The following is a 72,089-nucleotide window of genomic DNA, read 5'->3' as shown; positions in this document are numbered from 1 at the left end:
ATGCATTTATATTTTGGAAACATTATCTTAAGGGACCTGAGAGTGTATCATTAAAACCGATCAAAGTATTAAACATTTACTTTTACAGCCTTTAATATCAAATAGACTATTAAGTGTGCATCTTTTATTCAAAGTTTTTAGCCAATATTAAATATAAACCTGGACATGATCATTTTGTTACTGATGCTTTGAGTAGGAGACCTACCATTAATAAATAATATATCTGCTATTGAAGGTATTTCTTTTAATACTATCAATAATATATGTACTATTATAGACATTTCTTTTGATAACATGAAGGAAACATGTTAAAATAATTTTGATTTTTATGATGCATATAACAAGATGAAAGATATTTATTGGCTATCTTATTTTGATTATTCTTATGATGATGGTTTTCTTTTCTTTCAAAAGAGATTATACATCACTAAACCATTTAGGCAAGCTATTATTGAAGAATAGTCATCTACTTTGCAAATAGTTACCAAGTATTTCTTTTGGCCTACGATGCATAAAGATGTTGCTGAGTTTTTTTTCTGAATATGTTGTGTGTCAAAAGATTAAGATTCATAAAGAAAAGAGATTTGGTTTGCTTATGCCTTTGCCTGTTTCTAATGAACTATGGGAACAAATAAGTATGGACTTTATCACTCGTTTTCCTTTGACTTCTAAAGAATGATATGATTGGGACTCTGGTAGATAGATCTAGTAAACATGCTTACTTTATTTCTTGCAAGAAGACATTGACTGCTTATCAAGCTGCACATGTTTTCATTAAACAAGTTTTTTCGCATCATGGTTCACCAAGGATTATTGTTTATGGTAGATCTACATAGAAAGTTTTGTAGTGTTTTTTGTACTACTTTTTAGCCTAAATCTAATGGATGAAAGCAAAGCAACAAATAGCACAATACTTGATTTGCTTAGATCATATGTCTCATCTTAGCCTAAGCAATGGGATAAGTGTTTACATATTTTGCAATTCGCATATAATAACTATCCTCATATTGCTACTAATAAGAAAGTACCATTTGAAATAGTCTATGGTAAGGCTTTGCCTACTCCAATTACTAGACTTTCACATTCTATAGAGGATGCATATTCTTTTGTTGAAGACTTTGACCAAATTCATGAGTTAGCAAAATTGAATATTCAAAAAGCTCAAGAGAAATACATGAAGTATGCAAATCACAAATGCAAACATGTCATCTTCAATGACTAGCTCTAGTACTACTTAAGTAGATGAGGGGACCATGGGCTCCATAATGGTGACCATCAGGGTAGGGGTGGGTAAGAGAGGCTTCAGATGATTAATCCCGTGTAAAATGGTCTTAACTCTTTGGACAATGTAAGCATGGGGAAGAGAGCCTTTTGGAAGCGTTCATTACTGCTGAAAATGATCACTATTGCCAAAAATAAAATAAAAATAATTAGCCGTGTGATGCAATCTCTATTGACAATTCAAGGAGATCTAGCCATAGGAGGAGGTTGGGATGGAGTGGGGCTACATGGGCGGTAGGGACTATGGTGGATTGGGGTGATGGCTAAGTCACTCCATACACCGACAGCGAAGGTGGATACATGGGAGAGGGATAGGTGGCCGACAGAGGAAAAAAGTACTTTATGGGAGATACCAGTGAAAAGGATACTTGGGATGTCGGAGAGGAGGGAGCTATGGGTGGAGTTTCATAAGAGAGTGTGGATGGCAAGGTGACTGCTTTTGGGGAAGAGTTCATTACTGCTGAAAATGGCCACTGTTGCCCAAAAAAAAAAACAAAATAATTAGCCATGTGATGCAACCTCGATTGACAACTGAAGGAGATCTAGCCACCATAGGAGGAGGTTGGGATGGAGTGGTGCTACATAGGCCATAGGGACTATGGTGGATTGGGGTGACGGCTAGGTCACTAAATACACCAGCAGCAAAGGTGCATACGGGGGAGAGGGATAGGTGGCCGACGGAGGATAAAAGTACTTTATGGGAGACACCAGTGAAAAGGATACTTGGGATGTCGGCGGAGAGGATGGAGCTATGGGAGGAGTTTCATAAGAGAGTGTGGATGGCAAGGTGACCGCATAGGGTTGGGGAGCTGCAACATAAAATGCGGTCACCTTGTAGTAGTCGATGGAGAAACAGTAGTGGAAGGTGTGTTAATAAACTCCTTAGCACAAGAGGGTTGTTGAAGATCGAGGGTGGTTGCTACAGTTATTGTTACATTATCTAAATCCCCTTAAGATAGAAGCATTCCTTATCTTTGTGGCCCCCTTTTTTGTAGAAAAAGCAATAATGTTTTAATGGGCAATCTTAGGGGAGATGACCTTGAGTGCAGTAGATGGTACAACAGAGACTTGTAATAATGTTTTAAGGGAGCATTCTTGGGAGAGATGACCCTCAATACCATAGATGGTATGCCATAGATTTATAATACCAAAATTTTTCCTTTTGTGCGACTTATTGATTACAATATAATATTTATGTGTGGTGTTATCCATGTGGGAGGACCCGATCTTTGGTATGCTAGTAATGTTCACTCTAGGAAGATATGACAATTCCCATGAGAAGCTTATATGTGAACTTGATAGCTTGGTGGCCACTTCAACGGCTTGGTGATGATTTAATGGCTCCAATTATCTTATTTCACATGAAGGATTCCAAGGAAGTTTATTTCATATTATGTGCTAGGTATGAGAATGAATGGATTGTTATGTCATAAATACCATATGAATAGATGATAACTACATTGGTATGGGAACTAGTGCTAATTCAAAAATCAACTCGACCCTTTGTTCTTCCCCTTCTTGAGTATAAGAGGATGTGGGGTGTCCACATTTCAATATTCTTGTGGATGATGCGAGTCCTCTTTTGAGAGAGTGAAGAAAGAGAAATGTATTATTTCCCTCTATGCATTTATTATCTTATTTGTGTAACATAATTAGGGACCATTTGTTTAAAAGGGGTAATAATACTGTCATGTGGGTGTGAGTTTTGGATTCGACACATCATATGTCCTATGTGTTAGGGTGACTTACAAGTGAGGGATGCATTATGTCCTTGTATCTTAGAGAAAGACAATAGGGTATGAGTATTAGTGGATTTTGGCTACCTTTACTTGTTATTCCCTCGACTCTTTCTCTTCCCACCCCTCCTCTAAGCCAAAATGGGTAAAATTCCTATGTTTTATGGTAACCCAGAGGATGTTCTAGAAGTATAATTTTAAGAGATCATATATTAGCAATGGTGATAGAAAGTCTGAGTGGATTTAAAATTTTCCTGTCTTTTAGGGGAAAAGGCGAGATCTCAAATGGGCATAGGGAAAGCATAACGAATTGCTTAAGGATTGGGAAAAGTTTTTCACTACTATATTGGATGAATTACTTCTTGAGTAAAAGTATGACCAGATTTTCATTGAAGTCTCGCAAAGTTTTGATTCTGTGAAGGGCTATGGTGAAAAGAGCTACTAATTTGATAGACTCCATGTAACACTATTAACATCTAGAGCTAGAATCAAGGAAGCCAAATAAGTTATGGTTGGGATTAATGGGTGGATTTTGTAGAATTTTATCTCTTGGTTAAGTTAAAAAACAAGGCAAATGGTGAAGTAAGAAGTTGCCAAAAACTTAGGGAAATCCTTAAAGATAGTTAGATGCCAAGAGTGCATGCAGCCTTGAAGAGGAGGACGTGGATCAACCAAAGACTTAGCTAAGTATTTCTACTTTTTTCCACACCAAAGATCACTCCTTGTCCTAATACTCCTAACATGGTTGCCTTTAATGAACCATAACCACACATAGATATCTCTAATGCACTTGATATGGTGGTATCTTGAGTCATAGCAAGGATGGCTTGACCTCTTACAAGCTCATGAAAACCTGGGGTAAAAAGACGCACGTAAGAAATTCTGGCCCTGCTAATTTTTCTTGCAAAATGTGGTATGACTTCCAAGACAAAGGATATTGTCCTAGGAGAGCTTCTCCTTCCTTTGATTCTATAAATTTGATAGATGCTTGTTATTGAAGATAAAGGTGAAGGTAAAGGTGAAGGTGAAGGTGAAGGTGTTTTTGTGTCTACTCAAGAGAAGAAACCTAGGAATGGTAAGGGTGTGGAAGAGGAAAAAGCCCCTTTGAAACCTAGGAATGGTAAGGGTGTGGAAGAGGAAAAAGCCCCTTTGAAAGTGGAAAATGAGGAAAAAGGGTGAAATAAGCAAGTTAAAAGACATTGGCTTCTCCCTTGTATAGTGAGTTGAGGAGTGGCATCAATGTAAGAAGGAGACAGAGGCTCCACTAGTCAAAGTGGAAGTAGACATCTATTGTCCCTAAGCTGACGTGGTATGTAATGGGTTGCATGTAAAGAATGTTCTTGCTGATGGTAGTTCTACAGCAGTAAATGTCATTTTTGAAGGCTTAATGGAAAACATTGGGACTTAAGAACAATCATAAGAACAGAGGGATACACCATCTTAAGTAGTCAAAGTAGAAGTAGACATTTATTCTACTTAGATTGGTATGGTATGTAATGGTTGGCATGTAAATAATGTTCCTGTTGATGGTAGTTCTTTAGTTCATGTAATTTTTGAAGGTTTAATGGAAACATTGGGACCTAAAAACAATCATAAGAACAGAGGGATACACCATCTTAAGTAGTCAAAGTAGAAGTAGACATTTATTCTACTTAGGTTGATATGGTATGTAATGGTTGGCATGTAAATAATGTTCTTGTTGATGGTAGTTCTTTAGTTCATGTAATTTTTGAAGGTTTAATGGAAACATTGGGACTTAAGAATAATCATCTCATAAGTCTAATCCTACCTTAGAGATGGCAAATAAAGAAAGTGTAAAACCTAAAGGCGTTATAACTAATGTGGTGGTTTTTATCATGGGAGTAAAACCTCCTTGGATTTCCAAATCATGAAGAGGACTCAGAATTCCTATCCTATATACTTGGAAGGCCTTGGCTGAAGAGGGTCTATGCAAGGCAATGCTAGAGTGAAGAGTGCATGACCATTTGTAAGATTCCCCATAAAATGAAGATCTTTATTTCTCGTAATAGTGTTGATTTACAAAGTGAGAAAAGTGAGGAAGATGATGAGTATGTAAACTCTTTAAGCATATATAAGTGAAAGTGACTTGAACACAAAAATGGATAAAGACACTGAGGTAGACTTGCATGCACTTGAGGTAACTCCAAAGGTGGGGCCACCAAATTATAGGCATTGTCTAATGAAAATATTAAGAATGATTTTGGCCTATTTAGTTAGATAATGTGATCTCACTAACTATGAAAGGAAAAGGTTTCTTTCTCTTTTTCAATTTTATACTCATTTCTTTGCAGCTGGTCATAAACATCATCAAGGCCACAATGGTGGAGCACTGTGGGTTTGGTGGATGGGACATAACCAGTAAGGCAATGAGCCTACCACATGACCCCTAACTTCTCATTAGTTGTAAAGTAAGAAACTAATAATCTTCTTTAGTGGTAAAGGAAGAAATTGATAAGCTTCTTGAAGTTGGGTTTATTTTTCTTTCATAAGGGTTTAATTTAATTTCTCCTATTGTAATCTTTGTTTAGAAGAATGGAAAGCTAATGATATGTGTGGATTTCAAAATTTTGATTTTTCTAGAACATTCTTTGCAGTAGTAAACTGATGCTAGCGAACATGGTATTGGTGTTGTACTTACGTTAGATAATCATCCGATTGCTTTTGAAAATCTAAAATTAAAACCATTTAAGCTTAAGCATAGTACTTTGATAGAGAATTGATTGATGTTATTCATGCATTTATATTTTGGAAACATTATCTTAAGGGACCTGAGAGTGTATCATTAAAACCGATCAAAGTATTGGTATTGTACTTACGTTAGATAATCATCCGATTGCTTTTGAAAGTCTAAAATTAAAACCATTTAAGCTTAAGCATAGTACTTTGATAGAGAATTGATTGATGTTATTCATGCATTTATATTTTGGAAACATTATCTTAAGGGACCTGAGAGTGTATCATTAAAACCGATCAAAGTATTAAGCATTTACTTTTACAGCCTTTAATATCAAATAGACTATTAAGTGCGCATCTTTTATTCAAAGTTTTTAGCCAATATTAAATATAAACCTGGACATGATCATTTTGTTACTGATGCTTTGAGTAGGAGACCTACCATTAATAAATAATATATCTGCTATTGAAGGTATTTCTTTTAATACTATCAATAATATATGTACTATTATAGACATTTCTTTTGATAACATGAAGGAGACATGTAAAAATAATTTTGATTTTTATGATGCATATAACAAGATGAAAGATATTTATTGGCTATCTTATTTTGATTATTCTTATGATGATGGTTTTCTTTTCTTTCAAAAGAGATTATACATCACTAAACCATTTAGGCAAGCTATTATTGAAGAATAGTCATCTACTTTGCAAATAGTTACCAAATATTTCTTTTGGCCTACGATGCATAAAGATGTTGCTGAGTTTTTTTTTCTGAATATGTTGTGTGTCAAAAGATTAAGATTCATAAAGAAAAGAGATTTGGTTTGCTTATGCCTTTGCCTGTTTCTAATGAACTATGGGAACAAATAAGTATGGACTTTATCACTCGTTTTCCTTTGACTTCTAAAGAATGATATGATTGGGACTCTGGTAGATAGATCTAGTAAACATGCTTACTTTATTTCTTGCAAAAAGACATTGACTGCTTATCAAGCTGCACATGTTTTCATTAAACAAGTTTTTTCGCATCATGGTTCACCAAGGATTATTGTTTATGGTAGATCTACATAGAAAGTTTTGTAGTGTTTTTTGTACTACTTTTTATCCTAAATCTAATGGATGAAACCAAAGCAACAAATAGCACAATACTTGATTTGCTTAGATCATATGTCTCATCTCAGCCTAAGCAATGGGATAAGTGTTTACATATTTTGCAATTCGCATATAATAACTATCCTCATATTGCTACTAATAAGAAAGTACCATTTGAAATAGTCTATGGTAAGGCTTTGCCTACTCCAATTACTAGACTTTCACATTCTATAGAGGATGCATATTCTTTTGTTGAAGACTTTGACCAAATTCATGAGTTAGCAAAATTGAATATTCAAAAAGCTCAAGAGAAATACATGAAGTATGCAAATCACAAATGCAAACATGTCATCTTCAATGACTAGCTCTAGTACTACTTAAGTAGATGAGGGGACCATGGGCTCCATAATGGTGACCATCAGGGTAGGGGTGGGTAAGAGAGGCTTCAGATGATTAATCCCTTGTAAAATGGTCTTAACTCTTTGGACAATGTAAGCATGGGGAAGAGAGCCTTTTGGAAGCGTTCATTACTGCTGAAAATGATCACTATTGCCAAAAATAAAATAAAAATAATTAGCCGTGTGATGCAATCTCTATTGACAATTCAAGGAGATCTAGCCATAGGAGGAGGTTGGGATGGAGTGGGGCTACATGGGCGGTAGGGACTATGGTGGATTGGGGTGATGGCTAAGTCACTCCATACACCGACAGCAAAGGTGGATACATGGGAGAGGGATAGGTGGCCGACAGAGGAAAAAAGTACTTTATGGGAGATACCAGTGAAAAGGATACTTGGGATGTCGGAGAGGAGGGAGCTATGGGTGGAGTTTCATAAGAGAGTGTGGATGGCAAGGTGACTGCATATGGTTGGGGAGCTGCAACATAAAATGCGGGTTCATACATGGGCTCCATTGGAGTAGTCGATGGAGAAACAATAGTGGAAGGTGTGTCAATAAACTCTTTAGAAGGAGGGTTGTTGAAGATTACAGTTATTATTACATTAGCTAAATCCCCTTAAGATAGAAGCATTCCTTATCTTTGTGGCCCCCCTTTTTTGTAGAAAGAGCAATAATGTTTTAATGGGCAATCTCAGGGGAGATGACCTTGAGTACGGTAGATGGTACAACAAAGAGTTGTAATAATGTTTTGAGCAGCATTCTTGGGAGAGATGACCTTCAGTACCACATAGATGGTATGCCATAGACTTATAATACCAAAATTTTTCCTTTTGTGAGACTTATTGATTATAATATAATATTTATGTGTGGTGTTATCTATGTGGGACCCAATCTTTGGTATGCTAGTAATGTTCACTAGGAAGATATGACAATTCCCATGGGAAGCTTATATGTGAACTTGATAGCTTGGTGGTCACTTCAATGGCGTGGTGATGATTTAATGGCTCCAATTATCTTATTTCACATGAAGGATTCTAAGGAATTTTATTTAATATTATGTGCTAGGTATGAGAATGAATGGATTGTTATATCATAAATACCACATGAATAGATGATACCTACATTGATTGGTATGGGAACTAGTGCTAATTCTTTATTTGATTAGTGATGATTCATAAACTAGGTGTGGGCCATATGTCTACATGGATTGGTAGCTCTATTTGAATAAGATGGCAAATGCATGGCAAGCTTATGGAGGCTTGTGGATGCATGTGGAGGAGTGTGGAAGAATGTATAATAGAGGAGAATCCTTCTAGAAGTCCTATAGAGGCTCGTGAATGCTTGTGGAGGAGTGTGGAAGGATACATAATAGAGGAGAATCCTTCTCAAAGTCCTATGCTGGTGGTATTTGTGTCGGCTCAATGTGGGGTTAGATCTAATCTACCAAGTCAAGGATTCCTTGATGAAATAAAGCAAAAAAACACATGTCAAAAGTAGCCACCAAGAAGGACAAGTGATGGGTGATGGTGACATTTGGGTTTATGTAGTCCTAGCTTAAATGCTTCTACAATTGTAATTTGTGTGAGCATGGTGAGAAATATTCTAAAGAAGCCCTCTTGATACCTCTTAGAGACAACATTTCACACATAATTGATCATAGTTTGCCTAGATGATCTTGCATATCTTGTGTAGCTTATTGCGACCTTATATAGTAGAGACACCCTCATGGTCTACTCCATCCTCTTAGTATATACGGGTATGCTTGATTTGATTGATTAAGAAATGCCATACTTGTCTCACATCAAGCCTTTATTGTGCGATCGTGTCTTAGGAATCTTATATATCTCCATTGATGTGACTACTATATATTGTGTTAAGAAATTCTTCTATTTTGCTTAATGTCTCTCGCATAATACTCTTCTAGGATGCAATTAATTGAGAATTTTCCATCTCTTCTTCTTACATCACTTGGTTCCATTGTTGAGACCTTAGTCGTTAGGAAGGAGAGCAAAATGGTCAAAAATGCAATTTTAGGCCATTTAATTGGGCACCATGAAAGGTTAATCTTCTCAAATTGAAGCATTAAATTGGAATTGATATTGAATGACTCTCAATACCACCGATTAAGGTTTCCTTAACATCTTTGTCACACCGAGGTGGTTGCTCTAATCCAACGGGTGGTGCAATCTCTCTTGCGAAGATCGTGTGGGATCTCCGTGGGAGACGATCGCATTGGTAGCCTAATCACTCAAGCAAGAGAGAGAAAAGAAGAAAGAGGGAAGCATGAGAGAATAAGTGATTAGCACTAATCACTCCCAAATCCTAACCCTAAGCATACCACACATGCTAGATTAGAGTTGGAAGAGAGAGAGAGAGAGAGAGAGAGAGAGAGAGAGAGAGAGAGAGAGAACACTCCACTTCTATTACACGAATAGGACAATCTGTTACAAAAAAGAGAAATTGGCTTTTATAGTTCCAAGCCATTTCCAACTAAGCCGCCTGGGAGTAAGTGACCCGGGTTGCCCAAAACATAGTTACAAGGCTTTTCTCTATGGTTTGGCCAACTGATCAAGATCCTGTTGTCTGTCCTTCAAAGCTCAATACTTGGGAGCATCTTTAGGGCGTTTCCCTCATCAAATGATATGATTTGTAATATAGTACCAGTGTCCATTACATGAGTGTGCAGACATAGCTGTCGTAAGAATGTGTTAGCCAATATATCAAATAGGCTTGGTGCAAGCCTTGAGTCGACATTATTGCGAATGAAATTACTAGCTCTTAGCAAACTAGATTTCCCCAAGAAAGGCAATGGAATAAAGAAGAGAAGAGCAACAATAGTTTGAAAAGACATAAAGGTCCCACATATTACTTAAAGATGTTGGTCCTCTTACAATCGAAGAAGAAAGAAAATACAGTGAACATGATATGATCTACTTGGGAGCCAAAATAATTATATTTGCGGAAGATGCAAGGAGTAACTTCTCTAACATTTAATACTCATGTGTAAAATACCAATGAATCAAAAAACCCAGATGTTGTAGATGGTGAAGATTTTGTACCCTTGACCTCCACCCACAAAGGAAAAGAGGTGGTTTGCATGTAAAAAATGCTCTCTTGTGCCCTGCTACATGCAGGCTCCATCAACTTCCATTGCATAACACCATTGTTGATCTTCTAGATTTGGGAAGTGCCACCCCCTTGCTCACTCCTACCTTCCTACCTTAAGCACTCACACAAAGTTGGTCGATAAACTTACTCAAAGTTGGTTGATACATGTAACATACCCATTGTGAATAACAATGTACTTGCTTCTGAGTTGAAAAATATAACTTAGTTTGTCATTTTTACGATAAAAAAACTTCTATTTTTGAAAAATGAGCCATTTTTACTTAGAAATTTGTAATTTTGAATCCAAATTTGAAATCTACGCGTAATTAAGCTTTTAAGCCTTTAATCTGCGAACTTCCGACCAAAAATAGTAACTATCCAGGCGTCTAATCAACGAACGGAACACGCCCCCATGGTCACGGGGCAAGGCCGGACATTTCCGTCGAAAAATATTTTTTGACCCCCCGGACGACGGTGGGCGGGCGGCCGGCGTGGGCCCCACCACGGGCGCCGCCCGTGAAAAAAACCGACAATCCGCCCGGGACACCCAAGCGTGTACACGACCTAGACGCACCCTCCAGCACACCCCTACACGTACACCCTCCTCCCAGAACCCTCTATCCACAGGTGTCGCGCTCTCTCTCTCTTGGGGACACCTCCACCCCCATGTGTCACACTTTCTCTCTCCTCGAGACACCTCCACCCCCAGGTGTCTCACGCCCACACCCTCTCCCGGACACCTACACCACCCAGGTGTCACCTTCCCGCACCCGGACGTCCACCCTCCAGCACCTATAAAAGGACCCTCCCAGCCCCCTTCTCCAGACAAGCCCCCAGCAAGCCCCTACGCGCAAGCCCTCTCTCAAGCTCTAGGACATGTCCTACACTCTTCTCCCCCCCCGTGTGAATAGACTTAAAGTGTGCCTCTCCTCCAACCCTTGCCTTACTCTTCCCTAGGCCTCCCTAGACGTACACTCTTCTTAAGAGCTCTCCAAGTTAAGGACACCCTCTCAATTCCCCCCCCCATATGCAGCGACTTAAACTTAGGCTAAGAGGTCGTTCCTGCCCATAAGCCCAACAAGCTTTTCCTACCCCAAACGGACTCCGTTTTCGAATCCGTTTGAACCAGTAGAATTCTCTCTTTTCTCTCCACGCTCCCAACCTCTTATATTCACCTCGTTTTCTCTCTATCCTCTTAAAACTCTAGTTCTCCTATGGCGCCGAAACGCCGCCGAATTGAAGAACCACACGCTGCCCAAGGAGGGAATGAGGCAAATCGCGTCCCTGCAACAATCGACTTCGCCCCTCTTGAAGCGAATAGGCATGAAAACGATAACCAGGTTGGTCATTTAATAAGTTTAAGTAAAATTCTCTCTTATGAAGTTTAATGCAAAGATTCGAAATAATAGGAAAGGAACCAAGGTTAAAACCCTAGTATAGATGGCCCTAAGTACCTTATGGTTACTCTTAAGTAAAGTTATAGGAAAATAATCTTGCTTTTGAATCATTGTCTTTCCAAAACGATGGTTTTTTCATTGAATAAAGGCTATGTCTCTTTTTATTGGATATACTGCTGGTTTATTGCTAACATGCAGGTACAACTTCTCCCCCCCTTAGCTAACTCCGTGCTTGCATGTGTAGCCGGGCGGAGGATATAGCGAGGCCGGGAGTCGGCCCAGGGCAATCCCCTCCTATGCCACTGGGAATTGGTTTTCACCACCAGGGTGATGTATATATGCTGCCTAGTTCTGTGGGTCCAGGCTAGTGCGGTGACTTAACCCCAACCTCATGAGGAGACGTCCCCTCCGAAGAGCCAGAGGGTTTGGTACAAGCGTCAGTACCTGAGGGGGTGACAGGACGGCTTGGCCCTCGTCGGCTGGCTGACGACGAGGGGAGACGGTCCGTGAGGTTTACCCAGCTGGTTGAGGCTGGAAGATCGAATTCTAGATCATCGATGTGGTTGTGGTTATGGATGTGGTTGTGGTTGTGGTTGTGACTGTGATTGGATTGTCGTTATGGTTATGGTTTGGACATGAAGTTTGGATTGGGATATCGGCCCGGTTTCAGGGTCTTTGTAAATATTTTTCACTGTATGCTCGTTGATTTCAATGTTGTGCTAAGGAAGATTTTCTTTAAGGAATCAAGTGTAATTTATTAACAAAGGAATTTGTTTTTAAGTGTTTCACAGTGTGGTAGGACTTAATTAGGAAACAATTGAACGGGTGAGTGTGTGGAAAGTGGGAGAATGGATGCCCTGACAGTACCATTCTAAGGATGGGTGGACCCGATCAGTCGGGTAGCTTTCTACTAGTCATAACCTACGATACTTAGGGAATAGTAGAGTCACGAACAAGACTTGTTTTAGGGGACTGAGCGAGCGGCCGTGCCTCATGAATACGGGGGAAAAAGGCGTTGGCTTCCTTGAACCAAGTGTGGGTCTTGTTCTATCTCCACGCACATTTCGTGCTGGGGATTAGAATTTCCTTTAGGATGACTACGCTTCCCTTGCGAGATAGAGTTAGGTCCGTCCGTTTGCTCGTAACCTCGTATTTCTACGAGATCGAGGTGTCGTCAATCGAAAAATAACATGAGACTTGACCGCCTATCAAAAGGATTCCCCCGCCCTACGGGTCGGCGGGGGCCTTACACGTGGTATCAGAGCGCGTTTAGACTTGGGAGATTTTATATTGTATTCTCTTGTTGCTCTAGGAATTCTTGTTAAACTAATCTAGTTACGGCTGGATGCAGGAGGACGAGATGGATCCCTATTCTCGCTTCCTGGTATTCCAATGCATGTTCATGACTGCTTGTCGCTCTTCCGAATTCGAGTTCCGTGACACTATGATGCACATTGTAGACAAGCTAACCCTTCCTCTTTACACTCGCATCGAAAGGGGATGGAACAGAACTGAGTATTGGCATCGTCGATCTACCTATTTCATCATTCGAGCTGAGCACGTCGGCAATCTCACCAACGACTTGAGGCGGATCCGATATGCTGAGATGTTGCGGATGGTTCGCCTGTTCTGGTTTATTGGCACTCCTCGTAACACCTATGTCACTATCGATGGGAATCGCATGTTGCAGAATCGATGGGTTTATGATAGGGTGACTCAAGTTGTATCCCCTGATAGAGTAGCCGTTACCCGTCTTTCTAGACGAGGTTTACCTCCCCTACCAGAGACTTATCGAGTTCTTGAAACCATGGGAGAACCCCCCTACTTTTTCAATGCTACCACCGCAGATCTTTATTAGGTTCCCTAGAGGACTACCATGTAAATAAATAAGATTGGATTTAGTCCAATCCTTGTAAATGGCTTGGTTTACTTGTAAATGGCTTGGTTTACTTGTAAATATTAAAGCTTGGAATAAAAGGTTTTGATTTTCACACTCATTGTCTTATGTGTATTAAACCGCCTAAGTGACATGATTCTAAATTTAGCTTCATATTGATAACCAGGATCGTCAACTTCTTGCTCCCAATGCATTATATACAGATACACAGGAGAAGAAGCTTCTCCTCAAACAAATGCAGCCTCCCTCATTTAATGGGGCAGGTTCAAAGATTGAAAGGGATGCAGAAGTTTGGATAGAAGCCATGGACGATTACTTTTCGGCTGCTGGTACAGGAATTGGGAATCAATCCATGCTTGCCAGATTCCGTCTTACCGGGGATGCCAAACTTTGGTGGAAGCAATGGTGCCGAGATAAGGGCGTCACTGAAGATACCCAAACCTGGAGTGACATTAAGCAAGCTGTGAAGGGCCGTTATCTTCCCCCATCTCATGAATCTATTAAGATGAACGAGTTCTTCAGCCTCAAGCAGCTTAGCTTAACCTTGGAGGAATACTACTCAAAATTTGTCACACTTGGCAAATATGCTCCACCTATGTCGATCACTCAACAAGTGGCCCGATTTTGCCAAGGGCTGAATGAACCTTTGGATTCTCGCCTTGAAGCAATGAGGCCAACTACCTTGCAAGATGCTCTTACCCGAGAAGCTTACCATTAGGGATTTATGATGGAATCCTTGGTATGGATTGGTTAATTGCAAACAATGCTGACATTCACTGTGCTGAAGGAAGCATCTCCTTTAAGAATAGTCAAGGACAGGTAGTATCAGCCCAGGGAAAAACAGGTAAACCCAAATTTCATTTGGACAAAAGCTAATCGTCTTCTTAAGGGAGTGCGCAAGGGCCAACAGATCTTCCTTGTCAAACTCAACAAGGTAGAAGAAAGCAATCCAGATTTAGAACCCTCTTGGCTCCAGAAGTTTTCAGATATCTTTCCAGAGGAACTTACAAAACTACCCCCATCTCGAGAAGTACATCATGGGATTGAGTTAATCCCTGGTGCTGAATCAGTTTCAAGGAGACCTTACAAAATGTCTCTTCCCGAAGCCATAGAGCTCAAGGAACAACTTAGGCAGCTCATTGAGCAAGGATTCATTCGCCCTAGTAATTCCCCATGGGGAGCGCCTGTTCTTTTCCAGAGAAAGAAGGATGGCTCGCTTCGGCTTTGTATTGACTACCGAGGCCTAAACAAGGTCACTGTCAAAAACAAATACCCCATTCCTCGCATCGACGAACTTCTTGACAGACTTTATGGATCCAAAGTTTTCTCCAAGATGGATTTAAGGTCTGGCTACTATCAAATTAGGATCAAGGAATCAGATATCTCCAAAACCGCTTTCAATACCCGCTATGGCCACTATGAATTTACAGTCATGCCATTCGGATTAACCAATGCTCCCGCCACCTTCAACCGCCTGATGCAGGATATCTTCCGACCCTACTTGGATGAATTTGTCCTTGTCTTCTTTGATGACATCTTGGTCTATTCTCAGTCAAAAGAGGAACATGAGGAGCATGTACGCAAAGTATTGCAAATACTGCGCGAACATAAGCTCTATGCCAAGAAAAGCAAATGTACCTTCTTCACTTCCCAAATTGAATATCTAGGGTTCATTGTCTCCTCAAAGGGCATCTCAGTAGACCCTGCCAAAGTCAAGGATATATTGGAATGGCCACCCCCTAGGACAGTCAAAGAAATCCGTGGGTTTCTAGGCATCACAGGATGGTATAGGATCTTCATCAAGGATTATGCCAAGATAGCCGCACCCTTAACTGATCTCCTCAAGAAGGAATGTAAGATAGTATGGTTACCAATCCACCAAATCAGTTTTAGCCAACTTAAGGCTATCCTCACCTCAGCACCAGTTCTGAAGCTCCCTGACTTCACCAAAGAGTTTGAGGTTGTCACTGATGCTAGTGGTGGTGTCTTAATTCAAGAAGGAAGGCCTGTGGCTTACACTTCTCGTAAGCTTAAATCCTATGAAGTCAATTATGCCACCCATGATTTGGAACTCCTTGCAGTTGCTCATTGTTTCAAGTTATGGAGACACTATCTCCTAGGCCGTAAGTTTCTGCTTGTAACCGACCACCAGAGTTTAAAGTGGATCTTCACCCAGCCCAATCTCAACATGAGGCAAAGGAGGTGGATTGAGATTCTGCAAGAGTTTGATTTTGATATCAAATTTCGTCCTGGAAAGGATAATGTTGTAGCAGATGCCCTCAGTCGCAAATCCTTCCTAAGTGCAATCTCTATGCCAAATAACCCCATCCTAGAGAAGGTAAAGCAGGTTTCACCTCATGACCCTGATTACCAAAAGCTAGTAAGCCTAATTCACAAGGAGGCACCCACAGAAAAGGAAAATATATTGATCAAGGGATACACCCTCGATGATGAATGCCTCTACTTCATGCATAGGTTATGTATTCCTTTTCTACTAGTCATAACCTACGATACTTAGGGAATAGTAGAGTCACGAACAAGACTTGTTTTAGGGGACCGAGCCAGCGGCCGTGCCTCATGAATACGGGGGAAAAAGGCGTTGGCTTCCTTGAACCAAGTGTGGGTCTTGTTCCATCTCCACGCACATTTCGTGCTGGGGATTAGAATTTCCTTTAGGATGACTACGCTTCCCTTGCGAGATAGAGTTAGGTCCGTCCGTTTGCTCGTAACCTCGTATTTCTATGAGATCGAGGTGTCGTCAATCGGAAAATAACATGAGACTTGACCGCCTATCAAAAGGATTCCCCCGCCCTACGGGTCGGCGGGGGCCTTACACGTGGTATCAGAGCGCGTTTAGACTTGGGAGATTTTATATTGTATTCTCTTGTTGCTCTAGGAATTCTTGTTAAACTAATCTAGTTATGGCTGGATGCAGGAGGACGAGATGGATCCCTATTCTCGCTTCCAGGTATTCCAATGCATGTTCATGACTGCTTGTCGCTCTTCCGAATTCGAGTTCCGTGACACTATGATGCACATTGTAGACAAGCTAACCCTTCCTCTTTACACTCGCATCGAAAGGGGATGGAACAGAACTGAGTATTGGCATCGTCGATCTACCTATTTCATCATTCGAGCTGAGCACGTCGGCAATCTCACCAACGACTTGAGGCGGATCCGATATGCTGAGATGTTGCGGATGGTTCGCCTGTTCTGGTTTATTGGCACTCCTCGTAACACCTATGTCACTATCGATGGGAATCGCATGTTGCAGAATCGATGGGTTTATGATAGGGTGACTCAAGTTGTATCCCCTGATAGAGTAGCCGTTACCCGTCTTTCTAGACGAGGTTTACCTCCCCTACCAGAGACTTATCGAGTTCTTGAAACCATGGGAGAACCCCCCTACTTTTTCAATGCTACCACCGCAGATCTTTATTAGGTTCCCTAGAGGACTACCATGTAAATAAATAAGATTGGATTTAGTCCAATCCTTGTAAATGGCTTGGTTTACTTGTAAATATTAAAGCTTGGAATAAAAGGTTTTGATTTTCACACTCATTGTCTTATGTGTATTAAACCGCCTAAGTGACATGATTCTAAATTTAGCTTCATATTGATAACCAGGATCGTCAACTTCTTGCTCCCAATGCATTATATACAGATACACAGGAGAAGAAGCTTCTCCTCAAACAAATGCAACCTCCCTCATTTAATGGGGCAGGTTCAAAGATTGAAAGGGATGCAGAAGTTTGGATAGAAGCCATGGACGATTACTTTTCGGCTGCTGGTACAGGAATTGGGAATCAATCCATGCTTGCCAGATTCCGTCTTATCGAGGATGCCAAACTTTGGTGGAAGCAATGGTGCCGAGATAAGGGCGTCACTGAAGATACCCAAACTTGGAGTGACATTAAGCAAGCTGTGAAGGGCCGTTATCTTCCCCCATCTCATGAATCTATTAAGATGAACGAGTTCTTCAGCCTCAAGCAGCTTAGCTTAACCTTGGAGGAATACTACTCAAAATTTGTCACACTTGGCAAATATGCTCCACCTATGTCGATCACTCAACAAGTGGCCCGATTTTGCCAAGGGCTGAATGAACCTTTGGATTCTCGCCTTGAAGCAATGAGGCCAACTACCTTGCAAGATGCTCTTACCCGAGCCAAACCTCTGGCTAAAGAAGTAAAGAGTGGTCAAGCAAAGAAGAGAGTCTATCCTGAGTCTAACCCAAGGGGGCGCCTTCAGAGGAATTACCAATCGAATTTCCGCCACAACACTATTGGTCAGTACCCCAATAATTTTGTCCCCCGCAGTTATGCTAATTCCACTTCAGAATCCTATGGGGACCAAAGGTGCTTTTATTGCAATGAAGTTGGCCACTTCCGGAATGAATGCCCCAAACTTGCAAAACCCTCTCTCAATCCTAGTGTCACTGCTGCTCCACAAGGCGGCCGGGTAGTTCAAGGTCGTGGGATTCCTAATAACCGCCAGGCTGGACGAGGTGGTGGTGGACGTGGTAGAGGTCGTGGAGTGACTGCCCGTGTCTGCTCTATGATTGGTGAACCGACTTTAGAGATGGAAGAAGAAGAGCAAGCCACCATTCATGCAGCTATAGAACATCAAGGACCTAATCAGCAGTTTTCTGTTATCCAAGCTCCGGCTACTTATCAAGGTAGATCTTTCCAGCTTTTGATTGATTGTGGTAGTACGCATTCATTTCTTTCTCCAAAATGCTTGCGTAAGTTACAGTTAGATCAAAAACCAGCCCAAGCAATGATTGTTGAGTTAGCTAGTGGAAAAGAAGAAGTATCCCGACATTGTGTGGGAGATCTTGAATTTGAATTGGATGGTGAATCAACCCATGGGTATTTTAGAAGCTTACCATTAGGGATTTATGATGGAATCCTTGGTATGGATTGGTTAATTGCAAACAATGCTGACATTCACTGTGCTGAAGGAAGCATCTCCTTTAAGAATAGTCAAGGACAGGTAGTATCAGCCCAGGGAAAAACAGGTAAACCCAAATTTCATTTGGACAAAAGCTAATCGTCTTCTTAAGGGAGTGCGCAAGGGCCAACAGATCTTCCTTGTCAAACTCAACAAGGTAGAAGAAAGCAATCCAGATTTAGAACCCTCTTGGCTCCAGAAGTTTTCAGATATCTTTCCAGAGGAACTTACAAAACTACCCCCATCTCGAGAAGTAGATCATGGGATTGAGTTAATCCCTGGTGCTGAATCAGTTTCAAGGAGACCTTACAAAATGTCTCTTCCCGAACCCATAGAGCTCAAGGAACAACTTAGGCAGCTCATTGAGCAAGGATTCATTCGCCCTAGTAATTCCCCATGGGGAGCGCCTGTTCTTTTCCAGAGAAAGAAGGATGGCTCGCTTCGGCTTTGTATTGACTACCGAGGCCTAAACAAGGTCACTGTCAAAAACAAATACCCCATTCCTCGCATCGACGAACTTCTTGACAGACTTTATGGATCCAAAGTTTTCTCCAAGATGGATTTAAGGTCTGGCTACTATCAAATTAGGATCAAGGAATCAGATATCTCCAAAACCGCTTTCAATACCCGCTATGGCCACTATGAATTTACAGTCATGCCATTCGGATTAACCAATGCTCCCGCCACCTTCAACCGCCTGATGCAGGATATCTTCCGACCCTACTTGGATGAATTTGTCCTTGTCTTCTTTGATGACATCTTGGTCTATTCTGAGTCAAAAGAGGAACATGAGGAGCATGTACGCAAAGTATTGCAAATACTGCGCGAACATAAGCTCTATGCCAAGAAAAGCAAATGTACCTTCTTCACTTCCCAAATTGAATATCTAGGGTTCATTGTCTCCTCAAAGGGCATCTCAGTAGACCCTGCCAAAGTCAAGGATATATTGGAATGGCCACCCCCTAGGACAGTCAAAGAAATCCGTGGGTTTCTAGGCATCACAGGATGGTATAGGATCTTCATCAAGGATTATGCCAAGATAGCCGCACCCTTAACTGATCTCCTCAAGAAGGAATGTAAGATAGTATGGTTACCAATCCACCAAATCAGTTTTAGCCAACTTAAGGCTATCCTCACCTCAGCACCAGTTCTGAAGCTCCCTGACTTCACCAAAGAGTTTGAGGTTGTCACTGATGCTAGTGGTGGTGTCTTAATTCAAGAAGGAAGGCCTGTGGCTTACACTTCTCGTAAGATTAAATCCTATGAAGTCAATTATGCCACCCATGATTTGGAACTCCTTGCAATTGTTCATTGTTTCAAGTTATGGAGACACTATCTCCTAGGCCGTAAGTTTCTGCTTGTAGCCGACCACCAGAGTTTAAAGTGGATCTTCACCCAGCCCAATCTCAACATGAGGCAAAGGAGGTGGATTGAGATTCTGCAAGAGTTTGATTTTGATATCAAATTTCGTCCTGGAAAGGATAATGTTGTAGCAGATGCCCTCAGTCGCAAATCCTTCCTAAGTGCAATCTCTATGCCAAATAACCCCATCCTAGAGAAGGTAAAGCAGGTTTCACCTCATGACCCTGATTACCAAAAGCTAGTAAGCCTAATTCACAAGGAGGCACCCACAGAAAAGGAAAATATATTGATCAAGGGATACACCCTCGATGATGAATGCCTCTACTTCATGCATAGGTTATGTATTCCCAAGGATCTTGCACTGAAGAAGATGATCTTGTATGAAGCTCATGATAGCCCCGTAGCAGGACACCCAGGTTATGCAAAAACCTTGAATGCCTTAAGGAGAAGTTACTTTTGGCCTGGAATGAAGAGAGATGTCCTTCAATACATCAGACAATGCCTTTCATGTCAAAGGATTAAAGCTGAAAGAATCAAAATGCCCGGGAAACTCCAACCTCTGGACATTCCTCAGATGAAGTGGGAATGTATCAGTATGGATTTTGTCACAAGTCTTCCCACAACACAAGGAGGGTATGATTCTATTTTAGTAGTTGTGGATATGCTTACCAAAGTCACCCATATTATCCCAGTAAAGAAGACATTTAAATCTTCTGATATTGCCCGCCTTTTCATCAAGGAAATCTTTAGGCTTCATGGATTGCCAAAAAGAATAGTCAGTGACCGGGACTCTGACTTCACTTCAAAGTTCTGGACATCATTATTCCAGGCTATTGGAACACAACTTTGTTTCAGTACAGCTTACCACCCAGAAACAGATGGTCAAACTGAGAGAGTTAATCAGGTTATAGAAGACATCCTGAGAGCCTATTGTGGGCGTGAACCAAAGAAGTGGATTCAGTATCTCCCTCTAGTGGAATTCTCTTACAATACATCCTATCACCAAAGCATAGGGATGTCACCATTCAAAGCTCTTTATGGTCAGGAATGTTTGTCTCCCTTAAATTTCTCTAAAGGTTGAAGCCTCTAGAATGATGCTTGAAGAAATGGAAGAACAAACCAAAGCTATTCGTAAGGATATTAAAGCCGCCCAGGATCGACAGAAGCATTATGCTAATACCAAAAGATCTGAAAGAATTTTTCAGCAAGGAGACAAAGTTTTTCTTCGAGTGCGGCCAAAGAGAAGTTCTTTATCTCTTGGAAAATTTAGGAAGCTGAGTCCAAGGTATTGTGGGCCTTATGAAGTCATCAAATGTTTGGGAAAACATGCCTACAAACTTCACCTCCCAACCTACCTCAAAATCCATGATGTATTCCATGTAAGCTTACTAAAGCCATATGTGCCTCATCCTTCTTGATGATGAACAAATTGTAATGCCAACTCAGGGAGTCCTTGAAATGAGACCTAATAGAATCATCGACTCTAGAGAAAGAGTGCTTCGCAATAGAATCCTTAGGGAACATTTAGTGGAATGGAAAGATTACTCTGAGGAGGATGCCACTTGGGAGGAAGAGTCAACCCTCCAAAAGAATTACCCAGAGTTCGTACCGAGATGAGGACATCTCGAGTTCTTTTAGTAGGGAAGGATGTAACATACCCATTGTAAATAACAATGTACTTGCTTCAGAGTTGAAAAATATAACTTAGTTTGTCATTTTTATGATAAAAAAACTTCTATTTTTGAAAAATGAGCCATTTTTACTTAGAAATTTGTAATTTTGAATCCAAATTTGAAATCTACGCGTAATTTTACGCTTAAAATAGTTTTTTCTGAACTAAAAACAGGCACTCGAATGGGTTTAATTAAGCTTTTAAGCCTTTAATCTGCGAACTTCCGACCAAAAATAGTAACTATCCAGGTGTCTAATCAACGAACGGAACACGCCCCCATGGTCACGGGGCAAGGCCGGACATTTCCGTCAAAAAATATTTTTTGACCCCTCGGACGACGGCGGGCGGGCGGCCGGCGTGGGCCCCACCACGGGCGCCGCCCGTGAAAAAAACCGACAATCCGCCCGGGACACCCAAGCGTGTACACGACCTAGACGCACCCTCCAGCACACCCCTACACGTACACCCTCCTCCCAGAACCCTCTATCCACAGGTGTCGCGCTCTCTCTCTCTTGGGGACACCTCCACCCCCATGTGTCACACTTTCACTCTCCTCGAGACACCTCCACCCCCAGGTGTCTCACGTCCACACCCTCTCCCGGACACCTACACCACCCAGGTGTCACCTTCCCGCACCCGGACGTCCACCCTCCAGCACCTATAAAAGGACCCTCCCAGCCCCCTTCTCCAGACAAGCCCCCAGCAAGCCCCTACGCGCAAGCCCTCTCTCAAGTTCTAGGACATGTCCTACACTCTTCTCCCCCCCCGTGTGAATAGACTTAAAGTGTGCCTCTCCTCCAACCCTTGCCTTACTCTTCCCTAGGCCTCCCTAGACGTACACTCTTCTCAAGAGCTCTCCAAGTTAAGGACACCCTCTCAATTCCCCCCCCCCCATATGCGGCGACTTAAACTTAGGCTAAGAGGTCGTTCCTGCCCATAAGCCCAACAAGCTTTTTCTACCCCAAACGGACTCCGTTTTCGAATCCGTTTGAACCAGTAGAATTCTCTCTTTTCTCTCCACGCTCCCAACCTCTTATATTCACCTCGTTTTCTCTCTATCCTCTTAAAACTCTAGTGCTCCTATGGCGCCGAAACGCCGCCGAATTGAAGAACCACGCGCTGCCCAAGGAGGGAATGAGGCAAATCGCGTCCCTGCAACAATCGACTTCGCCCCTCTTGAAGCGAATAGGCATGAAAACGATAACCAGGTTGGTCATTTAATAAGTTTAAGTAAAATTCTCTCTTATGAAGTTTAATGCAAAGATTCGAAATAATAGGAAAGGAACCAAGGTTAAAACCCTAGTATAGATGGCCCTAAGTACCTTATGGTTACTCTTAAGTAAAGTTATAGGAAAATAATCTTGCTTTTGAATCATTGTCTTTCCAAAACGATGGTTTTTTCATTGAATAAAGGCTATGTCTCTTTTTATTGGATATACTGCTGGTTTATTGCTAACATGCAGGTACAACTTCTCCCCCCCTTAGCTAACTCCGTGCTTGCTTGTGTAGCCGGGCGGAGGATATAGCGAGGCCGGGAGTCGGCCCACGGCCAGGGCAATCCCCTCCTATGCCACTGGGAATTGGTTTTCACCACCAGGGTGATGTATATATGCTGCCTAGTTCTGTGGGTCCAGGCTAGTGCGGTGACTTAACCCCCACCTCATGAGGAGACGTCCCCTCCGAAGAGCGAGAGGGTTTGGTACAAGCGTAAGTACCTGAGGGGGTGACAGGACGGCTTGGCCCTCGTCGGCTGGCTGACGACGAGGGGAGACGGTCCGTGAGGTTTACCCAGCTGGTTGAGGCTGGAAGATCGAATTCTAGATCATCGATGTGGTTGTGGTTATGGATGTGGTTGTGGTTGTGGTTGTGACTGTGATTGGATTGTGGTTATGGTTATGGTTTGGACATGAAGTTTGGATTGGGATATCGGCCCGGTTTCAGGGTCTTTGTAAATATTTTTCACTGTAAGTATGCTCGTTGATTTCAATGTTGTGCTAAGGAAGATTTTCTTTAAGGAATCAAGTGTAATTTATTAACAAAGGAATTTGTTTTTAAGTGTTTCACAGTGTGGTAGGACTTAATTAGGAAACAATTGAATGGGTGAGTGTGTGGAAAGTGGGAGAATGGATGCCCTGACGGTACCATTCTAAGGATGGGTAGACCCGATCAGTCGGGTAGCTTTCTACTAGTCATAACCTACGATACTTAGGGAATAGTAGAGTCACGAACAAGACTTGTTTTAGGGGACCGAGCGAGCGGCCGTGCCTCATGAATACGGGGAAAAAAGGCGTTGGCTTCCTTGAACCAAGTGTGGGTCTTGTTCCATCTCCACGCACATTTCGTGCTGGGGATTAGAATTTCCTTTAGGATGACTACGCTTCCCTTGCGAGATAGAGTTAGGTCTGTCTGTTTGCTCGTAACCTCGTATTTCTACGAGATCGAGGTGTCGTCAATCGGAAAATAACATGAGACTTGACCGCCTATCAAAAGGATTCCCCCGCCCTACGGGTCGGCGGGGGCCTTACACGTGGTATCAGAGCGCGTTTAGACTTGGGAGATTTTATATTGTATTCTCTTGTTGCTCTAGGAATTCTTGTTAAACTAATCTAGTTACGGCTGGATGCAGGAGGACGAGATGGATCCCTATTCTCACTTCCTGGTATTCCAATGCATGTTCATGACTGCTTGTCGCTCTTCCGAATTCGAGTTCCGTGACACTATGATGCACATTGTAGACAAGCTAACCCTTCCTCTTTACACTCGCATCGAAAGGGGATGGAACAGAACTGAGTATTGGCATCGTCGATCTACCTATTTCATCATTCGAGCTGAGCACGTCGGCAATCTCACCAACGACTTGAGGCGGATCCGATATGCTGAGATGTTGCGGATGGTTCGCCTGTTCTGGTTTATTGGCACTCCTCGTAACACCTATGTCACTATCGATGGGAATCGCATGTTGCAGAATCGATGGGTTTATGATAGGGTGACTCAAGTTGTATCCCCTGATAGAGTAGCCATTACCTGTCTTTCTAGACGAGGTTTACCTCCCCTACCAGAGACTTATCGAGTTCTTGAAACCATGGGAGAACCCCCCTACTTTTTCAATGCTACCACCGCAGATCTTTATTAGGTTCCCTAGAGGACTACCATGTAAATAAATAAGATTGGATTTAGTCCAATCCTTGTAAATGGCTTGGTTTACTTGTAAATGGCTTGGTTTACTTGTAAATATTAAAGCTTGGAATAAAAGGTTTTGATTTTCACACTCATTGTCTTATGTGTATTAAACCGCCTAAGTGACATGATTCTAAATTTAGCTTCATATTGATAACCAGGATCGTCAACTTCTTGCTCCCAATGCATTATATACAGATACACAGGAGAAGAAGCTTCTCCTCAAACAAATGCAACCTCCCTCATTTAATGGGGCAGGTTCAAAGATTGAAAGGGATGCAGAAGTTTGGATAGAAGCCATGGACGATTACTTTTCGGCTGCTGGTACAGGAATTGGGAATCAATCCATGCTTGCCAGATTCCGTCTTACCGGGGATGCCAAACTTTGGTGGAAGCAATGGTGCCGAGATAAGGGCGTCACTGAAGATACCCAAACCTGGAGTGACATTAAGCAAGCTGTGAAGGGCCGTTATCTTCCCCCATCTCATGAATCTATTAAGATGAACGAGTTCTTCAGCCTCAAGGAGCTTAGCTTAACCTTGGAGGAATACTACTCAAAATTTGTCACACTTGGCAAATATGCTCCACCTATGTCGATCACTCAACAAGTGGCCCGATTTTGCCAAGGGCTGAATGAACCTTTGGATTCTCGCCTTGAAGCAATGAGGCCAACTACCTTGCAAGATGCTCTTACCCGAGCCAAACCTCTGGCTAAAGAAGTAAAGAGTGGTCAAGCAAAGAAGAGAGTCTATCTTGAGTCTAACCCAAGGGGGCGCCTTCAGAGGAATTACCAATTGAATTTCCGCCACAACACTATTGGTCAGTACCCCAATAATTTTGTCCCCCGCAGTTATGCTAATTCCACTTCAGAATCCTATGGGGACCAAAGGTGCTTTTATTGCAATGAAGTTGGCCACTTCCGGAATGAATGCCCCAAACTTGCAAAACCCTCTCTCAATCCTAGTGTCACTGCTGCTCCACAAGGCGGCCGGGTAGTTCAAGGTCGTGGGATTCCTAATAACCGCCAGGCTGGACGAGGTGGTGGTGGACGTGGTAGAGGTCGTGGAGTGACTGCCCGTGTCTGCTCTATGATTGGTGAACCGACTTTAGAGATGGAAGAAGAAGAGCAAGCCACCATTCATGCAGCTATAGAACATCAAGGACCTAATCAGCAGTTTTCTGTTATCCAAGCTCCGGCTACTTATCAAGGTAGATCTTTCCAGCTTTTGATTGATTGTGGTAGTACGCATTCATTTCTTTCTCCAAAATGCTTGCGTAAGTTACAGTTAGATCAAAAACCAGCCCAAGCAATGATTGTTGAGTTAGCTAGTGGAAAAGAAGAAGTATCCCGACATTGTGTGGGAGATCTTGAATTTGAATTGGATGGTGAATCAACCCATGGGTATTTTAGAAGCTTACCATTAGGGATTTATGATGGAATCCTTGGTATGGATTGGTTAATTGCAAACAATGTTGACATTCACTGTGCTGAAGGAAGCATCTCCTTTAAGAATAGTCAAGGACAGGTAGTATCAGCCCAGGGAAAAACAGGTAAACCCAAATTTCATTTGGACAAAAGCTAATCGTCTTCTTAAGGGAGTGCGCAAGGGCCAACAGATCTTCCTTGTCAAACTCAACAAGGTAGAAGAAAGCAATCCAGATTTAGAACCCTCTTGGCTCCAGAAGTTTTCAGATATCTTTCCAGAGGAACTTACAAAACTACCCCCCATCTCGAGAAGTAGATCATGGGATTGAGTTAATCCCTGGTGCTGAATCAGTTTCAAGGAGACCTTACAAAATGTCTCTTCCCGAAGCCATAGAGCTCAAGGAACAACTTAGGCAGCTCATTGAGCAAGGATTCATTCGCCCTAGTAATTCCCCATGGGGAGCGCCTGTTCTTTTCCAGAGAAAGAAGGATGGCTCGCTTCGGCTTTGTATTGACTACCGAGGCCTAAACAAGGTCACTGTCAAAAACAAATACCCCATTCCTCGCATCGAACGAACTTCTTGACAGACTTTATGGATCCAAAGTTTTCTCCAAGATGGATTTAAGGTCTGGCTACTATCAAATTAGGATCAAGGAATCAGATATCTCCAAAACCGCTTTCAATACCCGCTATGGCCACTATGAATTTACAGTCATGCCATTCGGATTAACCAATGCTCCCGCCACCTTCAACCGCCTGATGCAGGATATCTTCCGACCCTACTTGGATGAATTTGTCCTTGTCTTCTTTGATGACATCTTGGTCTATTCTCAGTCAAAAGAGGAACATGAGGAGTATGTACGCAAAGTATTGCAAATACTGCGCGAACATAAGCTCTATGCCAAGAAAAGCAAATGTACCTTCTTCACTTCCCAAATTGAATATCTAGGGTTCATTGTCTCCTCAAAGGGCATCTCAGTAGACCCTGCCAAAGTCAAGGATATATTGGAATGGCCACCCCCTAGGACAGTCAAAGAAATCCGTGGGTTTCTAGGCATCACAGGATGGTATAGGATCTTCATCAAGGATTATGCCAAGATAGCCGCACCCTTAACTGATCTCCTCAAGAAGGAATGTAAGATAGTATGGTTACCAATCCACCAAATCAGTTTTAGCCAACTTAAGGCTATCCTCACCTCAGCACCAGTTCTGAAGCTCCCTGGCTTCACCAAAGAGTTTGAGGTTGTCACTGATGCTAGTGGTGGTGTCTTAATTCAAGAAGGAAGGCCTGTGGCTTACACTTCTCGTAAGCTTAAATCCTCTGAAGTCAATTATGCCACCCATGATTTGGAACTCCTTGCAGTTGTTCATTGTTTCAAGTTATGGAGACACTATCTCCTAGGCCGTAAGTTTCTGCTTGTAGCCGACCACCAGAGTTTAAAGTGGATCTTCACCCAGCCCAATCTCAACATGAGGCAAAGGAGGTGGATTGAGATTCTGCAAGAGTTTGATTTTGATATCAAATTTCGTCCTAGAAAGGATAATGTTGTAGCAGATGCCCTCAGTCGCAAATCCTTCCTAAGTGCAATCTCTATGCCAAATAACCCCATCCTAGAGAAGGTAAAGCAGGTTTCACCTCATGACCCTGATTACCAAAAGCTAGTAAGCCTAATTCACAAGGAGGCACCCACAGAAAAGGAAAATATATTGATCAAGGGATACACCCTCGATGATGAATGCCTCTACTTCATGCATAGGTTATGTATTCCCAAGGATCTTGCACTGAAGAAGATGATCTTGTATGAAGCTCATGATAGCCCCGTAGCAGGACACCCAGGTTATGCAAAAACCTTGAATGCCTTAAGGAGAAGTTACTTTTGGCCTGGAATGAAGAGAGATGTCCTTCAATACATCAGACAATGCCTTTCATGTCAAAGGATTAAAGCTGAAAGAATCAAAATGCCCGGGAAACTCCAACCTCTGGACATTCCTCAGATGAAGTGGGAATGTATCAGTATGGATTTTGTCACAAGTCTTCCCACAACACAAGGAGGGTATGATTCTATTTTAGTAGTTGTGGATATGCTTTCTTCTTTATACCACCTTAGAGTAGTATGTAAACACCTTTCCTAATCAGTTGGTTGACCTCTTGAGAGGAATGCAATAGGTGCTAATGGAAGGATTGATGCCAAATAAATCTTGATAAGACCAATGTAAGGTTCCTCCCTCTAAAAATGGGAGAAACACTTAAGATAGTCCGCTAAGTCTTATCTTGGGAAAAATTTCCTATTCATCGACACCTTGACCCTGTAGAGATTCAAGGATACGATTCATAGGTATGACCTAGCTCTATCCCACAGCAGGGGGAGCGTGATTTTCTAAACATCAAATCACCCATAGGGCAATTGATCAAAAATTGGGCAACTACTAGACTTGATTTCTAGAGACAATGCTTTTTTCCTCATCTTATGCAAGGCACAGCCGCTGACCTAGTCTTCTAGAATAGAGTTGCCCAAGAACCTAACTATCTAACGTAGGGCTTTCACTTAATTTGTTGGAAAGCTACCCGACTAATCGGGTCCACCCGTCCGTAGGATGGTGCCGTCAGGGTATTCCATCCTCCCACTTTCCACCCTACTCACGCATCAATTTGTTTTCTAATTAATACTACCACACTGTTTGACATAAATAAACATATTCCTTAATTAGGGCCCTTCTTCACAAGGTTCGTTAAAACAGCCTTCTTACACAATACCATCATACCAAAGACAAGATGCAATTATATAAAAAGTTTATACATGAATCCATTTTCATACAAGCCAATCCGGCTCTCTTATTCTTATTCTGTCGATGATCTAGAATTCGGCCTTCCAGCCTCTATATGCTGGGCAAAACCCTACGGGACCATACACCTCATCGTCGGCCGCTGGCGAGGACTCAAGCCGGCCTGTCGCCCTCTCAGGCTCCATCGCTTGATCCTCCTGCCCCTCAGAGGGATGTCTGCACACTAGGGTGGGCTTATTTACCGCACTAGCCTGGGCCCTCAGAACTAGGCAGCCTCATAATCTCTCGCCTCAATCGGCGATCCTTATTCTCCCAAAGGTATGAGGGATACCTTGGGCCATTCCCGGGCTTTGCTAATGACGCCGCCCGGCTACACAAGCACGGAACGGAGTTAGCGTTGAAGCCAAAAAAAAGATCTTGAGTTTCAAAGATAACAACTTCAATGCAATTTTCTAAGTATAGCATTCACAATTCATGAAGATAGCAATTTCAACGCAATTTATCGAAAACAACATCACATAATTCGTAATTTCATATAATTTTTATGTCCTCATTTTAAAAGAAAAAGACATCATTCATTAATACTAATTTAAGGAAAAATCTCTTCTTTTGAAAATTAACCAAGCTAACCTGGCCACCGTTTCCTTGAGGGGCTTGAAAAGGGAGGACTGGAGCCGCATTGGGCGCATCTCCCTCCATCTCGTTGTTACGTGCCCCTCTTGAGGCAATATTTTGTTGTCTCCGATATGAGGCCATCTTAGGCGTCGCCTTGTAGAGCTCGCTGCTGCGATCGAAACGCTTCAGTCGGATCTGAATTCCGAGCTCGTTTGCTCACCGTATGAGCAAAAGAATATGGCGCACGAACCCTCGCTTGAGTCAAAAATCCCTTACTAAAGTCTACGCAAATGGGGGGGGAGGAATTGTGAGATGTCCTTAAGGCCAAAGGCAAAAACGTGGAGAGGGCTGGGAGGGTTGCTGCAAGCCTCTCTGTAAGTCTATTCACACGGGGGGGGGGAGAAGAGTTAAGGACACTGGCCTCTAGCAAGAGGAGGATGGAGGAAAATTGGCTTATCTGAAAAGAGCCAAATGAGGGGGTGTGAGAGGGGTGGCTGCAAGGGCGGCTGTACTTGCAGCAAGTATGCTACGGCGGTACGGACGGCGGCACAACAGGGCATACGCTACACAGAAATGCGTGCCGACTGAGGAGCACCCCGGGGGTTTATATAGCTGAGGGGTGAGGGTACGGGCGCTGCGCAAAGCAGGGATGAAAGGACGGTGTACCTTCAAAGGCTATGGATCAGTGGCCTGCATGGGTCTACGGGAAAGGTACGGTGTCGGTTGTCTGGGAAAGGAGTGGTACGCATGTACCTTATCCGGTCTGGGTGTAGGGTACACGTGGACCATACAGTGGGCGACCGTCCTTTGGTTCTTGGGCGGCCATTGTACGGGCGCCCTAGTAAGTGTGTACGGACCAAATTTTGGGGCGGGGTATCCAAATTTGGGGCGCCCGCCTCGATTTGCGTACCGGACCGCCCCGGGGGGCGAAATTTTTTTTTGTCCAGGAGGTTCTCCTGGTCGCAGGGGTTCAGACCGTTCGTCAATCGGATGTGTGGTCGTGCATTTATTAAGGTTTAAAGGTCGCCGTTTTTTAACTAAAATGATTGAAATTAGCGTATAGGCTTGATCCGGTGTCCGTTTTGGATGCTGTAAAATCTTATGTTAGGGTAAAATCGCACGCAGATTCCAAATTTGGGCTCAGAATTTGAAGATTCTAAGTAGAAATGACTCAAATAATAAAATCATTGATATTCATACCATAAAAACTCATAATTACATGGACATTTCTTTATTAGTGAAGATGGGTACGTTACATCCTTCCCCCCTTAAAGAAATCGAGATGTCCTCATCTCGTCATGAATTGGGGATAATCCTTTAAGAGTGTAGCTTCATCTTCCCAAGTTGCATCCTCTTCAGGGTAATCTTTCCACTGAACTAGATGTTCTACAAGAGTTCTATTTCGGAGTTGCCTTTCCCTAGAATCTATGATGCTACTGGGCTGTAATTCAAGGACTCCTTGAGTAGGGATTACAACTTGTTCATCATCAAGAATATGATCGAGATTGGGGACATATGGCTTTAACAAACTTACATGAAATACATTATGGACTTTGATATGGGCTGGGAGTTGGAGTTTATAGGCACTTTTACCTAGACACTTGATAACTGTATAAGGACCACAATACCTAGGGCTGAGCTTCTTATATTTCCCAAGTGATAGAGAACTTCGTTTGGGTCGCACTCGTAGAAGAACTTTGTCTCCTTCCTTGAAGATCCTTTCAAACTTTCAAACCTCGTTGTCAGCATAATGCTTTTGTCGATCTTGGGCAGCTTTAATATCCTTTTGGATAGCCTTGGTTTGTTCCTCCATCTCTTCGAGCATTTTCCTGGATGCCTCAACTCTTATGGTCGGATCAGAGAAATTTAGAGGAGACAAGCATTCTTGCCCATAAAGTGCTTTGAATGGTGACATTCCTATGCTTTGATGATAAGACGCATTGTAGGCAAATTCTACCAGAGGAAGGTATTGAATCCACCTTCTGGGTTCCCGTCCACAGTATGCTCTGAGAATGTCTTCAATTACTTGATTGACTCTCTCAGTCTAGCCATCGGTCTCTGGATGATAAGCTGTGCTAAAGCAAAGTTGAGTCCCCAGAGCTTGAAATAGAGACTGCCAGAATTTTGAGGTGAAGTCAGAATCCCGATCACTTACTATCCTTTTTGGGAGACCATGAAGTTTGAGGACTTCCTTGATGAATATTCGAGCAACATCAGAAGCTTTGAAGGTCTTTTTTGCTGGTATAAGGTGAGCTACTTTGGTAAATAAGTCCACTACTACTAGAATGGAGTCATATCCTCCTTGAACAGTGGGGAGACTTGTGACAAAATCCATACTAATGCACTCCCACTTCATTTGGGGAATATCTAAGGGTTGAAGCTTTCCAGGCATCTTGACCCTTTCAGCCTTGATCCTTTGGCATGAGAGACATTGTTTTAAGTACCGAAGCACATCATTTTTCAAGCCTGCCCAATGAAAGCTCCTTCTTACCGCATTTAATGTTTTTGCATAACCTGGGTGTCCTGCAGAGCAGGGCTATCATGAGCTTCATGGAGGATTAGTTTCTTTAAAGCAGGATCCTTAGGGATACATAGCCTGTGATTGAAGTAGAGGCTTCCTTCATGAGTGGAGTATCCCTTGATTAGATTTTTCTCTTTCTCTGAATGTCCCCCTTCTTCTACTAACTTTATCATCCTCTGATAATCTTGGTCATGAGATGAGACTTTTTCCACCTTGACCAGTATGGGATTATTTGGCATTGAAATTGCATTCAAGAAAGATTTGCGGCTAAGTGCATCAGCTACCACATTGTCTTTCCCAGGGCGGAATTTGATGTCGAAATCATATTCTTGTAGAATTTCAATCCATCTCCTTTGCCGCATGTTGGGTGAAGATCCACTTTAGACTTTTGTGGTCAGTTACAAGCTGGAATTTGCCTCCCAAGAGATAATGTCTCCATAATTTGAGGCAATGAACAACTGCTAAGAGTTCCAAATCATGGGTGGCATAGTTTGCTTCATATTGCTTCAGCTTGCGGGAAGTATAAGCGATTGGTCTTCCTTCTTGGCCTAAGACACCACCAAGTGCTAGACTACTAGCATCGGTAACCACTTCAAATTCCTTGGAGAAATCAGGAAGTTTTAAGACTGGGGCAGAAGTAATAATGACTTTCAGCTGATCAAAGCTGTTTTGATGGATTGGCAGCCACACTATTTTGCAATCCTTCTTAAGAAGATCTGTCAAGGGTGCAGCTACCAAGGCATAATCTTTGATAAAAATCCTATACCAACCCGTGATTCCCAAGAATCCACGAACTTCACGAACTGATTTAGGGGGTGGCCATTCTAGAATATCCTTGACCTTGGCGGGGTCTACTGAGATGCCATCTTTGGAGACGATGAATCCAAGATACTCAATTTGATGAGTAAAGAAGGTACATTTGCTCTTCTTGGCATAGAGTTTGTGTCTGCGCAGCAATTGCAGAACTCTACGCACATGCTCCTCATGCTCTTCCATTGATTTGGAGTAGATTAGGATGTCATCAAAGAAAACAAGCACAAACTCATCCAAGTACGGGCGGAATATATCTTGCATTAAGGCGGTTGAAGGTTGCAGGAGCATTGGTTAACCCGAATGACATTACAGTAAACTCATAGTGGCCATAACGGGTATTAAAGGCTGTTTTGGGTATATCTGCTTCCTTGACTTTGATCTAATAGTAACCAGACCTCAAATCTATTTTTGAGAAGACTTTGGCCCCATGAAGCCTGTCAAGAAGTTCATCGATGCGAGGGATATGATACTTATTCTTGACAATGACTTGATTTAGCCCTCGATAATCTATGCAGAGGCGGAGAGTCCCGTCCTTCTTTTTTTGGAAAAGAACAGGTGCTCCCCACGGAGAGCTATTGGGGCGTACAAATCCTTGTTCAATGAGTTGGGAAAGTTGCTCCTTAAGTTCAATGGCTTCAGGAAGGGACATTTTATAGGGAGTTTTTGAGACGGGTTGAGCTCCAGGGATCACCTTGATTTCATGGTCGACTTCTCGAGGAGGCGGTAACCCTGTAAGCTCGTCAGGGAAGATGTCAGAGAATTCTTGGAGCCAAGAGGGTTCTGTCTCCATACTAGGTTCAATGACTTTGTTGAGTTTGACTAAGAAAACTTGCTGACCCTTACGTGTCCCCTTGAGAAGATGTTTTGCCTTGACTACCCTAGACTTAGGTTTTCCTGTGATTCCCTGAACAGATATTACTTGGCCATGCTCATTTTCAAAACTGATACTCCCCTGGTTACAATGAATGCTAGCTTTGTTTGCAATTAACCAATTCATCCCAAGAATTCCATCATAAATTCCTAATGGCAAGACTCTAAAGTGACCATGAGTTTGCTCATTACCCAGCTCAAAATCAAGGTTTCCTATAGAGTGGCGAGATACTACTTCTTTCCCACTGGCTAACTCTACAATCATTTTTCTAGCTGTTTTTTGACTCAAGTTTAATTTTTGCAAGCACCTAGGAGAAAGGAATGAATGGGTACTGCCACAATCAATCAAAAGCTGAAATGGCTTACCATGATGAGTGGCGGGGGTTTGGATTACACCAAATTGTTTATTCGGACCTTGGTGTTCTACCGCCGCATGGACGGTGGCGCACTCTTCTTCAGCCGTTTCCAAGGTCAGTTCTTCACTTATAACACAGGCAGTTCTAGCAACTGTTCCTCCATGACCTCTGCCACCACGGCCACTGCCTCTTGCACCTTGGTGGGTAGGGGTTCCACGGCCTTGATTTCCTCTGTTACCTTGGGGGAATGATGTTGCCATCTTGGGACAGTTGGCTCTAAAGTGTCCCGGCTCATTGCACTCAAAACATAGAGGGCCTTCTCTGGAAGAAGCAGCATACGAGCGGGGGGCAAAAGAGTTGCCTTGTCGCCCTGTGTTGTAGTAGGGAAAATTCTGTTGAGGTTTCTTGTAGGGTTGATCTCTAAGGTTTGCCTCAGGGTAAGATCTCTTTTGATTCTTCGGTTTGTTAGCCTTCATTTCTTTCACAAGGGGCTTAGCTCGTATGAGAGCATCCTATAATGTGCTTGGCCTCATTGCTTCAAGGCGGGAATCTAGGGGTTCATTTAGCTCTTGGCAGAAACGAGCCACTTGCTGGGAAGTAGTCATAGCTGGGGCATACTTTCGAAGGGTAATGAATTTGGAATAGTAGTCCTCAAGAGTTAAGTTGCACTGTCTAAGACTAAAGAACTCATTCATCTTTATGGATTCATGGGATGGAGGAAGATATCTTTCCTTCACTGCCTGCTTGATGTCTTCCCACGTTTGAGAATGCTCGGTGACTTCCTTGTCACGGCACCACTGTTTCCACCAGAGTTTAGCATCTCCAGTGAGGCGAAACCGTGCGAGCATAGACTGATTTGCTACTCCAGTACCGGCAGCAGAGAAATAATCGTCCATCGCCTCAATCCAGACTTCAGCATCCTTCTCAACCTTTGAACCTTCTCCTTTAAAGGAGGGAGGTTGCATTTGCTTGAGCAGGAGCTTCTTCTCCTGGGTATCGGTATAAAGCGCATTGGGAAGTGGAGGGTGGTCATCCTGGCCATCATCGTAAAAACAATTTTTAAGATTACAAGATTCATATTTGCACAACGCTTAATTTTTGGAGAGTAAAACCATTGAAATTATTTTATAATGGAAAACATTGGGACTTAAGAACAATCATAAGAACAGAGGGATACACCATCTTAAGTAGTCAAAGTAGAAGTAGACAATTATTCTACTTAGATTGGTATGGTATGTAATGGTTGGCATGTAAATAATGTTCTTGTTGATGGAAGTTCTTCAGTTCATGTAATTTTCGAACGTTTAATGGAAACATTGGGACCTAAAAGCAATCATAAGAACAGAGGGATACACCATCTTAAGTAGTCAAAGTAGAAGTAGACATTTATTCTACTTAGGTTGATATGGTATGTAATGGTTGGCATGTAAATAATGTTCTTGTTGATGGTAGTTCTTTAGTTCATGTAATTTTTGAAGGTTTAATGGAAACATTGGGACTTAAGAATAATCATCTCATAAGTCTAATCCTACCTTAGAGATGGCAAATAAAGAAAGTGTAAAACCTAAAGGCATTATAACTAATGTGGTGGTTTCTATCATGGGAGTAAAACCTCCTTGGATTTCCAAATCATGAAGAGGACTCAAAACTCCTATCCTATATACTTGGAAGGCCTTGGCTGAAGAGGGTCTATGCAAGGCAATGCTAGAGTGAAGAGTGCATTACCATTTGTAAGATTCCCCATAAAATGAAGATCTTTATTTCTCGTAATAGTGTTAATTTACAAAGTGAGAAAAGTGAGGAAGATGATGAGTATGTAAACTCTTTAAGCATATATAAGTGAAAGTGACTTGAACACAAAAATGGATAAAGACACTGAGGTAGACTTGTATGCACTTGAGGTAACTCCAAAGGTGGGGCCACCAAATTATAGGCATTGTCTAATAAAAATATTAAGAATGATTTTGGCCTATTTAGTTAGAGAATGTGAACTCACTAACTATGAAAGGAAAAGGTTTCTTTATCTTTTTCATTTTTATACTCATTTCTTTGCAAACAATTGGTTATAAACATCATCAAGTCACAATGGGTGGCATTGAGTGGGTTTGGTGGATGGGCATATAACCAGTAAGGCAATGAGCCTACCACATGACCCCTAACTTCTCATTAGTTGTAAAGTAAGAAACTAATAATCTTCTTTAGTGGTAAAGGAAGAAATTGATAAGCTTCTTGAAGTTGGGGCTATTCTTCTTTCATAAGGGTTTAATTTAATTTCTCCTATTGTAATCTTTGTTTAGAAGAATGGAAAGCTAACGATATGTGTAGATTTCAAAATTTTGATTTTTCTAGAACATTCTTTGTAGTAGTAAACTGATGCTAGCGGACATGGTATTGGTGTTGTACTTACGTAAGATAATCATCCGATTGCTTTTGAAAGTCTAAAATTGAAACCATTTAAGCTTAAGCATAGTACTTTGATAGAGAATTGATTGATGTTATTCATGCATTTATATTTTGGAAACATTATCTTAAGGAACCTGAGAGTGTATCATTAAAACCGATCAAAGTATGAAACATTTACTTTTACAGCCTTTAATATCAAATAGACATATTAAGTGCGCATCTTTCATTCAAAGTTTTTAGCCAATATTAAATATAAACCTGGACATGATCATTTTGTTACTGATGCTTTGAGTAGGAGACCTACCATTAATAAATAATATATCTGCTATTGAAGGTATTTCTTTTAATACTATCAATAATATATCTACTATTATAGACATTTCTTTTGATAACATGAAGGAAACATGTTAAAATAATTTTGATTTTTATGATGCATATAACAAGATGAAAGATATTTATTGGCTATCTTATTTTGATTATTCTTATAATGATGGTTTTCTTTTCTTTCAAAAGAGATTATACATCACTAAACCATTTAGGCAAGCTATTATTGAAGAATAGTCATCTACTTTGCAAATAGTTACCAAATATTTCTTTTGGCCTACGATGCATAAAGATGTTGCTGAGCTTTTTTCTGAATATGTTGTGTGTCAAAAGATTAAGATTTATAAAGAAAAGAGATTTGGTTTGCTTATGCCTTTGCCTGTTTCTAATGAACCATGGGAACAAATAAGTATGGACTTTATCACTCGTTTTCCTTTGACTTCTAAAGAATGATATGATTGGGACTCTGGTAGATAGATCTAGTAAACATGCTTACTTTATTTCTTGCAAAAAGACATTGACTGCTTATCAAGCTGCACATGTTTTCATTAAACAAGTTTTTTCGCATCATGGTTCACCAACGATTATTGTTTATGGTAGACATAGAAAGTTTTGTAGTGTTTTTTGTACTACTTTTTATCCTAAATCTAATGGATGAAACCAAAGCAACAAATAGCACAATACTTGATTTGCTTAGGTCATATGTCTCATCTCAACCTAAGCGATGGGATAAGTGTTTACATATTTTGCAATTCGCATATAATAACTATCCTCATATTGCTACTAAGAAAGTACCATTTGAAATAGTCTATGGTAAGGCTTTGCCTACTCCAATTACTAGACTTTCACATTCTATAGAGGATGCATATTCTTTTGTTAAAGACTTTGACCAAATTCATGAGTTAGCAAAATTGAATATTCAAAAAGCTCAAGAGAAATACATGAAGTATGCAAATCACAAATGCAAACATGTCATCTTCAATGACTAGCTCTAGTACTACTTAAGTAGATGAGGGGACCATGGGCTCCATAATGGTGACCATCAGGGTAGGAGTGGGTAAGAGAGGCTTCAGATGATTAATCCCTTGTAAAATGGGGAAGAGAGCCTTTTGGAAGCGTTCATTCCTGCTGAAAATGATCACTATTGCCAAAAATAAAATAAAATAAAAATAATTAGCCGTGTGATGCAATCTCTATTGACAATTCAAGGAGATCTAGCCATAGGAGGTTGGGATGGAGTGGGGCTACATGGGCGGTAGGGACTATGGTGGATTGGGGTGATGGCTAAGTCACTCCATACACCAACAGCAAAGGTGGATACAGGGGAGAGGGATAGGTGGCCGACAGAGGATATGGGAGACACCAGTGAAAAGGATACTTGGGATGTCGGAGAGGAGGGAGCTATGGGTGGAGTTTCATAAGAGAGTGTGGATGGCAAGGTGACTACATATGGTTGGGGAGCTGCAACATAAAATGCGGGTTCATACATGGGCTCCATTGGAGTAGTCGATGGAGAAACAATAGTGGAAGGTGTGTCAATAAACTCTTTAGAAGGAGGGTTGTTGAAGATTACAGTTATTATTACATTAGCTAAATCCCATTAAGATAGAAGCATTCCTTATCTTTGTGGCCCCCTTTTTTGTAGAAAGAGCAATAATGTTTTAATGGGCAATCTCAGGGGAGATGACCTTGAGTACGGTAGATGGTATAACAAAGAGTTGTAATAATGTTTTAAGGAGCATTCTTGGGAAAGATGACCTTCAGTACCACATAGATGGTATGCCATAGACTTATAATACCAAAATTTTTCCTTTTGTGAGACTTATTGATTATAATATAATATTTATGTGTGGTGTTATCTATGTGGGACCCAATCTTTGGTATGCTAGTAATGTTCACTAGGAAGATATGACAATTCCCATGGGAAGCTTATATGTGAACTTGATAGCTTGGTGGTCACTTCAATGGCGTGGTGATGATTTAATGGCTCCAATTATCTTACTTCACATGAAGGATTCCAAGGAATTTTATTTAATATTATGTGCTAGGTATGAGAATGAATGGGTTGTTATATCATAAATACCACATGAATAGATGATACCTACATTGATTGGTATGGGAACTAGTGCTAATTCTTCATTTAATTAGTGATGATTCATAAACTAGGTGTGGACCATATGTCTACATGGATTGGTAACTCTATTTGAATAAGATGGCAAATGCATGGCAAGCTTATGGAGGCTTGTGGATGCATGTGGAGGAGTGTGGAAGAATGTATAATAGAGGAGAATCCTTCTAGAAGTCCTATAGAGGCTCGTGAATGCTTGTGGAGGAGTGTGGAAGGATACATAATAGAGGAGAATCCTTCTCAAAGTCCTATGCTGGTGGTATTTGTGTCGGCTCAATGTGGGGTTAGATCTAATCTACCAAGTCAAGGATTCCTTGATGAAATAAAGCAAAAAAACATATGTCAAAAGTAGCCACCAAGAAGGACAAGTGATGGGTGATGGTGACATTTGGGTTTATGTAGTCCTAGCTTAAATGCTTCTACAATTGTAATTTGTGTGAGCATGGTGAGAAATATTCTAAAGAAGCCCTCTTGATACCTCTTAGAGACAACATTTCACACATAATTGATCATAGTTTGCCTAGATGATCTTGCATAGCTTGTGTAGCTTATTGCTGCGACCTTATATAGTAGAGACACCCTTATGGTCTACTCCATCCTCTTAGTATATACGGGTATGCTTGATTTGATTGATTAAGAAATGCCATACTGGTCTCACATCAAGCCTTTATTGTGTGATCGTGTCTTAGGAATCTTATATATCTCCATTGATGTGACTACTATATATTGTGTTAATAAATTCTTCTATTCTGCTTAATGTCTCTCGCATAATACTCTTCTAGTTACATGAGTGTGCAGACATGGCTGTCGTAAGAATGTGTTAGCCAATATATCAAATAGGCTTGGTGCAAGCCTTGAGTCGACATTATTGCGAATGAAATTACTAGCTCTTAGCAAACTAGATTTCCCCAAGAAAGGCAATGGAATAAAGAAGAGAAGAGCAACAATAGTTTGAAAAGACATAAAGGTCCCACATATTACTTAAAGATGTTGGTCCTCTTACAATCGAAGAAGAAAGAAAATACAGTGAACATGATATGATCTACTTGGGAGCCAAAATAATTATATTTGCGGAAGATGCAAGGAGTAACTTCTCTAACATTTAATATTCATGTGTAAAATACCAATGAATCAAAAAAACCCAGATGTTTTAGATGGTGAAGATTTTGTACCCTTGACCTCCACCCACAAAGGAAAAGAGGTGGTTTGCATGTAAAAAATGCTCTCTTGTGCCCTGCTACATGCAGGCTCCATCAACTTCCATTGCATAACACCATTGTTGATCCTCTAGATTTGGGAAGTGCCACCCCCTTGCACTCCTACCTTCCTACCTTAAGCACTCACACAATGTTGGTCGATAAACTTACTCAAAGTTGGTTGATACACTTACACACCCTAGATGCTCACTACAAACACAAACTTCCACACACAACCATAGGCTATGGAGATCATCCAAAACACTTGCATGCCATTGTATAACCAAAGGCACCACCACTGTATTATCATAAATGCAGCATGTAATAGGTGACCTAGATTTGAGTGATGTTAATTAATGTCAAGTAACTCCCTTTTATCTTCGGAGTCACCTTAAGAAGAGAGAGATGGAGAATGATTACATTGAGTGGGGAAGATAGGGAAGGGATTCTCATAAAGAGAGGGGAAGATAGGGAAGGGATTCTCATAAAGAGAGGGGATTACAATCCTAATAGAATCTACCTAGAACGGCAACCATCTTGAGAAGAAAATATACTGAGGAGAAGTCCCATACATGAATGCAGCCCAAGGATGGCCTCCTAACCATGAGAGATTTACTGGAAGAAGAAGACAGCCTACTAGACAAGAAGATGGCCATGGTGCACTGACATGGTGGTCAAGAGACTTGGGGGAGTCGATGATCGGAGACGTTGACAACTAGATAAGTCAACAAGGGAAAATGAGAATGAGGGAATTAGGAAGGTTGAGGAAGTTGGCTGAAGAAGTTAGCAATCAAGAGGTTAAAGATAGAGGAAGATGCCTAGAGAAGTCAAAGACTAGGGACTTGGTGGTCAAGGACATTGATGTTGGGCTGGAGCCTAGGACTTGGTGGTTAAGGAAGTCGATGGTAGCCTTGGGACTTGACAGTCAAGGAAGTTAAGCAACCAAGAACTCAATGGGAAAGTCAGCGAGACGGTTGAAAACTTGGTATTAGTCAAGGAAGTTGGTTCCAAAGGCATAGCTAGCCAAGGAACTCGGTGAAATGGAGGACTTGTCGACCCATCTACACATTGCACACCATTACTCCATTTACTAACTTGGTGAATATTTATATAGAGGTACCTACATAGGAGAGGTATCGACATAGGAGAGAGGGAGCCTCAAAGAAGAAGGAGAACTAGGATCCAATGAGAAGAGATCACCAAGAGAAAAAGAAGGGGCCAAGGTAGAAAGATTGGCCAATGTTCACCAAGGGTAAATAGAACATCACAAGAAAAGAATCACACCCTTGGCCTCCACTCGTTTGAGATAGATGGAGTATGTGCTGGAGAGGGAGTGCTCACACATGACATCAGCACAAAGTGACTACTAAAAACCAAGTAGCCAATGGACAATGACCTCATCCAATACATGCTTAATAAATGAAAAAGGAAATCCGTCCCTAATGGTACTTTGGTTAAGGGGTTGAAAGTCCACCCAAATGCGGATCTTATTGCTTTTCTTCTTTGGAATGATGATAATGGGAAAAAGCCATTCTTAGTGTTTGATAGGAACAATGATGCCTACCTCCATCATCTTATCAAGCTTCTTCTTTATACCACCTTAGAGTAGTATGTAAACACCTTTCCTAATCAGTTGGTTGACCTCTTGAGAGGAATGCAATAGGTGCTAATGGAAGGATTGATGCCAAATAAATCTTGATAATACCAAGCAAAGGCAGATTCATGATGATGTTGGGTTGAGAAAGTAGATACCATGTCCAAGGTGATAGGGTTATCCCAAACCCAAAAAGGTACATGGATGGTGTGAGGATCCTCCATAGGTCTCATATTAGTTTGTGGACTTCATTGTCATAGGTGGACAAAGAGAAAAGCACCACTTGTGAATTTCCTAATGGAGAGGTAAGGGATCATTAATAGGAATAGAGTCAAGAGGGAAATCACCAATATGCTCCTAGGGCAGCTTGTAGAGGGTCCTCTTTGTGTTTGTACGTGGGTCACACATTACTCCTGATGATGACTATTAGGGAGGGGCCACAAGGGGTGGAGAAAATCACACATAGTCACTATATTTAGGGAGCCACATGGGGTGAAGCAAGTCAGGTGTAATGCGACATGGAACTTTGGCTCCCCTAAACTAATCGTCTCAATAGGTTCCTCAGTTGAGGGTTGTGTAGCCAAAAAACTTTGACGGCATGGAAATTTGTCTCCCTTTATCTCACCATCTCGATCAGTTCCTCCATTGAGGTTGGTGCGGCCAAACTTTGAAGATTCCTCTTTAAAGTTTGGATGGTGGTGCAGCCAGCTTTTAAGATTCCTCTTTAAAGTTTGGATGGTGGTGCAACCAAACTTTAAAGAGCATTTCAATCAACCATAAGAGCAATAAACTCATCTTGGACACACCGTCAAGGCCAAGGGGCATCATGTCTATTTGGTTAGAAATATAAAGAATAAAGGGAGGTGGATCTGTGAGGGAGAGATCCAAAGCATGATGGTCGTGGCCTCAGGCAATATGTTGATGTTAGAGCCACCATCGACAATGACACCGGGGATCTTGGTGCCTTTGACAAATATTAAGATTGGAAGACTCTAAAATGATTAGCCATCGTGGGGGAAGTGAAGCACAGTTTGGCTTCATTGGAAGATAGTGGTGTGGTGTCACACCCACCACTACAAGTGTCATACATGTCCACCACTACTACTACTGGATGGAATGTCCCTTTGAATTGGAATCGCTAGAGAAGAGGGATGACCACTAAACATGAGTTGAAGAGATTTCATTTCTTATGAGTTCAATGCATAGGGTTGGGAGAGCGGGGTTTTGTCACAAGAATGGATATAGGAAGGTGGCCCATACAGATGTAGTCAAGGAAGTGCCACTTTGGGGTGTTGGAGTAGGGAGGTATGGGGGTTGGTGGAGGAGTAGGTGTAGGAGATGGCTCCATGGGTGGGGTAGTCATGAGCTTGTGGAGGGCCTCAAGTTACACATGTTCCACCACCCCAATGTTCATGGGTGCATTTAAGGAAGATGGCTGGGAAGTACGTTCATGGTTTCATTTAAAGAAGATGGTTTGGGAGTGCACACCCTAAGAACATGTGACAATGACTAGCTCTAGTACTACTTAAGTAGATGAGGGGACCATGGCCTCCATAATGGTGACCATCAGGGTAGGAGTTGGTAAGAGAGGCTTCAGACGATTAATCCCTTGTAAAATGGTCTTAACCCTTTGGACAATGTAATCATGGGGAAGAGCCTTTTGGGGAAGAGTTCATTACTGCTGAAAATGACCACTGTTGCCCATAAAAAAAAAGCCGTGTGATGCAACCTCGATTGACAACTCAAGGAGATCTAACCACCATAGGAGGAGGTTGGGATGGAGTGGTGCTACATAGGCCATAGGGACTATGGTGGATTGGGGTGACGGCTAGGTCACTACATACACCAGCAGCAAAGGTGCATACAGGGGAGAGGGATAGGTGGCTGACGGAGGATAAAAGTACTTTATGGGAGACACCAGTGAAAAGGATACTTGGGATGTCGGCGGAGAGGATGGAGCTATGGGAGGAGTTTCATAAGAGAGTGTGGATGGCAAGGTGACCGCATAGGGTTGGGGAGCTGCAACATAAAATGCGGGTTCATACATGGGCTCCATTGTAGTAGTCGATGGAGAAACAGTAGTGGAAGGTGTGTCATTAAACTCCTTAGCAAGAGGGTTGTTGAAGATCGAGGGTGGTTGCTACAGTTATTGTTACATTATCTAAATCCCCTTAAGATAGAAGCATTCCTTATCTTTGTGGCCCCCTTTTTTGTAGAAAGAGCAATAATGTTTTAATGGGCAATCTTAGGGGAGATGACCTTGACTCCAGTAGATGGTACAACAGAGACTTGTAATAATGTTTTAAGGGAGCATTCTTTGGAGAGATGACCCTTAGTACCATAGATGGTATGCCATAGACTTATAATACCAAAATTTTCCCTTTGTGAGACTTATTGATTATAATATAATATTTATGTGTGGTGTTATCCATGTGGGACCCGATCTTTGGTATGCTAGTAATGTTCACTCTAGGAAGATATGACAATTCCCATGAGAAGCCTATATGTGAACTTGATAGCTTGGTGGTCACTTCAATGGCGTGGTGATGATTTAATGGCTCCAATTATCTTATTTCACATGAAGGATTCCAAGGAAGTTTATTTAATATTATGTGCTAGGTATGAGAATGAATGGATTGTTATATCATAAATACCATATGAATAGATGATATCTACATTGGTATGGGAACTAGTGCTAATTCTTTATTTAATTAATGATGATTCATAAACTAGGTGTGGGCCATATGTCTACATGGATTGGTAACTCTATTTGAATAAGATGCATGTGGAGGAGTGTGGAAGGATGCATAATAGAGGAGAATCCTTCTAGAAGTCCTACAGAGGTTTGTGAATGCTTATGGAGGAGTATGGAAGGATACATAATAGAGGAGAATCCTTCTCAAAGTCCTATGTTGGTGGTATTTGTGTCGGCTCAATGTGGGGTTAGATCTAATCTACCAAGTCAAGGATTCCTTGATAAAATAAAGCAAAGAAACACATGGCAAAAGTAGCCACCAAGAAGGACAAGTGATGGGTGATGGTGACATTTGGGTTTATGTAGTCCTAGCTTAAATGCTTCTACAATTGTAATTTGTGTGAGCATGCAAATTAAAAACTTTAACTTGCAACCATGAGTATCAAATCCTAAGAGAGATATGTCACATGTAAAGAGAGGTAAAAACCCATTCATGTCTTCAAGTTTCATCCAAAATGTCCTATACAACCCAACCAATCATTTCAACCATCTTTTACGTTGTATATAAATCTGTTAGTGAGCCAAAGGATTTTCTATCAAAAAATGCCTAGTTTTTCTTTTTGGTTCCAAGAGATGGAGAGAAATTCAAAAATCAACTCGACCCTTTATTCTTCCCCTTCTTGAGTATAAGAGGATGTGGGGTTTCCACATTTCAATATTCTTGTGATGATGCGAGTCCTCTTTTGAGAGAGTGAAGAAAGAGAAATGTATTATTTCCCTCTATGCATTTATTATCTTATTTGTATAACATAATTAGGGACCATTTGTTTAAAAGAGGTAATAATACTGTCATGTGGGTGTGAGTTTTGTAAGTCATCCTAACACATCTCCTATGTGTTAGGATGACTTACAAGTGAGGGGTGCATTATGTCCTTGTATCTTAGAGAAAGACAATAGGGTATGAGTATTAGTGGATTTTGGCTACCTTTACTTGTTATTCCCTTAACTCTTTCTCTTCCCACCCCTCCTCTAAGCCAAAATGGGTAAAATTCCTATGTTTTATGGTAACCCAGAGGAAGTTCTAGAAGTATAATTTTAAGAGATCATATATTAGCAATGGTGATAGAAAGTCTGAGTGGATTTAAAATTTTCCTTTCTTTTTGGGGGAAAGGCGAGATCTCAAATGGGCATAGGGAAAGCATAACGAATTGCTTAAGGATTGGGAAAAGTTTTTCACTACTATATTGGGTGAATTACTTCTTGAGTAAAAGTATGACCAGATTTTCATTGAAGTCTCGCAAAGTTTTGATTCTATGAAGGGCTATGGTGAAAAGAGCTACTAATTTGATAGACTCCATTTAACACTATTAACATCTAGAGCCAGAATCAAGGAAGCCAAATAAGTTATGGTTGGGATTAGTGGGTGGATTTCGTAGAATTTTATCTCTAGGTTAAGGTAAAAAACAAGGCAAATGGTGAAGTAAGAAGTTGCCAAAAACTTAGGGAAATCCTTAAAGATAGTTATATGCCAAGAGTGCATGCAACCTTGAAGAGGAGGACGTGGATCAACCAAAGACTTAGCTAAGTATTTCTACTTTTTTCCACACCAAAGATCACACCTTGTCCTAATACTCCTAACATGGTTGCCTTTAATGAACCATAACCACACATAGCTATCTCTAATGCACTTGATATGGTGGTATCTTGAGTCATAGCAAGGATGGCTTGACCTCTTACAAGCTCATGAAAACCTGGGGTAAAAAGACGCACGAAAAATGGTAAGAAATTCTGGCCCTGCTAATTTTTCTTGCAAAATGTGGTATGACTTCCAAGACAAAGGATATTGTCCTAGGAGAGCTTCTCCTTCCTTTGATTCTATAAATTTGATAGATGCTTGTTATTGAAGATAAAGGTGAAGGTAAAGGTGAAGGTGAAGGTGAAGGTGTTTTTGTGTCTACTCAAGAGAAGAAACCTAGGAATGGTAAGGGTGTGGAAGAGGAAAAAGCCCCTTTGAAAGTGGAAAATGAGGAAAAAGCGTGAAATAAGCAAGTTAAAAGACATTGGCTTCTCCCTTGTATAGTGAGTTGAGGAGTGGCATCAATGTAAGAAGGACACAGGGGGATGCATCACCTCCACTAGTCAAAGTGGAAGTAGACATCTATTGTCCCTAAGCTGATGTGGTATGTAATGGGTTGCATGTAAAGAATGTTCTTGCTGATGGTAGTTCTACAGCAGTAAATGTCATTTTTGAAGGCTTAATGGAAAACATTGGGACTTAAGAACAATCATAAGAACAGAGGGATACACCATCTTAAGTAGTCAAAGTAGAAGTAGACATTTATTCTACTTAGATTGGTATGGTATGTAATGGTTGGCATGTAAATAATGTTCTTGTTGATGGTAGTTCTTCAGTTCATGTAATTTTTGAAGGTTTAATGGAAACATTGGGACCTAAGAACAATCATAAGAACATAGGGATACACCATCTTAAGTAGTCAAAGTAGAAGTAGACATTTATTCTACTTAGGTTGATATGGTATGTAATGGTTGGCATGTAAATAATGTTCTTGTTGATGGTAGTTCTTTAGTTCATGTAATTTTTGAAGGTTTAACGGAAACATTGGGACTTAAGAATAATCATCTCATAAGTCTAATCCTAACTTAGAGATGGCAAATAAAGAAAGTGTAAAACCTTAAGGCATTATAACTTATGTGGTGTTTTGTATCATGGGAGTAAAACCTCCTTGGATTTCCAAATCATGAAGAGGACTCAAAATTCCTATCCTATATTCTTGGAAGGCCTTGGCTGAAGAGGGTCTATGCAAGGCAATGCTAGAGTGAAGAGTGCATGACCATTTGTAAGATTCCCCATAAAATGAAGATCTTTATTTCTCGTAATAGTGTTAATTTACAAAGTGAGAAAAGTGAGGAAGGTGATGAGTATGTAAACTCTTTAAGCATATATAAGTGAAAGTGACTTGAACACAAAAATGGATAAAGACACTGAGGTAGACTTGTATGCACTTGAGGTAACTCCAAAGGTGGGGCCACCAAATTATAGGCATTGTCTAATAAAAATATTAAGAATGATTTTGGCCTATTTAGTTAGAGAATGTGATCTCACTAACTATGAAAGGAAAAGGTTTCTTTCTGTTTTTCATTTTTATACTCATTTCTTTGCAAACAATTGGTTATAAACATCATCAAGTCACAATGGTGGAGCACTGAGTGGGTTTGGTGGATGGGCATATAACCAGTAAGGCAATGAGCCTACCACATGATCCCTAACTTCTCATTAGTTTTAAAGTAAGAAACTAATAATCTTCTTTAGTGGTAAAGGAAGAAATTGATAAGCTTCTTGAAGTTGGGTTTATTCTTCTTTCATAAGGGTTTAATCTAATTTCTCCTATTGTAATCTTTGTTTAGAAGAATGGAAAGCTAACGATATGTGTAGATTTCAAAATTTTGATTTTTCTAGAACATTCTTTGTAGTAGTAAACTGATGCTAGGGGACATGGTATTGGTGTTGTACTTACGTAAGATAATCATCCGATTGCTTTTGAAAGTCTAAAATTGAAACCATTTAAGCTTAGGCATAGTACTTTGATAGAGAATTGATTGATGTTATTCATGCATTTATATTTTGGAAACATTATCTTTAGCATAGTAGTTTGATAGAGAATTGATTGATGTTATTCATGCATTTATATTTTGGAAACATTATCTTAAGGAATCTGAGAGTGTATCATTAAAACCGATCAAAGTATGAAACATTTACTTTTACAGCCTTTAATATCAAATAGACATATTAAGTGCGCATCTTTTATTCAAAGTTTTTAGCCAATATTAAATATAAACGTGGACATGATCATTTTGTTACTGATGCTTTGAGTAGGAGACCTACCATTAATAAATAATATATCTGCTATTGAAGGTATTTCTTTTAATACTATCAATAATATATCTACTATTATAGACATTTCTTTTGATAACATGAAGGAAACATGTAAAAATAATTTTGATTTTTATGATGCATATAACAAGATGAAAGATATTTATTGGCTATCTTATTTTGATTATTCTTATAATGATGGTTTTCTTTTCTTTCAAAAGAGATTATACATCACTAAACCATTTAGGCAAGCTATTATTGAAGAATAGTCATCTACTTTGCAAATAGTTACCAAATATTTCTTTTGGCCTACGATGCATAAAGATGTTGCTGAGTTTTTTTTCTAAATATGTTGTGTGTCAAAAGATTAAGATTCATAAAGAAAAGAGATTTGGTTTGCTTATGCCTTTTGCTTGTTTCTAATGAACCATGGGAACAAATAAGTATGGACTTTATCACTCGTTTTCCTTTGACTTCTAAAGAATGATATGATTGGGACTCTGGTAGATAGATCTAGTAAACATGCTTACTTTATTTCTTGCAAAAAGACATTGACTGCTTATCAAGCTGCAGATGTTTTCATTAAACAAGTTTTTTTGGCATCATGGTTCACCAACGATTATTGTTTATGGTAGACATAGAAAGTTTTGTAATGTTTTTTGTACTACTTTTTATCCTAAATCTAATGGATGAAACCAAAGAAACAAATAGCACAATACTTGATTTGCTTAGATCATATGTCTCATCTCAACCTAAGCGATGGGATAAGTGTTTACATATTTTGCAATTTGCATATAATAACTATCCTCATATTGCTACTAAGAAAGTACCATTTGAAATAGTCTATGGTAAGGCTTTGCCTACTCCAATTACTAGACTTTCACATTCTATAGAGGATGCATATTCTTTTGTTAAAGACTTTGACCAAACTCATGAGTTAGCAAAATTGAATATTCAAAAAGCTCAAGAGAAATACATGAAGTATGCAAATCACAAATGCAAACATGTCATCTTCAATGACTAGCTCTAGTACTACTTAAGTAGATGAGGGGACCATGGGCTCCATAATGGTGACCATCAGGGTAGGAGTGGGTAAGAGAGGCTTCAGATGATTAATCCCTTGTAAAATGGGGAAGAGAGCCTTTTGGAAGCGTTCATTACTGCTGAAAATGATCACTATTGCCAAAAATAAAATAAAATAAAAATAATTAGCCGTGTGATGCAATCTCTATTGACAATTCAAGGAGATCTAGCCATAGGAGGAGGTTGGGATGGAGTGGGGCTACATGGGCGATAGGGACTATGGTGGATTGGGGTGATGGCTAAGTCACTCCATACACCAACAGCAAAGGTGGATACAGGGGAGAGGGATAGGTGGCCGACAGAGGATAAAAGTACTTTATGGGAGACACCAATGAAAAGGATACTTGGGATGTCGGAGAGGAGGGAGCTATGGGTGGAGTTTCATAAGAGAGTGTGGATGGCAAGGTGGCTGCATATGGTTGGGGAGCTGCAACATAAAATGCGGGTTCATACATGGACTCCATTGGAGTAGTCGATGGAGAAACAATAGTGGAAGGTGTGTCAATAAACTCTTTAGAAGGAGGGTTGTTGAAGATTACAGTTATTATTACATTAGCTAAATCCCCTTAAGATAGAAGCATTCCTTATCTTTGTGGCCCCCTTTTTTGTAGAAAGAGCAATAATGTTTTAATGGGCAATCTCAGGGGAGATGACCTTGAGTACGGTAGATGGTACAACAAAGAGTTGTAATAATGTTTTAAGCAGCATTCTTGGGAGAGATGACCTTCAGTACCACATAGATGGTATGCCATAGACTTATAATACCAAAATTTTTCCTTTTGTGAGACTTATTGATTATAATATAATATTTATGTGTGGTGTTATCTATGTGGGACCCAATCTTTGGTATGCTAGTAATGTTCACTAGGAAGATATGACAATTCCCATGGGAAGCTTATATGTGAACTTGATAGCTTGGTGGTCACTTCAATGGCGTGGTGATGATTTAATGGCTCCAATTATCTTATTTCACATGAAGGATTCCAAGGAATTTTATTTAATATTATGTGCTAGGTATGAGAATGAATGGGTTGTTATATCATAAATACCACATGAATAGATGATACCTACATTGATTGGTATGGGAACTAGTGCTAATTCTTTATTTAATTAATGATGATTCATAAACTAGGTGTGGGCCATATGTCTACATGGATTGGTAACTCTATTTGAATAAGATGCATGTGGAGGAGTGTGGAAGGATGCATAATAGAGGAGAATCCTTCTAGAAGTCCTACAGAGGCTTGTGAATGCTTGTGGAGGACTGTGGAAGGATACATAATAGAGGAGAATCCTTCTCAAAGTCCTATGTTGGTGGTATTTGTGTCAGCTCAATGTGGGGTTAGATCTAATCTACCAAGTCAAGGATTCCTTGATAAAATAAAGCAAAGAAACACATGGCAAAAGTAGCCACCAAGAAGGACAAGTGATGGGTGATGGTGACATTTGGGTTTATGTAGTCCTAGCTTAAATGCTTCTACAATTGTAATTTGTGTGAGCATGCAAATTAAAAACTTTAACTTGCAACCATGAGTATCAAATCCTAAGAGAGATATGTCACATGTGAAGAGAGGTAAAAATCGATTCATGTCTTCAAGCTTCATCCAAAACGTCCTATACAACCCAACCAATCATTTCAACCATCTTTTACGTTGTATATAAATCTTTTAGTGAGCCAAAGGATTTTCTTTCAAAAAATGCATAGTTTTTCTTTTTGGTTCCAAGAGATGGAGAGAAATTCAAAAATCAACTCGACCCTTTATTCTTCCCCTTCTTGAGTATAAGAGGATGTGGGGTTTCCACATTTCAATATTCTTGTGATGATACGAGTCCTCTTTTGAGAGAGTGAAGAAAGAGAAATGTATTATTTCCCTCTATGCATTTATTATCTTATTTGTATAACATAATTAGGGACCATTTGTTTAAAAGGGGTAATAATACTGTCATGTGGGTGTGAGTTTTGTAAGTCATCCTAACACATCTCCTATGTGTTAGGATGACTTACAAGTGAGGGGTGCATTATGTCCTTGTATCTTAGAGAAAGACAATAGGGTATGAGTATTAGTGGATTTTGGCTACCTTTACTTGTTATTCCCTTGACTCTTTCTCTTCCCACCCCTCCTCTAAGCCAAAATGGGTAAAATTCCTATGTTTTATGGTAACCCAGAGGAAGTTCTAGAAGTATAATTTTAAGAGATCATATATTAGCAATGGTGATAGAAAGTCTGAGTGGATTTAAAATTTTCCTTTCTTTTTGGGGGAAAGGCGAGATCTCAAATGGGCATAGGGAAAGCATAACGAATTGCTTAAGGATTGGGAAAAGTTTTTCACTACTATATTGGGTGAATTACTTCTTGAGTAAAAGTATGACCAGATTTTCATTGAAGTCTCGCAAAGTTTTGATTCTATGAAGGGCTATGGTGAAAAGAGCTACTAATTTGATAGACTCCATTTAACACTATTAACATCTAGAGCCAGAATCAAGGAAGCCAAATAAGTTATGGTTGGGATTAATGGGTGGATTTCGTAGAATTTTATCTCTAGGTTAAGGTAAAAAAACAAGGCAAATGGTGAAGTAAGAAGTTGCTAAAAACTTAGGGAAATCCTTAAAGATAGTTATATGCCAAGAGTGCATGCAGCCTTGAAGAGGAGGACGTGGATCAACCAAAGACTTAGCTAAGTATTTCTACTTTTTTCCACACCAAAGATCACACCTTGTCCTAATACTCCTAACATGGTTGCCTTTAATGAACCATAACCACACATAGCTATCTCTAATGCACTTGATATGGTGGTATCTTGAGTCATAGCAAGGATGGCTTGACCTCTTACAAGCTCATGAAAACCTAGGGTAAAAAGACGCACGAAAAATGGTAAGAAATTCTGGCCTTGCTAATTTTTCTTGCAAAATGTGGTATGACTTCCAAGACAAAGGATATTGTCCTAGGAGAGCTTCTCCTTCCTTTGATTCTATAAATTTGATAGATGCTTGTTATTGAAGATAAAGTTGAAGGTAAAGGTGAAGGTGAAGTTGAAGGTGTTTTTGTGTCTACTCAAGAGAAGAAACCTAGGAATGGTAAGGGTGTGGAAGAGGAAAAAGCCCCTTTGAAAGTGGAAAATGAGGAAAAAGCGTGAAATAAGCAAGTTAAAAGACATTGGCTTCTCCCTTGTATAGCATCAATGTAAGAAGGAGAGAGAGGGATGCATCACCTCCAGTAGTCAAAGTGGAAGTAGACATCTATTGTCCCTAAGCTGACATGGTATGTAATGGGTTGCATGTAAAGAATGTTCTTGCTGATGGTAGTTCTACAGCAGTAAATGTCATTTTTGAAGGCTTAATGGAAAACATTGGGACTTAAGAACAATCATAAGAACAGAGGGATACACCATCTTAAGTAGTCAAAGTAGAAGTAGACATTTATTCTACTTAGATTGGTATGGTATGTAATGGTTGGCATGTAAATAATGTTCTTGTCGATGGTAGTTCTTCAGTTCATGTAATTTTCGAAGGTTTAATGGAAACATTGGGACTTAAGAATAATCATCTCATAAGTCTAATCCTACCTTAGAGATGGCAAATAAAGAAAGTGTAAAACCTAAAGGCATTATAACTAATGTGGTGGTTTCTATCATGGGAGTAAAACCTCCTTGGATTTCCAAATCATGAAGAGGACTCAAAACTCCTATCCTATATACTTGGAAGGCCTTGGCTGAAGAGGGTCTACGCAAGGCAATGCTAGAGTGAAGAGTGCATGACCATTTGAAGATTCCCCATAAAATGAAGATCTTTATTTCTCGTAATAGTGTTAATTTACAAAGTGAGAAAAGTGAGGAAGATGATGAGTATGTAAACTCTTTAAGCATATATAAGTGAAAGTGACTTGAACACAAAAATGGATAAAGACACTCATTAGTTGTAAAGTAAGAAACTAATAATCTTCTTTAGTGGTAAAGGAAGAAATTGATAAGCTTCTTGAAGTTGGGTTTATTCTTTTTTCATAAGGGTTTAATTTAATTTCTCCTATTGTAATCTTTGTTTGGAAGAATGGAAAGCTAGCGATATGTGTAGATTTCAAAATTTTGATTTTTCTAGAACATTCTTTGTAGTAGTAAACTGATGCTAGGGGACATGGTATTGGTGTTGTACTTACGTAAGATAATCTTCCGATTGCTTTTGAAAGTCTAAAATTGAAACCATTTAAGCTTAAGCATAGTACTTTGATAGAGAATTGATTGATGTTATTCATGCATTTATATTTTGGAAACATTATCTTAAGGAACCTGAGAGTGTATCATTAAAACCGATCAAAGTATGAAACATTTACTTTTACAGCCTTTAATATCAAATAGACATATTAAGTGCGCATCTTTTATTCAAAGTTTTTAGCCAATATTAAATATAAACCTGGACATGATCATTTTGTTACTGATGCTTTGAGTAGGAGACCTACCATTTATAAATAATATATCTGCTATTCGAGGTATTTCTTTTAATACTATCAATAATATATCTACTATAATAGACATTTCTTTTGATAACATGAAGGAAACATGTAAAAATAATTTTGATTTTTATGATGCATATAACAAGATGAAAGATATTTATTGGCTATCTTATTTTGATTATTCGTATAATGATGGTTTTCTTTTCTTTCAAAAGAGATTATACATCACTAAACCATTTAGGCAAGCTATTATTGAAGAATAGTCATCTACTTTGCAAATAGTTACCAAATATTTCTTTTGGCCTACGATGCATAAAGATGTTGCTGAGTTTTTTTTCTGAATATGTTGTGTGTCAAAAGATTAAGATTCATAAAGAAAAGAGATTTGGATTGCTTATGCCTTTGCCTGTTTCTAATGAACCATGGGAACAAATAAGTATGGACTTTATCACTCGTTTTCCTTTGACTTCTAAAGAATGATATGATTGGGACTCTGGTAGTAGATAGATCTAGTAAACATGCTTACTTTATTTCTTGCAAAAAGACATTGACTGCTTATCAAGCTGCAGATGTTTTCATTAAACAAGTTTTTTCGCATCATGGTTCACCAACGATTATTGTTTATGGTAGACATAGAAAGTTTTGTAGTGTTTTTTGTACTACTTTTTATCCTAAATCTAATGGATGAAACCAAAGCAACAAATAGCACAATACTTGATTTTTGCTTATATCATATGTCTCATCTCAACCTAAGCGATGGGATAAGTGTTTACATATTTTGCAATTCGCATATAATAACTATCCTCATATTGCTACTAAGAAAGTACCATTTGAAATAGTCTATGGTAAGGCTTTGCCTACTCCAATTATTAGACTTTCACATTCTATAGAGGATGCATATTCTTTTGTTAAAGACTTTGACCAAATTCATGAGTTAGCAAAAAACACCATATTAGATAATTTGGGAAAAATCCCATTCCCATTTGAAAAATGGGAGCATGGTGAACTTGTCCAAAAGTTTGTCAAAACCCCCTCATGTGACATATCATCGGAAAGATCTTGAAGAGTAGAATCTAAATCTATGATCTCTGACAAATTTGGAGTTAGTATGTTTAAGATATGTCCAAAACTATATGGAGTAATTGATTCCCAAAATGTGAGATTTTTCCCAAATTACCTAATATTGACTTAAAATTGAATATTCAAAAAAGCTCAAGAGAAATACATGAAGTATGCAAATCACAAATGCAAACATGTCATCTTCAATGACTAGCTCTAGTACTACTTAAGTAGATGAGGGGACCATGGGCTCCATAATGGTGACCATCAGGGTAGGAGTGGGTAAGAGAGGCTTCAGATGATTAATCCCTTGTAAAATGGTCTTAACTCTTTGGACAATGTAAGCATGGGGAAGAGAGCCTTTTGGAAGCGTTCATTACTGCTGAAAATGATCACTATTGCCAAAAATAAAATAAAATAAAATAAAAATAATTAGCCGTGTGATGCAATCTCTATTGACAATTCAAGGAGATCTAGCCATAGGAGGAGGTTGGGATGGAGTGGGGCTACATGGGCGGTAGGGACTATGGTGGATTGGGGTGATGGCTAAGTCACTCCATACACCAACAGCAAAGGTGGATACAGGGGAGAGGGATAGGTGTCCGACAGAGGATAAAAGAACTTTATGCGAGACACCAGTGAAAAGGATACTTGGGATGTTGGAGAGGAGGGAGCTATGGGTGGAGTTTCATAAGAGAGTGTGGATGGCAAGGTGACTGCATATGGTTGGGGAGCTGCAACATAAAATGCGGGTTCATACATGGGCTCCATTGGAGTAGTCGATGGAGAAACAATAGTGGAAGGTGTGTCAATAAACTCTTTAGAAGGAGGGTTGTTGAAGGTTCATACATGGGCTCCATTGGAGTAGTCGATGGAGAAACAATAGTGGAAGGTGTGTCAATAAACTCTTTAGAAGGAGGGTTGTTGAAGATTACAGTTATTATTACATTAGCTAAATCCCCTTAAGATAGAAGCATTCCTTATCTTTGTGGCCCCCTTTTTTGTAGAAAGAGCAATAATGTTTTAATGGGCAATCTCAGGGGAGATGACCTTGAGTACGGTAGATGGTACAACAAAGAGTTGTAATAATGTTTTAAGCAGCATTCTTGGGAGAGATGACCTTTAGTACCACATAGATGGTATGCCATAGACTTATAATACCAAAATTTTTCCTTTTGTGAGACTTATTGATTATAATATAATATTTATGTGTGGTGTTATCTATGTGGGACCCAATCTTTGGTATGCTAGTAATGTTCACTAGGAAGATATGACAATTCCCATGGGAAGCTTATATGTGAACTTGATAGCTTGGTGGTCACTTCAATGGCGTGGTGATGATTTAATGGCTCCAATTATCTTATTTCACATGAAGGATTCCAAGGAATTTTATTTAATATTATGTGCTAGGTATGAGAATGAATGGGTTGTTATATCATAAATACCACATGAATAGATGATACCTACATTGATTGGTATGGGAACTAGTGCTAATTCTTCATTTAATTAGTGATGATTCATAAACTAGGTGTGGGCCATATGTCTACATGGATTGGTGACTCTATTTGAATAAGATGGCAAATGCATGGCAAGCTTATGGAGGCTTGTGGATGCATGTGGAGGAGTGTGGAAGAATGTATAATAGAGGAGAATCCTTCTAGAAGTCCTATAGAGGCTCGTGAATGCTTGTGGAGGAGTGTGGAAGGATACATAATAGAGGAGAATCCTTCTCAAAGTCCTATGCTGGTGGTATTTGTGTCGGCTCAATGTGGGGTTAGATCTAATCTACCAAGTCAAGGATTCCTTGATGAAATAAAGCAAAAAAACACAGGTCAAAAGTGGCCACCAAGAAGGACAAGTGATGGGTGATGGTGACATTTGGGTTTATGTAGTCCTAGCTTAAATGCTTCTACAATTGTAATTTGTGTGAGCATGGTGAGAAATATTCTAAAGAAGCCCTCTTGATACCTCTTAGAGACAACATTTCACACATAATTGATCATAGTTTGCCTAGATGATCTTGCATAGCTTGTGTAGCTTATTGCGACCTTATATAGTAGAGACACCCTTATGGTCTACTCCATCCTCTTAGTATATACGGGTATGCTTGATTTGATTGATTAAGAAATGCCATACTGGTCTCACATCAAGCCTTTATTGTGTGATCGTGTCTTAGGAATCTTATATATCTCCATTGATGTGACTACTATATATTGTGTTAATAAATTCTTCTATTTTGCTTTAATGTCTCTCACATAATACTCTTCTAGGATGCAATTAATTGAGAATTTTCCATCTCTTCTTCTTACATCACTCGGTTCCATTGTTGAGACCTTAGTCGTTAGGAAGGAGAGCAAAATGGCTCAAAAATGCAATTTTAGGCCATTCAATTGGGCACCATGAAAGGTGAATCTTCTCAAATTGAAGCATTAAATTGGAATTGATATTGAATGACTCTCAATACCACCGATTAAGGTTTTGTTAACATCTTTGTCACACCGAGGTGGTTGCTCTAATCCAACGGGTGGTGCAATCTCTCTTGCGAAGATCGTGTGGGATCTCCGTGGGAGACGATCGCATTGGTAGCCTAATCACTCAAGCAAGAGGGAGAAAAGAAGAAAGAGGGAAGCATGAGAGAATAAGTGATTAGCACTAATCACTCCCAAATCCTAATCCTAAGCATACCACACATGCTAGATTAGAGTTGGAAGAGAGAGAGAGAGAGAGAGAGAGAGAGAGAGAGAGAGAGAGAGAGAGAACACTCCACTTCTATTACACGAATAGGAGAATTTGTTACAAAAAAGAGAAATTGGCTTTTATAGTTCCAAGCCATTTCCAACTATGCCGCCTGGGAGTAAGTGACCCGGGGTGCCCAAAACATAGTTACAAGGCTTATCTCTATGGTTTGGCCAACTGATCAAGATCCTCTTGTCTGTCCTTCAAAGCTCAATACTTGGGAGCATCTTTAGGGCGTTTCCCTCATCAAATGATATGATTTGTAATATAGTACCAGTGTCCATTACATGAGTGTGCAGACATAGCTGTTGTAAGAATGTGTTAGCCAATATATCAAATAGGCTTGGTGCAAGCCTTGAGTTGACATTATTGCGAATGAAATTACTAGCTCTTAGCAAACTAGATTTCCCCAAGAAAGGCAATGGAATAAAGAAGAGAAGAGCAACAATAGTTTGAAAAGACATAAAGGTCCCACATATTACTTAAAGATGTTGGTCCTCTTACAATCGAAGAAGAAAGAAAATACAGTGAACATGATATGATCTACTTGGGAGCCAAAATAATTATATTTGCGAAAGATGCAAGGAGTAACTTCTCTAACATTTAATACTCATGTGTAAAATACCAATGAATCAAAAAACCCAGATGTTGTAGATGGTGAAGATTTTGTACCCTTGACCTCCACCCACAAAGGAAAAGAGGTGGTTTGCATGTAAAAAATGCTCTCTTGTGCCCTGCTACATGCAGGCTCCATCAACTTCCATTGCATAACACCATTGTCGATCCTCTAGATTTGGGAAATGCCACCCCCTTGCACTCCTACCTTCCTACCTTAAGCACTCACACAACGTTGGTCGATAAACTTACTCAAAGTTGGTTGATACACTTACACACCCTAGATGCTCACTACAAACACAAACTTCCACACACAACCATAGGCTATGGAGATCATCCAAAACACTTGCATGCCATTGTATAACCAAAGGCACCACCACTGTATTATCATAAATGCAGCATGTAATAGGTGACCTAGATTTGAGTAATGTTAATTAATGTCAAGTAACTCCCTTTTATCTTCGGAGTCACCTTAAGAAGAGAGAGATGGAGAATGATTACATTGAGTGGGGAAGATAGGGAAGGGATTCTCATAAAGAGAGGGGATTACAATCCTAATAGAATCTACCTAGAACGGCAACCATCTTGAGAAGAAAATATACTGAGGAGAAGTCCCATACATGAATGCAGCCCAAGGATGGCCTCCTAACCATGAGAGATTTACTGGAAGAAGAAGACAGCCTACTAGACAAGAAGATGGCCATGGTGCACTGACATGGTGGTCAAGAGACTTGGGGGAGTCGATGATCGGAGACGTTGACAACTAGATAAGTCAACAAGGGAAAATGAGAATGAGGGAATTAGGAAGGTTGAGGAAGTTGGCTGAAGAAGTTAGCAATCAAGAGGTTAAAGATAGAGGAAGATGCCTAGAGAAGTCAAAGACTAGGGACTTGGTGGTCAAGGACATTGATGTTGGGCTGGAGCCTAGGACTTGGTGGTTAAGGAAGTCGATGGTAGCCTTGGGACTTGACAGTCAAGGAAGTTAAGCAACCAAGAACTCAATGGGAAAGTCAGCGAGACGGTTGAAAACTTGGTATTAGTCAAGGAAGTTGGTTCCAAAGGCATAGCTAGCCAAGGAACTCGGTGAAATGGAGGACTTGTCGACCCATCTACACATTGCACACCATTACTCCATTTACTAACTTGGTGAATATTTATATAGAGGTACCTACATAGGAGAGGTATCGACATAGGAGAGAGGGAGCCTCAAAGAAGAAGGAGAACTAGGATCCAATGAGAAGAGATCACCAAGAGAAAAAGAAGGGGCCAAGGTAGAAAGATTGGCCAATGTTCACCAAGGGTAAATAGAACATCACAAGAAAAGAATCACACCCTTGGCCTCCACTCGTTTGAGATAGATGGAGTATGTGCTGGAGAGGGAGTGCTCACACATGACATCAGCACAAAGTGACTACTAAAAACCAAGTAGCCAATGGACAATGACCTCATCCAATACATGCTTAATAAATGAAAAAGGAAATCCGTCCCTAATGGTACTTTGGTTAAGGGGTTGAAAGTCCACCCAAATGCGGATCTTATTGCTTTTCTTCTTTGGAATGATGATAATGGGAAAAAGCCATTCTTAGTGTTTGATAGGAACAATGATGCCTACCTCCATCATCTTATCAAGCTTCTTCTTTATACCACCTTAGAGTAGTATGTAAACACCTTTCCTAATCAGTTGGTTGACCTCTTGAGAGGAATGCAATAGGTGCTAATGGAAGGATTGATGCCAAATAAATCTTGATAAGACCAAGCAAAGGCATATTCATGATGATGTTGGGTTGAGAAAGTAGATACCATGTCCAAGGTGATAGGGTTATCCCAAACCCAAAAAGGTACATGGATGGTGTGAGGCTCCTCAATAGGTCTCATATTAGTTTGTGGACTTCATTGTGATAGGTGGACAGAGAGAGAAGCACCACTTGTGAATTTCCTAATGGAGAGGTAAGGGATCATTAATAGGAATAGAGTCAAGAGGGAAATCACCAATATGCTCCTAGGGCAGCTTGTAGAGGATCCTCTTTGTGTTTGTACGTGGGTCACACATTACTCCTGATGATGACTATTAGGGAGGGGCCACAAGGGGTGGAGAAAATCACACATAGTCACTATATTTAGGGAGCCACATGGGGTGAAGCAAGTCAGGTGTAATGCGACATGGAACTTTGGCTCCCCTAAACTAATCGTCTCAATAGGTTCCTCAGTTGAGGGTTGTGTAGCCAAAAAACTTTGACGGCATGGAAATTTGTCTCCCTTTATCTCACCATCTCGATCAGTTCCTCCATTGAGGTTGGTGCGGCCAAACTTTGAAGATTCCTCTTTAAAGTTTGGATGGTGGTGCAGCCAGACTTTTAAGATTCCTCTTTAAAGTTTGGATGGTGGTGCAACCAAACTTTAAAGAGCATTTCAATCAACCATAAGAGCAATAAAGTCATCTTGGACACACCGTCAAGGCCAAGGGGCATCATGTCTATTTGGTTAGAAATATAAAGAATAAAGGGAGGTGGATCTGTGAGGGAGAGATCCAAAGCATGATGGTCGTGGCCTCAGGCAATATGTTGATGTTAGAGCCACCATCGACAATGACACCGGGGATCTTGGTGCCTTTGACAAATATTAAGATTGGAAGACTCTAAAATGATTAGCCATCGTGGGGGAAGTGAAGCATAGTTTGGCTTCATTGGAAGATAGTGGTGTGGTGTCACACCCACCACTACAAGTGTCATACATGTCCACCACTACTACTACTGGATGGAATGTCCCTTTGAATTGGAATCGCTAGAGAAGAGGGATGACCACTAAACATGAGTTGAAGAGATTTTATTTCTTATGAGTTCAATGCATAGGGTTGGGAGAGGGGTATTTTTGTCACAAGAATGGATATAGGAAGGTGGCCCATACAGATGTAGTCAAGGAAGTGCCACTTTGGGGTGTTGGAGTAGGGAGGTATGGGGGTTGGTGGAGGAGTAGGAGTAGGAGATGGCTCCATGGGTGGGGTAGTCATGAGCTTGTGGAGGGCCTCAAGTTACACATGTTCCACCACCCCAATGTTCATGGGTGCATTTAAGGAAGATGGTTCGGAAGTACGTTCATGGTTTCATTTAAAGAAGATGGTTTGGGAGTGCACACCCTAAGAACACGTGACAATGACTAGCTCTAGTACTACTTAAGTAGATGAGGGGACCATGGCCTCCATAATGGTGACCATCAGGGTAGGAGTTGGTAAGAGAGGCTTCAGACGATTAATCCCTTGTAAAATGGTCTTAACCCTTTGGACAATGTAATCATGGGGAAGAGCCTTTTGGGGAAGAGTTCATTACTGCTGAAAATGACCACTGTTGCCCAAAAAAAAAACAAAATAATTAGCCGTGTGATGCAACCTCGATTGACAACTCAAGGAGATCTAGCCACCATAGGAGGAGGTTGGGATGGAGTGGTGCTACATAGGCCATAGGGACTATGGTGGATTGGGGTGACGGATAGGTCACTACATACACCAGCAGCAAATGTGCATACGGGGGAGAGGGATAGGTGGCTGACGGAGGATAAAAGTACTTTATGGGAGACACCAGTTAAAAGGATACTTGGGATGTCGGTGGAGAGGATGGAGCTATGGGTGGAGTTTCATAAGAGAGTTTGGATGGCAAGGTGACCGCATAGGGTTGGGGAGCTGCAACATAAAATGCAGGTTCATACATGGGCTCCATTGTAGTAGTCGATGGAGAAACAGTAGTGGAAGGTGTGTCAATAAACTCCTTAGCAAGAGGGTTGTTGAAGATCGAGGGTGGTTGCTACAGTTATTGTTACATTATCTAAATCCCCTTAAGATAGAAGCATTCCTTATCTTTGTGGCCCCCTTTTTTGTAGAAAGAGCAATAATGTTTTAATGGGCAATCTTAGGGGAGATGACCTTGAGTGCAGTAGATGGTACAACAGAGACTTGTAATAATGTTTTAAGGGAGCATTCTTGGGAGAGATGACCCTCAGTACCATAGATGGTATGCCATAGACTTATAATACCAAAATTTTCCCTTTGTGAGACTTATTGATATGTGTGGTGTTATCCATGTGGGACCTGATCTTTGGTATGCTAGTAATGTTCACTCTAGGAAGATATGACAATTCCCATGAGAAGCCTATATGTGAACTTGATAGCTTGGTGGTCACTTCAATGGCGTGGTGATGATTTAATGGCTCCAATTATCTTATTTCACATGAAGGATTCCAAGGAAGTTTATTTAATATTATGTGCTAGGTATGAGAATGAATGGATTGTTATATCATAAATACCATATGAATAGATGATAACTACATTGGTATGGGAACTAGTGCTAATTCTTTATTTAATTAATGATGATTCATAAACTAGGTGTGGGCCATATGTCTACATGGATTGGTAACTCTATTTGAATAAGATGCATGTGGAGGAGTGTGGAGGGATGCATAATAGAGGAGAATCCTTCTAGAAGTCCTACAGAGGCTTGTGAATGCTTGTGGAGGAGTGTGGAAGGATACATAATAGAGGAGAATCCTTCTCAAAGTCCTATGTTGGTGGTATTTGTGTTGGCTCAATGTGGGGTTAGATCTAATCTACCAAGTCAAGGATTCCTTGATAAAATAAAGCAAAGAAACACATGGCAAAAGTAGCCACCAAGAAGGACAAGTGATGGGTGATGGTGACATTTGGGTTTATGTAGTCCTAGCTTAAATGCTTCTACAATTGTAATTTGTGTGAACATGCAAATTAAAAACTTTAACTTGCAACCATGATTATCAAATCCTAAGAGAGATATGTCACATGTAAAGAGAGGTAAAAACCCATTCATGTCTTCAAGTTTCATCCAAAACATCCTATACAACCCAACCAATCATTTCAACCATCTTTTACGTTGTATATAAATCTTTTAGTGAGCCAAAGGATTTTCTTTCAAAAAATGCATAGTTTTTCTTTTTGGTTCCAAGAGATGGAGAGAAATTAAAAAATCAACTCGACCCTTTATTCTTCCCCTTCTTGAGTATAAGAGGATGTGGGGTTTCCACATTTCAATATTCTTGTGATGATGCGAGTCCTCTTTTGAGAGAGTGAAGAAAGAGAAATGTATTATTTTCCTCTATGCATTTTTTATCTTATTTGTATAACATAATTAGGGACCATTTGTTTAAAAGGGGTAATAATACTGTCATGTGGGTGTGAGTTTTGGATTTGACACATCATATGTCCTATGTGTTAGGATGACTTACAAGTGAGGGGTGCATTATGTCCTTGTATCTTAGAGAAAGATAACAGGGTATGAGTATTAGTGGATTTTGGCTACCTTTACTTGTTATTCCCTTGACTCTTTCTCTTCCCACCCCTCCTCTAAGCCAAAATGGGTAAAATTCCTATGTTTTATGGTAACCCAGAGGAAGTTCTAGAAGTATAATTTTAAGAGATCATATATTAGCAATGGTGATAGAAAGTCTGAGTGGATTTAAAATTTTCCTTTCTTTTTGGGGGAAAGGCGAGATCTCAAATGGGCATAGGGAAAGCATAACGAATTGCTTAAGGATTGGGAAAAGTTTTTCACTACTATATTGGGTGAATTACTTCTTGAGTAAAAGTATGACCAGATTTTCATTGAAGTCTCGCAAAGTTTTGATTCTATGAAGGGCTATGGTTAAAAGAGCTACTAATTTGATAGACTCCATTTAACACTATTAACATCTAGAGCCAGAATCAAGGAAGCCAAATAAGTTATGGTTGGGATTAATGGGTGGATTTCGTAGAATTTTATCTCTAGGTTAAGGTAAAAAAACAAGGCAAATGGTGAAGAAGTTGCCAAAAACTTAGGGAAATCCTTAAAGATAGTTATATGCCAAGAGTGCATGCAGCCTTGAAGAGGAGGACGTGGATCAACCAAAGACTTAGCTAAGTATTTCTACTTTTTTTCACACCAAAGATCACACCTTGTCCTAATACTCCTAACATGGTTGCCTTTAATGAACCATAACCACACATAGCTATCTCTAATGCACTTGATATGGTGGTATCTTGAGTCATAGCAAGGATGGCTTGACCTCTTACAAGCTCATGAAAAGGAGGTTTGGGTTCAATTATTAGCTTGCTAAACCAGTAGAGGAGTCAAAAATGTATAAAGATGGAAGGAATTTGCCCATAAAGAAATTTGAGAAAGTAGCACTTATTTGGACTTTACATTTTAATTAACTTTTGGATTAAAAAGAAAAATCAAGGGAAATTCAATTTTTTAAAATATATTCTAGATTTTGTGATTTTTCCTCAGCGAAGGCAAACATCGTAGGGGCTAGTGACTTCTTCCACATAGCATTGCCGCTTGCCTGGTTTACATAGTCGTGGGAGAAGCGAAGCTTTGTTTAAAAGCTTTGGTTAAAGCTGTAAATTTATAAAGTTATTTAAAAAAAAAAGAGCTTTATAAAGTTATTAAAAAAAAGAGCTTTATAATGCAGTTTGCACCGGCCGCCTCTAAACTTTTTGTTTCCCCTGCTAATTTTTCTTGCAAAATGTGGTATGACTTCCAAGACAAAGGATATTGTCCTAGGAGAGCTTCTCCTTCCTTATATTCTATAAATTTGATAGATGCTTGTTATTGAAGATAAAGGTAAAGGTAAAGGTGAAGGTGAAGGTGAAGGTGAAGGTGTTTTTGTGTCTACTCAGGAGAAGAAACCTAGGAATGGTAAGGGTGTGGAAGAGGAAAAAGCCCCTTTGAAAGTAGAAAATGAGGAAAAAGCGTGAAATAAGCAAGTTAAAAGACATTGGCTTCTCCCTTGTATAGTGAGATGAGGAGTGGCATCAATGTAAGAAGGAGACAGAGGGATGCATCACCTCCACTAGTCAAAGTGGAAGTAGACATCTATTGTCCCTAAGCTGACGTGGTATGTAATGGGTTGCATGTAAAGAATGTTCTTGCTGATGGTAGTTTTACAGCAGTAAATGTCATTTTTGAAGGCTTAATGGAAAACATTGGGACTTAAGAACAATCATAAGAACAGAGGGATACACCATCTTAAGTAGTCAAAGTAGAAGTAGACATTTATTCTACTTAGATTGGTATGGTATGTAATGGCATGTAAATAATGTTCTTGTTGATGGTAGTTCTTCAGTTCATGTAATTTTTGAAGGTTTAATGGAAACATTGGGACCTAAAAACAATCATAAGAACAGAGGGATACACCATCTTAAGTAGTCAAAGTAGAAGTAGACGTTTATTCTACTTAGGTTGATATGGTATGTAATGATTGGCATGTAAATAATGTTCTTGTTGATGGTAGTTCTTTAGTTCATGTAATTTTTGAAGGTTTAATGGAAACATTGGGACTTAAAAATAATCATCTCATAAGTCTAATCCTACCTTAGAGATGGCAAATAAAGAAAGTGTAAAACCTAAAGGCATTATAACTAATGTGGTGGTTTCTATCATGGGAGTAAAACCTCCTTGGATTTCCAAATCATGAAGAGGACTCAAAATTCCTATCCTATATTCTTGGAAGGCCTTGGCTGAAGAGGGTCTATGCAAGGCAATGCTAGAGTGAAGAGTGCATGACCATTTGTAAGATTCCCCATAAAATGAAGATCTTTATTTCTTGTAATAGTGTTAATTTACAAAGTGAGAAAAGTGAGGAAGATGATGAGTATGTAAACTCTTTAAGCATATATAAGTGAAAGTGACTTGAACACAAAAATGGATAAAGACACTGAGGTAGACTTGTATGCACTTGAGGTAACTCCACCAAAGGTGGGGCCACCAAATTATAGGCATTGTCTAATAAAAATATTCAGAATGATTTTGGCCTATTTAGTTAGAGAATGTGATCTCACTAATTATGAAAGGAAAAGGTTTCTTTCTCTTTTTCATTTTTATACTCATTTCTTTGCAAACAACTGGTTATAAACATCATCAAGTCACAATGGTGGAGCACTGAGTGGGTTTGGTGGATGGGGCATATAACCAGTAAGGCAATGAGCCTACCACATGACCCCTAACTTCTCATTAGTTGTAAAGTAAGAAACTAATAATCTTCTTTAGTGGTAAAGGAAGAAATTGATAAGCTTCTTCAAGTTGGGTTTATTCTTCTTTCATAAGGGTTTAATTTAATTTCTCTTATTGTAATCTTTGTTTAGAAGAATGGAAAGCTAACGATATGTGTAGATTTCAAAATTTTGATTTTTCTAGAACATTCTTTGTAGTAGTAAACTGATGCTAGGGGACATGGTATTGGTGTTATACTTACATAAGATAATCATCCGATTGCTTTTGAAAGTCTAAAATTGAAACCATTTAAGCTTAAGCATAGTACTTTGATAGAGAATTAATTGATGTTATTCATGCATTTATATTTTGGAAACATTATCTTAAGGAACCTGAGAGTGTATCATTAAAACCGATCAAAGTATGAAACATTTACTTTTACAGCCTTTAATATCAAATAGACATATTAAGTGCGCATCTTTTATTCAAAGTTTTTAGCCAATATTAAATATAAACCTAGACATGATCATTTTGTTACTGATGCTTTGAGTAGGAGACCTACCATTAATAAATAATATATCTGCTATTGAAGGTATTTCTTTTAATACTATCAATAATATATCTACTATAATAGACATTTCTTTTGATAACATGAAGGAAACATGTAAAAATATTTTTGATTTCTATGATGCATATAACAAGATGAAAGATATTTATTGGCTATCTTATTTTGATTATTCTTATAATGATGGTTTTCTTTTCTTTCAAAAGAGATTATACATCACTAAACCATTTAGGCAAGCTATTATTGAAGAATAGTCATCTACTTTGCAAATAGTTACCAAATATTTCTTTTGGCCTACGATGCATAAAGATGTTGCTGAGCTTTTTTTCTGAATATGTTGTGTGTCAAAAGATTAAGATTCATAAAGAAAAGAGATTTGGTTTGCTTATGCCTTTGCCTGTTTCTAATGAACCATGGGAACAAATAAGTATGGACTTTATCACTCGTTTTCCTTTGACTTCTAATAAAGAATGATATGATTGGGACTCTGGTAGATAGATCTAGTAAACATGCTTACTTTATTTCTTGCAAAAAGACATTGACTGCTTATCAAGCTGCACATGTTTTCATTAAACAAGTTTTTTCGCATCATGGTTCACCAACGATTATTGTTTATGGTAGACATAGAAAGTTTTGTAGTGTTTTTTGTACTACTTTTTATCCTAAATCTAATGGATGAAACCAAAGCAACAAATAGCACAATACTTGATTTTTGCTTATATCATATGTCTCATCTCAACCTAAGCGATGGGATAAGTGTTTACATATTTTGCAATTCGCATATAATAACTATCCTCATATTGCTACTAAGAAAGTACCATTTGAAATAGTCTATGGTAAGGCTTTGCCTACTCCAATTACTAGACTTTCACATTCTATAGAGGATGCATATTCTTTTGTTAAAGACTTTGACCAAATTCATAAGTTAGCAAAATTGAATATTCAAAAAGCTCAAGAGAAATACATGAAGTATGCAAATCACAAATGCAAACATGTCATCTTCAATGACTAGCTCTAGTACTACTTAAGTAGATGAGGGGACCATGGGCTCCATAATGGTGACCATCAGGGTAGGAGTGGGTAAGAGAGGCTTCAGATGATTGATCCCTTGTAAAATGGGGAAGAGAGCCTTTTGGAATCGTTCATTACTGCTGAAAATGATCACTAATGCAATCTCTATTGACAATTCAAGGAGATCTAGCCATAGAAGGAGGTTGGGATGGAGCGGGGCTACATGGGCGGTAGGGACTATGGTGGATTGGGGTGATGGCTAAGTCACTCCATACACCAACAGCAAAGGTGGATACAGGGGAGAGGGATAGGTGGCCGACAGAGGATAAAAGTACTTTATGGGAGACACCAGTGAAAAGGATACTTGGGATGTTGGAGAGGAGGGAGCTATGGGTGGAGTTTCATAAGAGAGTGCGGATGGCAAGGTGACTGCATATGGTTGGGGAGCTGCAACATAAAATGCGGGTTCATACATGGGCTCCATTGGAGTAGTCGATGGAGAAACAATAGTGGAAGGTGTGTCAATAAACTCTTTAGAAGGAGGGTTGTTGAAGATTACAGTTATTATTACATTAGCTAAATCCCCTTAAGATAGAAGCATTCCTTATCTTTGTGGCCCCCTTTTTTGTAGAAAGAGCAATAATGTTTTAATGGGCAATCTCAGGGGAGATGACCTTGAGTACGGTAGATGGTACAACAAAGAGTTGCAATAATGTTTTAAGCAGCATTCTTGGGAGAGATGACCTTCAGTACCACATAGATGGTATGCCATAGACTTATAATACCAAAATTTTTCCTTTTGTGAGACTTATTGATTATAATATAATATTTATGTGTGGTGTTATCTATGTGGGACCCAATCTTTGGTATGCTAATAATGTTCACTAGGAAGATATGACAATTCCCATGGGAAGCTTATATGTGAACTTGATAGCTTGGTGGTCACTTCAATGGCGTGGTGATGATTTAATGGCTCCAATTATCTTATTTCACATGAAGGATTCCAAGGAATTTTATTTAATATTATGTGCTAGGTATGAGAATGAATGGGTTGTTATATCATAAATACCACATGAATAGATGATACCTACATTGATTGGTATGGGAACTAGTGCTAATTCTTCATTTAATTAGTGATGATTCATAAACTAGGTGTGGGCCATATGTCTACATGGATTGGTGACTCTATTTGAATAAGATGGCAAATGCATGGCAAGCTTATGGAGGCTTGTGGATGCATGTGGAGGAGTGTGGAAGAATGTATAATAGAGGAGAATCCTTCTAGAAGTCCTATAGAGGCTCGTGAATGCTTGTGGAGGAGTGTGGAAGGATACATAATAGAGGAGAATCCTTCTCAAAGTCCTATGCTGGTGGTATTTGTGTCGGCTCAATGTGGGGTTAGATCTAATCTACCAAGTCAAGGATTCCTTGATGAAATAAAGCAAAAAAACACATGTCAAAAGTAGCCACCAAGAAGGACAAGTGATGGGTGATGGTGACATTTGGGTTTATGTAGTCCTAGCTTAAATGCTTCTACAATTGTAATTTGTGTGAGCATGGTGAGAAATATTCTAAAGAAGCCCTCTTGATACCTCTTAGAGACAACATTTCACACATAATTGATCATAGTTTGCCTAGATGATCTTGCATAGCTTGTGTAGCTTATTGCGACCTTATATAGTAGAGACACCCTTATGGTCTACTCCATCCTCTTAGTATATATGGGTATGCTTGATTTGATTGATTAAGAAATGCCATACTGGTCTCACATCAAGCCTTTATTGTGTGATCATGTCTTAGGAATCTTATATATCTCCATTGATGTGACTACTATATATTGTGTTAATTAATTCTTCTATTTTGCTTAATGTCTCTCGCATAATACTCTTCTAGGATGCAACTAATTGAGAATTTTCCATCTCTTCTCCTTACATCACTCAGTTCCATTGTTGAGACCTTAGTCGTTAGGAAGGAGAGCAAAATGGCTCAAAAATACAATTTTAGGCCATTTAATTGGGCACCATGAAAGGTGAATCTTCTCAAATTGAAGCATTAAATTGGAATTGATATTGAATGACTCTCAATACCACCGATTAAGGTTTCGTTAACATCTTTGTCACACCGAGGTGGTTTCTCTAATCCAACGGGTGGTGTAATCTCTCTTGCGAAGATCGTGTGGGATCTCCGTGGGAGACGATCGCATTGGTAGCCTAATCACTCAAGAAAGAGGGAGAAAAGAAGAAAGAGGGAAGCATGAGAGAATAAGTGATTAGCACTAATCACTCCCAAATCCTAACCCTACGCATACCACACATGCTAGATTAGAGTTGGAAGAGAGAGAGAGAGAGAGAGAGAGAGAGAGAGAGAGAGAGAGAGAGAGAGAGAGAGAGAACACTCCACTTCTATTACACGAATAGGAGAATTTGTTACAAAAAAGAGAAATTGGCTTTTATGGTTCCAAGCCATTTCTAACTAAGCCGCCTGGGAGTAAGTGACCCGGGGTGCCCAAAACATAGTTACAAGGCTTTTCTCTATGGTTTGGCCACCTGATCAAGATCCTCTTGTCTGTCCTTCAAAGCTCAATACTTGGGAGCATCTTTAGGGCGTTTCCCTCATCAAATGATATGATTTGTAATATAGTACCAGTGTCCATTACATGAGTGTGTAGACATAGCTGTCGTAAGAATGTGTTAGCCAATATATCAAATAGGCTTGGGGCAAGCCTTGAGTCGACATTATTGCGAATGAAATTACTAGATCTTAGCAAACTAGATTTCCCCAATAAAGGCAATGGAATAAAGAAGAGAAGAGCAACAATAGTTTGAAAAGACATAAAGGTCCCACATATTACTTAAAGATGTTGGTCCTCTTACAATCGAAGAAGAAAGAAAATACAGTGAACATGATATGATCTACTTGGGAGCCAAAATAATTATATTTGCGGAAGATGCAAGGAGTAACTTCTCTAACATTTAATACTCATGTGTAAAATACCAATGAATCAAAAAACCCAGATGTTGTAGATGGTGAAGATTTTGTACCCTTGACCTCCACCCACAAAGGAAAAGAGGTGGTTTGCATGTAAAAAATGCTCTCTTGTGCCCTGCTACATGCAGGCTTCATCAACTTCCATTGCATAACACCATTGTCGATCCTCTAGATTTGGGAAGTGCCACCCCCTTGCTCACTCCTACCTTCCTACCTTAAGCACTCACACAAAGTTGGTCGATAAACTTACTCAAAGTTGGTTGATACACTTACACACCCTAGATGCTCACTACAAACACAAACTTCCACACACAACCATAGGCTATGGAGATCATCCAAAACACTTGCATGCCATTGTATAACCAAAGGCACCACCACTGTATTATCATAAATGCAGCATGTAATAGGTGACCTAGATTTGAGTAATGTTAATTAATGTCAAGTAACTCCCTTTTATCTTCGGAGTCACCTTAAGAAGAGAGAGATGGAGAATGATTACATTGAGTGGGGAAGATAGGGAAGGGATTCTCATAAAGAGAGGGGATTACAATCCTAATAGAATCTACCTAGAACGGCAACCATCTTGAGAAGAAAATATACTGAGGAGAAGTCCCATACATGAATGCAGCCCAAGGATGGCCTCCTAACCATGAGAGATTTACTGGAAGAAGAAGACAGCCTACTAGACAAGAAGATGGCCATGGTGCACTGACATGGTGGTCAAGAGACTTGGGGGAGTCGATGATCGGAGACGTTGACAACTAGATAAGTCAACAAGGGAAAACGGGGCTGAGGGAATTAGCAAGGTTGAGGAAGTTGGCTGAAGAAGTTAGCAATCAAGAGGTTAAAGATCGAGGAAGATACCTAGAGAAGTCAAAGACTAGGGACTTGGTGGTCAAGGACATTGATGTTGGGCTGGAGCCTAGGACTTGGTGGTTAAGGAAGTCGATGGTAGCCTTGGGACTTGACAGTCAAGGAAGTTAAGCAACCAAGAACTCAATGGGCAAGTTAGCGATGGTTGAAAACTTGGTATTAGTCAAGGAAGTTGGTGCCAAAGGAATAGCTAGCCAAGGAACTCGGTGAAATGGAGGACTTGTCGACCCATCTACACATTGCACACCATTACTCCATTTACTAACTTGGTGAATATTTATATAGAGGTACCTACATAGGAGAGGTATGGACATAGGAGAGAAAAAGCCTCAAAGAAGAAG

Source organism: Cibotium barometz, chromosome 12 (genome assembly GCF_041138505.1).
Source record: "Cibotium barometz isolate CiBa-2024 chromosome 12, ASM4113850v1, whole genome shotgun sequence".
NCBI lineage: Eukaryota > Viridiplantae > Streptophyta > Polypodiopsida > Cyatheales > Cibotiaceae > Cibotium > Cibotium barometz.
The sequence above is the reverse complement of the archived record's forward strand: the minus strand, read 5'-3'. Positions refer to the sequence as shown.